The 60,948-nt window shown below is 44.4% G+C and overlaps 1 protein-coding gene across 3 annotated transcripts; it reads left to right on the top strand.

Moving 5' to 3' along the window:
- The first annotated feature begins 9,171 nt into the window (after positions 1-9,171).
- Zmat3 (zinc finger matrin-type 3) lies at positions 9,172-42,669 on the top strand. Of its 3 annotated transcripts, none has more exons than XM_021649921.2 (6): positions 9,172-9,500; positions 13,854-14,162; positions 32,197-32,316; positions 34,139-34,305; positions 34,417-34,517; positions 36,143-42,669. In XM_021649921.2, exons 2-6 carry the CDS (start codon positions 13,911-13,913, stop codon positions 36,355-36,357), a joined length of 855 nt encoding a protein of 284 aa, XP_021505596.1. In that variant the 5' UTR covers positions 9,172-9,500; positions 13,854-13,910; the 3' UTR covers positions 36,358-42,669. The 3 variants fall into 3 exon arrangements, with proteins under 3 accessions (XP_021505596.1, XP_021505599.1, XP_021505597.1); XM_021649924.2 differs by having other exon boundaries at positions 9,179-9,500; positions 36,146-42,669; XM_021649922.2 differs by lacking the exon at positions 9,172-9,500 and adding an exon at positions 9,543-9,666.
- The last annotated feature ends 18,279 nt before the right edge of the window (positions 42,670-60,948 follow it).

The following is a 60,948-nucleotide window of genomic DNA, read 5'->3' as shown; positions in this document are numbered from 1 at the left end:
GGGGGGGGGGGGGGGGGAGAGTGGGGCCCTGACATGTGGATGAAGAAATTTGTGGATAGGATCCAGGACTTATCTCAGGCTCCTGTTCCTATGAGGGAAGACTCTGAAAAGGTCACTTGCTTGTGGACAACAGAAGATCCCTCAGGTCCTGTCTTTTGTTTCTTTCCTAGCTGCTAGGACAGTAATTGAGGTCAAATTACAGCCTAACTCTTCTTGGGGACATTCTTGAAAATGACACAGGAAGAAAGATATGTCACACTTAAAGGACCTTGGTTCTTCATCAAGGTCATTGAAGTTAAGGATGGGGTAAGTAAGAGTTTGTTGTCCTGGCTTTGAGCTCAGGCTGAGTTTTGCCTGGAGTCACTACAGACTGTGATGGAGTGCTCTGCTCTAGCACCCTGGAGGCAGGGCCAGGCAGACCTCTGTGCATCTGAGGACAGCATGGTTTATATTGTCAATTCCAGACCAGCTAAGGCTACGGTGAGGCCCTGTCTCAAAACAGAAACAACAACAACAAAAGCAGCCACTTTGGGGCCGCACCTCATCCTGAGAGATCCCGTTTTTTGTTTGTTTGTTTGTTTGTTTTGTTTTTTTAAGCAATTTTGTCTCTGTTTTGAGAGCAAACACTGAAGCAGGGCAATTCTGCATCTCATCCTGCATGTAAACACCTCCATCTGTCTATCTAGCACCATCCATAAAGTACAGGCTGGATAGATAACTTATGCCTAAAAGTAGTAAGCATGCCATCTTACAAACTCATGCTTGAGCAGGATCATATGTGCACATGGGCATCAAAAGCGTTCCAGGGGAACCTGGCTCGAGGACTTACAGAACACACTAGACTGAGGAAAGGGTGCGACTCCCTCAACTGAACGTCACCAAGAGAAGAGCGCCTAACGCTGTGGCAATAATGGACTGACAGGCAGGCCTGCTGATGGACCAGGGGCTCCGCTTGGTTACCTTGGCTGTCTTGGCTAACTCGGCTGACTCCAGTTGCCACCTGTAAGTTTGCCTGTTCATTGTGTGGCCCTTGTTCTCCCTGCCCTTCATCTCTATGGCCTCTGTGGGCCCACGCCTTACTTCTGCAGCTTGAATGGCCACTGTGGCCTGATTCTGTAGCAGAACTCCAGAGATCAGCTCCACTTCTCATCAGCCCTCTGCCTGGGGGCTAGGCCTCCTGGGACTCCATGAATTCCATCACAGTCACTAACCTCTCACAGTCATTCTGTAATGTACATGTGTCAAGATATTCATCTAGACATGTTTACTGTGTGACGTGTAATAGATGGCCTGCAAGTTAATAGTAGTAGTTAAGGTTGGAGTTATGCCTGCATTGGCCTCAGTGATCGCTTTAGACCACAGTTTGAATTTTCTTTTTGTTTTTGAGACTCTCATGCGGCCCAGGCTGCCTGTGACTCACTGTGTGGATGAGGATGAGCTGAACTCCTGATCCTCCTGTCTCCATCTGCATAGAGATTGGTCCATAAGCAATTTTAGTAGGGTGAATCTTTAGGCTGAAGCTAAAGCATGAGGCTTTCAGGCCGTAGGCAGGTTTCAGAAGATTTATGGTTGGCAGATTCTTTTTCACCTCTGCATGTTTGTGTGTTTTATAAAAATGAAACCTGTGCTTCTTGGCTATTAAATAAACTGCTTTATCTACTTTTGTGTTTTCTTCACCAAAAACGGACTGGGTAGTGTTCTTAGAAGACTTTTTATGTATCATGCATGACACGGTGTCTTAACCTGTTGTCTGTTCCTATCCCAGAGTATCCAATAATTATAAAGAAAAGGAAGTTTATTTAACTCATGGTTCTGGAGGCCACAGGTTCAGGGTCAGGGGGCTCTTCCTGTGTGACGTGAGAAGTACTGCCTCACAATATGCTGAAGTGAAAGGGAGAGTGAACACGACAGAAGGAAAACAGCAGGGTGGGACTTGTCTCCTGACAACCTGCTCCACTGGTGACTGACCCAGCCCTGTGAGAACTGTGTTAGTCCCTCTTCACGGGCTAATCAGCCAAGCCCTGCCTCCCAACACTGTCACAACAGCAACACAGTTTCAACATCAGCTTGGGAGACAATCTATATTCTACCCATATCGCATAGATGCAGGAAAGAAGATAAAAGTGGTGGATGGCTGAATGTAAGTTGGATTTCTTTATCACAACCCTGTGTCGAAAAAGAAAACTGCAGAAGCCTCCCTTGTTCCCTGTCCTGATCACACCCCTTACTGTACACCTGAAACTGACTGCTGTCCTGATTTCCACAGTAATTCATCTTTGCTTTTCATTATAATGTGTCAAGTAGGTATGTATGTTTAAACTTTATAATTTAGTTTTGCCAGTCTTTTAAAAAATTATTTTTAGACTTAAAAAATGTAATTTCTTTCAGTCTTTGTTCCTCCTTTTCTGTGTGCCTTACTAAGAAAACTAGGTCATTGTCCTGCAATCTGGATTTTGCTGAGTACGGCCTGTACATAGCATTATCTTTTTTGAAAAATTAAAAATTATTATTTTGTCTGTCAGGGTGTTTTGTCTACACGTATGTCTGTGTACCACATGTGTGCCTGGTGCCCACAGAGGGCAGAAGAAGGCATTAAATCCCCTGAAAATGGAGTTATAGATGTTCTGAGATGCCGTGTGGATGTTGGGAATTAGACCCAGGCTCTCTGGAAAAGCAGCCATCTCTCTCTGGCCACCATTAACAGCATTTCTGTGCACTCCGCATTTCTTGTGCGTGCCTGCAAATGAATGTGGAGACCAGAAGTCAACCCTGCTTGTCATTCCTCAGTCATTGTTCAACTTGTGTTTTGAGACAGGGGCATGGGGTTCACTGATTCAGTTAGATTGACTAGCTAGCAAACTCCAGAGATCTGCCTGTTTCTACCTCTCTAGTGCAGGGGTAACAAGTATGTTCCACAAGGCTTGATTTTTTTTTTTTTTTGTGCTGGCTACAAAACTCACTACCCTAGGATTGTACAGTAGGCACTTTACTACTGTTGGGAACAAGAAAAAGAAACATATTCTAAGCACTACCATTTTGTTTTCAGACCCCTTTTAACCATAGGGGAAACTACATTCAAGGACCCAGGTGCTAGGGGAGCTGGGGACTTCCCAATAGCTGAACCGCTTCTGCTGTAAGGAAACAACAGAATGAGCCCAGCCATCTCAAGGACAACTTCTCCATCTTACTAGCAGGGTCAAACTAAGTTCATGTTCTGAGGCCCGGAAACCTACTCCTATCCTGATTGATGGAAACTCCCTTTCTCAACCCCTTATGTCAAAATATGATTGGACAATGCTATAGCCCACCCTGCTCCTTCTCGCTTTATGGTTTCACCCTTTAAATATGCTATACAACGTCCCTTCAGAGTTGCAGTTCAGCTCCTGGGTCTGTTCTGTGGCCCTGATCGATCAATAGTGGCTTGACTACAATGAATTTTTGATGTTTGCATTGGCCTGGTGATGGAGTTATGTTGAATATAAGTGGACCCCACAATAACTACCTGAGCCGTCTCCTCAGTCCTGACTTCTACATTTCATTTCCTTCCTTCCTTCCTTCCTTCCTTCCTTCCTTCCTTCCTTCCTTCCTTCCTTCCTTCCTTCCTTCCCTGTAGGATCTCTCTACATAACTCTGGCTGTTTTGGAATTCACTATGTTGACCAGGCCAGCCTCAAACTCTGAGATCCACTTGCCTCTGTTTCACAAATGCTGGGATTAAAGGTGTGTTCCATTATGCCCAGCTCCATTTCTTGTACTCAGAAGTGGAATCTTCATGGTTGACACAGCAGGGTGGGTTGGTAGGAGCCTTTTAACGTTCCCCTCTTCTGTTCTTCTGCGGTGTCCACAGCGGTGTGAGTTCATTGTCAGGTCTCTTGGCCCCTCCCTCTTCTGCTTTGAATCTTTTTCTTCTTCTAACCTATTCATTTGGATTCCAGTGCCAGCATTTTTTCTACAGATTGGAGAACAAATCTGGACTTGTTAGTTTATGAATGGGGCATGCTCATCAACTCCGTGTGCCCTCCCTTGTGTACATCTGCCCTGTGAGCCCTGTCAGCTGCTGCAGTCTCAGCCTGACCATTCCACACAGGGCTTTGGCTCTGGTTGGTTTGTCTCCATCCTCAATTATATTTTGAGCCTGGGAGGGGATCTCAGTGTGGTAGTTGGCTACAGGCTGAGCTTTGCTACCTACATGATTCAGCTTTTAATTAAAGGAATGAAAGGAAGCTGAATTTATATCTCTGCTGTTGACATCTTGCTACTGTTGCCCTAATTTTTTTTAAAGGAAAAATGTTCAAAGATGCTTGAGGGACTGTTTTGCTTGAATTGGGACTCTTGGTATATTGTGTTGCTGTTGTTGTAAAGGAAGAAGTGTGTCTACAAGCAGCAAAAATAATTTTGGAGTCTTTCTCTGATGCTGTCAATGAAAAAGTAAGACTGGAAGTGGTCATGTGTCACACCCTGAGCATGAAAGTGAAGGTACAGAGTGTCTCAAGACTCCATGCACACATCCACACAAGAGGGGACTATTGACTGGATATGTGCACAAGCCCTTGGAAATGACAAATGTCTCTTCTCCTCTGATTATGTATGCACATGAAGATTACTCATGGAGACACCCCAAAAGCTCAAGCCAAGACAATGTACCCAAAGTATGTTAGAATTGTATTCTTGGTAAACAAACTAACACAAGTAGATTTTTGTTGTATATAATTTAATGTAATTAAAATACTTTTCTCTCTTTGTTATATTTTGAAGCAGATTCTCATATAGCTTAGGCTGGCCTTGAGCTGGCCATGTAGACGATAATTACCTTGATCGCCTTGGTTACCTCCCTCACTTCACCATTTAAAAACAAAAAGCAACTTATGTGTATGTATGCTTTACCTGCACATAAGAAGGGATGTCACAGGCATGCTGAGGAGCCAGAATAGGGCACAGGATTCTCTGGAACTGGATATACATATGGTTGGGCATCAACACCGGGTTCTGGGAAGTGGACCCCAGTCCTCTGCACAAGCAGCAGGTGTTCTTAACTGCTGAGCCACCTCTCTAGATCGTTTTTCTTGTTTTAAGATAGGACGTTTCTCCTGATAGATTCAGTGTTTCATATATAATAGTCACATTAACAGAGAAGTTTTTGTCAAGAACAATTGTCAGACACTGCAATCCTATTAAAAGTAGGAGGACAGAAATTCCTTGTTTATTCATGCATTTGTATTATATATAGTATATGCATAATAATATATTATATATATTACAATTATATAATATATTATATAACATGTATATTATAATATGTAATATAATATTATATATTATATAATACATATAATATATAATATAATATTATTATATATAATATATTATATAACATGTATAATATAACATGTAATTATAATATGTAATATAATATTATACATGTTATATTATAATATAATAATATATAACATAATAGTATACATGTTATATTATAATAATATAATAATATATAATATAATATACATGTTATATAATATATTATAATATATACTATATATTATGCATATACTATATATAATATATAAGTATACTATATATTATATTATACTTTATATAATTATATTATATATAATATGATACACAATCTATTATATTAATAATATATTATAATAATATACTATATAATATAATATTATATATTATATTCATTTTTCAGTTAACTGTGGCCATGCAAATTTTCTGCTTGTGCTGTATCAGCCTACAAATTCAAGGATGTGAACTGATTTTTACTCTTTTCCTTCTCCTCCTCCTTGATAATTGAATGGACATGGCAGTGAATGTCTGTAATCTCATCACTAAAAAGGCTGAGGCCAGCCTGGAGCAATAGCACAATCATGCCTCAAAGAAAAAAAAAAGAAAAAGAAAAAGAAGAAATGGGTCTTATGTGGAGAGCCTCTTCTTTCCACAGAGAAAATCTTGTAGTCATTTCCCATGTGCTTTTTTTCCTTAAAAACCGATTAGCGCTTGAGACAGTTGTGGTTAATAATAATCACTTCTAAATGATCTACCTCTGTTTGCTCCTCTGAGTAGGGCTTGTGAATCATTTGAGAGGGGCCAGGGCAAGGTGGGAAGCAGGCAGTAAGGGGAGGTGTTTTATTGGTTTGTTAGGAATAACCCTGTACCCCATTGACTTTAGCCTCAAAAGTTCACATCAGCTTTGGGGTAACTGATCTGTACCTTAGCTTTGTCCTTTCCTCACTCTGACCTGTAGGGTCATCGGCTGTCTATCACCTCTTGCAGCTGCCATTGAGTGGGTTTTAAGGCATCAGGTGCTAAAAGCAAAAAAAAAAAAAAAAAAAAAAAAAAAAAAAAAAAAAAAAAAATTCAAGTTTGGAGACTTTTTTTTTTTTTTTTCTTTCTGGTTCTTCATGACCAAGCAGTAAGCTTGAGCCACACTGCTTTCTCTGTGGGCTTACTGAGGTAAAAACCTCAGGACCTGAGCTGCCTTTTGCATCTCCCTGATGTGTGAGCTCAGGTGCCCGGAGTGCAGACCTCAAGATCTGTCCAGGAGTTCCACTATGGCTATGTCCACATTTTCTTTCCAGGCAACCTCAGAAACTTGTTTGGGGAAGGAGAGCAGACATGAGGTCTTTCTCGGGGTTTGTAACAGCACCTTTAAGTGACAAGATTGCCCATATCTGTGTCAGGTTATAGTCTTTAAAAAATATTATGATGACTATTACTACAAGGGTGTGTGAATGCAGGCCTGCTGTGGAGGTCAGAGGACAGGCTTTGGGGGAATAATTTCTCACCTTCCACCCTGAGGCAGGGACGCTCCTGTTTCTACTACGGTGCTGCATACTCTAACGCAGCTGGCTTGAGAACCTTTGGGCGAGTCTTCTGTCTCTGCTTCTCATCCCGCCCCAGGGACCCTGGGATGACAGAGGCATATCACCTGCACCTGGCTTTTATTATGTGGGTACCAGGGATGGCTGGGGCTAACGTTTCCAGGCCTGGCGGCAAAGCGCTTTAGCCACTGGGCCCTCTCGCTGGCTCCCCAGTGTATTTTTATTTAGAATGACCCATCACCATGCCAGATGCCTAAGAAGGCAGAGACAACTGCTCTGGCTTGAGGTTTAGTGACAGAAGAGGCTTTGGCCATTGGGATCTGTGTGAATGGGCCATAACACATTAGTGACACAATGCACACTGGAGACACAGCTTTAAGCGGCTCCCCTAGCTTCCGCTAGTGCTTCTGATCCTCTCATTTGCTTTAAGAATTCTCCAAGTCCCACATAGGTGTGTCTTTACTTGGCTGACCAGCAGCACAGAATCACACAAGTGGGCTTCAACCACAAGTCATTGTGATTTTTTTTTTCCTACGGAAAAGGTGATGGATATGACCTGTGTCTCTTTTCCTTTCCTTTATTTTATTTATTATTTATTTATTGGTGTTGACACTCATACGATCCAAATGATTCCCAACAGAAGCAACAACTTATGGGGCCATTGTCTCTGTCATGAGATTTACTTATCTTATGAAACATGTATCTTGGAATTGCCTACCTTTTCCTGGGCAAGGGAAGGAAATGCCTTAGGTATCTGAAGTCAGTATAGAGTCAAGAGTGGCAAACACCGAATATCGACTATTTGTGTGTGTATGAGCTAGAGGGCGAGGTCCCTGCACTCAGCTTTTACGCATAAGACCATAAACCATAAACTGAAAATTCCAAGACCTATTTCTTCCTGCACGCAGGAGTTTAAGGCAGATGACGTGTATAAGAAATTAAAACATGAGGAATTGATACTGTGTTATCGTGCAGGGCACTGGCAGGTCTACGGAAGCTTGTCTGAGAAGCTGCAGAGGACAGCAGGGGTGGCCAGGACAGTGCGGGCAGGCATTCAACACGCGGGACAGACAGAATTAAATTCACAGAGGTAAAGTGAGATCGCGGCCCGTCAACTTGACAGGATCTAAAACCATTCCTGCGCCTGTGGGTGGGAGTGTTTCCAGATTAGAAACTGAAGAGGGAACACTCCCCCTGGATGTGGGCGGCATCCCATGGATGGAAAGTAGCCGAGCGATTTCTCCGGGCTTCCTGTGGGCAAGTGTGACCAGCTGCCCTGCGTGCGCCCTCATGAACTGTGAGCCAAAATTAGCCTTTCTTTTCTTCAGTTGCCTTTGTCAGCTATTTCACAGTAAGACACGACAGGTAACTACTACAGGACCTGTGAGGGAAAATGAGGATAAGGAGCTGGACGTGGTGGCTAGCCCTGTAATTCCAGCACTTGAGGAGGCAGGTGGGCCAATGTGAGCTCGTGGTCAACCTGGTCTACAAAGCAAATGAGGATGAGGGCTGAGATGAGATGGCTGGCCAGGGTCCAGCCATGGTCCCAGCTAAACAAGTGTGAATGGCAAAGTTCTGAGACTAGCTAAGGCCTTATAACCAAGGGCTGGGAAACACATTCCTGCCCTGTTATTTTAAAAACAGAGAAGCCACCTGATATTTGCACACACACTGCACACGCACTGAACTCATCTGGATAGAGGATTACTCTCCCCAGCGGCTCTTGCCCACTGGTTTAGTCTGTTTTGAACTGTCCTCGAATTTTCAAAGCCAGCCCCGGGTTGGTACTGGATGGCGCGTGCTCCAGTGACAGCCTTAATTTCCTGCCTAAGTCGGCCGGCTACCGAGGGCACAGTTTACCATACCCGGACCTCCCTGGCTTTTTAGTTTATGATTACACAATAACCGCACACAATATGAAAGTACTTGATGCTGCGGAACCGCACTCTGCTGATACAATGGAAAATTTGTGTCGTGCCGTCCGGGGAGAAAAAAAACCAGCCACCATACAAGTATCTACATGCATTAAGGTATTACAAGCCAGCAGAACCCTAGGGCTGCAAATCCAGCTCGGCGTCTCCCTTGAAGGTGTCCCGGGGGCTTCTGTGGTCCGTCCGGTCCTGCAGGTGAGGCTGCCGAGAGTCGGGAGGGAGCGTCCTCCTTCTCTCATCGCCTAGCGCAGGTGAGGGTAGGACTTCGGTGCGGGTTCTGCAGCCTTGGGAGGGCTCGGCCGCGCTGCTTCCCTACGCAGGGAGGCGCAGGGAGTGCAGTTTCGAGATCTCAGGAGAGAACCTTCGCCCTCCTCCAGGCTGTGCCAGGCTTCTGCCCGCATCGCTCTCAGGGTAGGCTCCGAGGCGTCGCCCGTGCCCGGGTACTACACCCTCTCGCACCGCCGTCCCGCACCTGCTCCGCGCTCCGGGTCTGCGGGAGGCGCCGCTGCCCACGCACATGCGCAGTGGCGCCGCCGGGAGCCCTGCCTCCTCCTCCTCCTCCGCCGCCTCCCGGTTCCGCAGTCACTTCCTGCAGCTGTTTCCCGGTGGCTCCACTCCGAACGACTTTTGACAGTCAACCTCCAGCCCTGGAGCGGCCTGGCGGCGGCGAGTAGCACAGAAAGTGGTCGTGGAGCGGGCGGCGGCGCGCGGGGTGGCGGGGCGGCTGCGGCCTGCCGGTTCCGGTGAGTGCGGTCCGCGGGTCCGTGCGGCTGCGTCCGTGTGCGCGTGTCAGCCTCGCCCGCGGCGTCCGGCGGGCCACCGATCGCGATCCCGATCCCGCAGCCGTTCGCGTAGCTGCCTCGGCGACCCGGTGCTCCCCGCCGGCATCCGCGCGGGACCGGAGTGCATGTGCGTGCCCAGCCCAGGAATGGCACACGCGGGGGCGATGCTGCAGGGGAGCAGCTCTGAGTCCTAGATGCTGAGCCTGGGTCGCCAGGGCCTCCTCCCTCTCTCTCTCTCAGCTTTCTTCTGTGATGTAAAACAGCCTCCCGGGACTGTTTTTCTGCCTATCTTGTTCTGGTGACCTCTGAGTAAGAGTCTCTCTGCTCTTCTCCAGAATATCAGGGGACAGCCTTCCCTACTTTACCCGGACGCAGGGAACCTGTTCTCGGATCCTTTTCTTTTCCCTGGGTCTATTTCTGCCAAGGGGAGGGCTGTTGTTTGCTATACAGCCCGTGAAGAGTAGGCCCCAGCCCAGCCGTGGAAACGTGTGCTGTGGTCATTCATTTTCCTTAAACTGGTCCATGGTGAAGCTGTGGTTTTCTTTAGTGTCTTCTCCGCTCCCTTCCAAATTAGGACATTAAGCCCTGTGCATCCTTCATGTATGCCATCGCAAGCATCCAATCGGATGAATTTTAAGATCTGAGAAGTATTTTTATATCAGTTTCTAAATTGGTCTCTTAAATTAATGCAGCAGTTTGAACGAATCCGAGTGTGTTTTTGGGTCTCTGTATCTCACAGTTCTTGCATTCACTGAAGGTTTGGCTTTATTTATTTTAGATTGATTTATTTATTAACAGAATGAAATACCTGTTGTGAGTGTCGCCTATAGATTTTTTTTTTTTTTTTTGAGGGAGAGGGTTAGTCTTACGCAGTAGTTTTAAGGTATCTACCCTTTCTTTGAACATTAGGAAGATAAAGTGTGGAACTAGGTAAGCCTGCACTGTGAACACCTCCTGCCTCACCCTCGCCAGTGTTTTGCCCTGGAATAAGGCCCTTTGTGCCTCTGCTGTGGAGAGCTTTGCTTCTGCTGGACCGTTGTGTGTGACCATGTGGACAGCGGCATGCTGGGGTTTCCTCAGGTGGGAGTAAGCAGGCAAGAAACAAGCCCAGGCATGTCTTGGTAGTAGGCTGATTTGGTTCTCTGTGTATATTGCTGATTTTCTTTATGTGGATGGTTTGGTCCCCTGCTCTATCTTTTCTCTATGACCCAACAGCATCGATGACCAGAGACTCTGTATGACAAGTCAGTGTCAGAATGACACAGTTATAACTGAGTAGTTAATCTATTTAAAAAGATGGTTTTGTTTAATTTCATTACTCCCTTCCCCCCCCCCCCCCATATCTAGAATCATGTTTGCTTTTTTTTGGATGTCTTTTATTTAGTTGGGAGACATAATATTTTTTTTCAGAGAAACTTATCGTTTAAATGTTTCAAATCTGTATCATTTTTCTTTGTGTCTTCAGAGATATGAGTAGTTGATTGTTATCCTTTTATAGCTGTTGCAATTAATGAAAAGTACTGTTCAATTCTACGACTAACCATCTTTCTCTTAACTGTATGAATTCCCAGCCAGTGTCTCCTTCTCACTGTGTGTTTACCAAGTGTGCTAAATAGTTGTTTACTTTTCAGAGCTTCCCTAAGTCATTTTAGTAAATGTTACTGCCCTAGCCAACTGGTCTTCCTCACCGATGGGAAACCTCATCAGCTGAAACATTGTATTCTCTTGACCAAGAAAAAGGGTTTTAACAGGACCAGACCTTGAGCGGAGGGAAGTGTAGACTTTGAAGTAAGGCTTCTGATTTGGATAACTAGAATTTGTGAAGGGTATTTGCTGTGGTGTTTTCTAAGTGGCCAGAACTGAAAGATGTCATCTGATTGGGGAGCAGGAGGAGTCAGGGATAAAGTTGAAGAGAGAGGGGAACATTATAGGTCTTTTCTGAGGAAAACAGAATAGAGTATCCATGTTTTTTTTTTTTTTTTTTTTTTTTATGATAAAATATCCCGACAAGAGCAACTCAAGGTACCTCTCTCATGGTGGGGCAGTCTAGGTAACAGGAGCCTGAAGCAACTGGTCACATTGGGTCCAGAGTCAGAAGAGAACAATGCTAGAGTGTTTAGTTCTGTCTCCTTTTGATGTAGTCCAGGGCCGGTGCAGCAGGCCTACCTATAGGGTGTGTTGTGGAATATTTATTACTTCTTGAGGGCTTTTCTATGACCTGGCTGGTTCCCCCCAAATTGAGACAGAGACCTATTGATTTGTTTAAACAGCTTTAGGACAATAACTGGGCAGGTATGATTAAACTGATTTTCTAAGTGAGCCTGGCTACTTCCCAGCCTCACTTCCCAAGTTACTTGCCAGTATGTTGTCCTGTCTGGGCTGGATCTGCACCACCAGGCCACAGACTTTCTCTCCATCTTCTCTGTCTGCAGCCTAGTAGTCTCTACCTCAGACACCACCCACCAACCGAAGCCCCACCTTCTTTTCTACTGCCCAGTTACAGGCTGTCCAGCCTCTTTTATTTAACCAATCAGAATATTAGGGAGCAAAGTTTATTCAGCATTCAGCAGTCATCAGCAGTCACCTGAAATGCAACCAGATCTTGGGGTCCAGAATTCAGCATTTGTATACATAGCACCAGACCAACCCTCACTAAGGGTGGGTCTACCCATTTCAACCTAATTAAGAAAACCCCTTATAGGCAAGCCTACATCCAACCCCATCTGTATCACCTCTTATTGAGACTCTTTCTAGGTGATTCCAGATCCTGTCAAGTTGACAATTGAAATTATATAACCATCACTGAGTGTGTATCCTTATTTAGGAAGAAAGGGGGATGATACAAATGGCCTATAAATCACTGTAGGGCTTAGGATAGTTGTGGTCTATTACTTGGTTGGACATTTCTCAATCTGGATGCTTTATCTTGGGTGGTAATTTTCCTCCTGATAGAGAAAAGATACTTTAATTTTGCAAGAGCCTCATGACTGTAGTCGAAGGCTGTATGGAATAGGCTTACCATCCCAAGGTGGTTGGTTGGTCAGTCCTGGGTAGGGTTGAGGGGTCTCAGAGAAGGCTGGCCTGGAGTACGGTGCTCTTCGCAGCAAACAGGTGGTTGTGCGCGGTGGAGGTCGTGGGTGTAGTGTTGCCAGATTATCTTTTCATCACTGGATTCTGTGAAGCTTTTCATTTTCAAATATTGACAACGAATCCAACTCAAAAACAAAAGCAAAACAAAGCTCTTGTCTTCCAAACAGCACATTTGTGTCATCTGAGGCCCACAGGCAGTCCTTCTGCCTCACAGAACCATTGGCTTAGCTACTCAGCTGGTTGCTCAGAAGAAGTGCTTTGTTTACATCTGCTACATTTTATTGCTGCCCTGGTTCTAGATTTCACCCACTTTTCAGCAAGATATAGAAATGCCTTAAAGGTCTGACAAGTAGCTGGGTGTGGCTGTGCACCCAGGAGGTGGAGGCAGAAGATGAAGAGTTAAAGTCATTCTCAGCTACACAGCAAATCTGAGGCCATCCTGGCTAGTGAGGCCTTGTCTTTACAAAGGTGGCTGGTGGATACAGTGCTGCTGTACCTCTTAGGTACACATGTGTGTAGAGGCGAAAGAAGAGCTTTTGCTGCGGTGCACACACATACACAGAGTAAAACCAAACAAAACAAAATACTTAAACCAAACAAAAAAAAAAAAGAAAGAAAGAGGAGAAAAGATTCTTAGAGGTGGTACTCTCTTCTCTTTGCTCTCCTTTGGTTGGAAGAGTTTCTTTCCTGGTGGGTTTTCTCATTTGCTTGTTTTTTTTTTTTTTTTTTGGTTATGAATATTACCATCAAGAGAGGGGGAGCACGCCTTTAATCCCAGAACTTGGGAGGCATACTAGGGAGGATCTTTATGAGTTCAAGGCCAGCCTGTTCTCTAGATCGAGTTCCAGGACAGCAAGAGCTACACAGAGAAATCCTGTCTCAAAAAAACAAAACAAAAAAGTGTTTCAGCACTCCAGAGGAAGGGGTCTAGATGACCTTTGATGTCGAATTCCAGCCACGTGACTTTCGATTTAATTGTCCATGGATGCAATGCTGCTAATGCCAAGGCCAGAGGGATGACATTTGGAACTGAGCCAAGCAAAAATAAAAGCAAATCTCCGAAGCCATTCTCAGGGGAAAGCCTTATGTCAGTAGGGATAACCAGGCGAGGAACGCCTGCTAGGCTGAGGCCCCACAGTGTATCTGCAGAGGAAAAAGACTTTGGTGTCATTTCTGTGTCATATTCCTGAGATCTCATTTTAGTTTTCTTTTCGGTTGCTTCAGGTTTGAAGACTCCGTCCCCCACCACCCACCGGATTATGCTCGAGGCTTTCCTGCCTGATGATTCTTCCTCCACCTAAGCGGCCCTCAACCTCTCCTCCTATGTCAGTTGCTGCCAGGTCCACTAGGACCTTGCAGCTTCCGCCACAGAAGCCTTTTGGGCTGGAAGCATCCGGGTCTCTGGCAGGGGAAGAGGAGTTAGCTAAGGGAGGGGAGCTGGACTCTGCCCTGGAGGAGCTGTGTAAGCCCCTCTTCTGCAAACTCTGCAATGTCACCTTGAACTCTGCTCAGCAAGCCCACGCACATTATCAGGTAAGAGAGGGAAAGGAAAGCAGGTGGCAGTGGGGTGAGCTTTCTGGGTGCTGTTTGGTTCGATGGTATCAGTGGGGTGAGCATTTTGGTGCTGGGTGGAGAAGGTGTCCTGGGGTGAGCATTGTGGGCACTGTGTGGCCACAGGTTTCCTCTCCAGATATGCCCAGTTGAGCCTGGAAAACTCAGAAGAGGTAGAGGAGAGAGTACCACGTTTCACACAGAGGGTTCTGCCCGCGACTGTGTGATCCACTACATTAATTCAGTGTAAAATTGTTCTAAAGTTTGTAGAGCCTGTGTCAGTTTGAGGCCACCTACCACGTGACTCCTACACTTTCTTTTACTTAAGACTTTTCCTATGTACCCAATTATACAGGTGTCTTTTTATAAAGACAACAAGATGGTATTGACTTACTAAGTCCTACCTTCATCATAAACACACTGTAGTTTCTTTTAGTCTTCTCAGTGAACTGAGTATTAAGATTTAAAGCATTTTATCTCTATGTAGAATAGCTTGTAGAAAAGGCCATTTTAAAGGGTATTATAGACCTAAGAATAAACAGGGAACTAAGAGAGGACGTAGGGTTTGGTTTTAAATTTTTATTTTATTTTTAGTTGTGTGTTTTTGTGCATGTGCATGTGTGTCTGCACACGTACTGAGGCCAGAAGAGGATGTTGGATCCGTTGAAGTTGGACTTGTAGGTGGTTACGAGCCACCTGATACGGGTCCTGGGAGGCAAACTGCAGTCTCCTGCAAGAGCTGCAAATACTCTTATCTGCTGAGCCAGCTCTCTGGCCCCTAGCATTTCTTTTTATTTTATACTGTTGTTGGTATACAACGTGATGCTTTTCCTTTTTGGTGAAAAGAGACCTGGAAAATAGAAACCTTCTTTGAATGGAGGGCTATCTCCAAGACCACTGTTGATTTGGTTTTTATCAGCCAAGACCCCATGGTAGAAAGCTGTGAGCTATAAAGGATCCCTTCTTGCCTGCTTCGGTGACAGAGAATGCAGAAAAGACAGACACCGTTTAGAGAAGCTGGGGTTGGTGGGTGTAGATCTCCGACGAAAACACATCGGAATGCAGTGGACAGGAAACTCAGCGCTAGGGCAGGGCCAAGGAGGAGGCAGGTTAGCCGCTCTTGGAGGGGTACTCCATAGGGTAGCAATCTCAGGCTGCAGTGAGCACTGTGTGGATTCTTTCTGCACACTGTGTCAACAGGAGTGCGCAAGTTCAGAGGAATAGGGAGGCCTGGCCGTTCCCATGGAGGCACTGGGTCTTTGACATAGCCATGCTCTTCTTGTCAATAACAAACACTTACTTGGGAGTTCATCAGCTCTCTACGCTCTTCTCCACTTTAAAGTTTTGTTTACTTGATTTTGTTTCCATTTTAAGGATGGGTAATTGAATAGTTTGTGCTGCATTAGAAATATTTCCTTGGAATCATGCACGAACCATACCTAGGCCCTTACAAAGATGTAGCAGATGGGCAGCTTAAGCTTCATGTGGGTCCTCTAGTAAGGGAAGTGGAGACTGCATGGGACATGGACTCACGTGCCAGCTTCTTGATCACTTTCCCCTAGCAGGACTGCCTTCCCAGGCCACAGGGGAAGAGGACACACTCAGTCTTGATGCAACTTGATGAGCTGGAGTGGATGAGAAAGGGAGCCCCCCTTTTCTGAGGAACAGGGGAGGGGGAGAGGGAGGAATGGAGGAGAGGAGAAATGGGCCCACAACAAGGATGTAAAGTGGATAAAAAATTAAAAAAGAAGAAATTTTCCCTTGGGAAAAAAAAGGTCTGTTGCCCTGCCTTCTCCAGGTTTGTTTGCACTCAGTAGCCGAGCAGAATTCATTGCAGCAGATATAAGGACAATCTTGGCTTCATCAAGTATCTGAGTTTTTTTTCCCATTTTCTTCTTCATTCCCATCTCTCATCCCTGAGTGCTACTCCCTATGACGAAGGCTAGACACTGGCTGCTTTTTTTCCAGTTCAGGTGGCATCTGTTAGGATGATCCATCTCAAACAGACTTAAACGAAGCTTGCTTTTGCATTTATTCCTGTGAGATATTTGGTTTTGCATAAGGCTCACTTGTGAAAATCAAGGATGAGTTGGGTGGTTGAGATTTTTAGTTCTCCGAAGTTCTTCTTAGATCTTCATTGGGCGTAAGCCTGCTTTTTGTCTTTTGCATAGTTATTACCTTTTAGGGAAAATTAGGCAATGTGTGACTTTATTTTATTTTTTATTTTTTATTTTTATTTATTTTTATTTTTTTATTTTTTATTTTTTGTAGCCATGGCTGCAGTGTAGCCTTGGCTGTTCTGAAACTCGATCTGTAGGCCAGGCTGGCCTTGAATTAACAGAGCCCCACCTGGCTGTGTTTCCACCCCTGCTTAGCAGCAATGTGTGATTTTAATATGTTTGTGTGGGTTATACTATACGTTTGGGTTTATTTTCCCCAGTACAGATTTGTGACTCTTATGTCGACATATTGATAGAACCTTTTGGTTTAGCACAGAGAATTTATTTTGATGGAAAAAAAAAAAACAAAACCACATTGGATTTAGGCTTAAGCTACTAACAAAATCAACCTTTTCAAAAAATTGTACATTTTTATGTGTTTACTCTAAACTTTTTAGTTGACAAGATTTATAAACTATTCCTGTTCCCTCCATGTTGTAGTGAGTAAATAAAACAGAAATAGAAAAATGAGAAATTTTTCCTAGTAATAAAACTTTTAAGTGGAAAAGGTAGAGGGCAGGGGAGTAGGAGGCCAAGGAAATCCTCAGCTGCTGAGTTAGTTTGAGGTCAGCCTGGGCTACATGAGACCTTGTATTACTACCCCCCCCCCCAAAAAAAAAATAGAGCCTAGTTTAAAAAAAGAGAGGTTTGGGTGTGACAATGCATATTTCTAAGTTAGCTTAGAAGCAAAGATTTGAATGAGGCCAGTGTCACTGGTCATTATTAAGGCGTGCCTCTCCCCTCCCTCCTTCCCTTCTCACCGCCTTTAAAGCAAGGCAAGGGAGTTTGTGTGTCTCTATCAGAGTGGAAGAGGAAAAATCTTAGAAGTGAACTTTGGATGTGTGTGCCTGGCGTATGTGTTTGTACATGTTCCTGTGAATGGGTGCACGTGTGTGGTTATATGTGGAGGACAGAGGTTGATGTTGGTGTCTTCTTCAACCATTCTCTACCATGTTTTCCAAGATAGGGCCTCTTGCCGTTCGCAACGCACACCTGACTTGGCTAGTCGGTGGACCAGTGAGAGGTCTGGGGAGCTGCCTGTCTCTCTGCCTCCTCAGTGCTAGCCTGGTCTACACAGCGAGTTCTAGACCAGCCAGAGCTACTTAGGGAGCTCCCATCTCAATCACAAGCAAACAGGAACTAAATGTCTGTGCTGGGGTCCTCCTGGTCAAGCACCAAATGCTTTACTACTGAGCCATTTCTTTGCTGTCTGAGATTCGGATTTCTATAAAAAGTCGTCAGCATGAGAGTGTATCAAAGAATAATAAGAAATCAGAACATGATCATGTGGAACCAAGAAGAACGGGACCCAACACGGAAGGAAACCACAGCAGTGCTAGCTTGGAGCCAGAAATCGTGGCACCTGTCACTTTAGCACTTGGGAGGGGGAGGCAGAAGGATCTACAGTGGGAGGCATTCTTGCTACATAGTCTCTAGGAACCCCGGAACATCCTGGGGTACTTGAGACCTTGTTCACAAAAATCAGAAAAATGTCAGACTGAAAGATGCATAAGTGAGTAGGCCTAAATGGGTGGTGATAAAGAAATCTATTAGAGGCAAGGGTGACACCGGGAATGGAGGACCAACTAAGCTCTTGGCCAATGGGCAGTGAGTGCAGAGCCAATGGCTTATGATGAAAGGAGACTACAAATGGAAAGCTTCAATTCAAAATGAAACCCTGCTTTGTAATTGTTATTTCAGGGTGATATCACGGGCATACATCTGTTATCTCAGTCACGTGCTTGTAAGTGGCAAGGCCCTGGGTGAATGAATGCACAATTCACTCTCTGAATTGCCTGACCCTCTCCAGTGAGCGGATGCTGTTGAAATCGAAGTTTCATATTGCTTAGTGTCGTAAACAGCCATTGTTACCTGGAGTCTGACCGTATCACATTCCAGTGCTCAGGATACAGTGGCTATTGCTCTGTCAATACTCCCCTCAGCCTCAGCTGCATTGCTTCTGACATCTTGATCTTCCTGATCAGGGGCTGCCTGCTCGAGCCATGGGTGGTCATCACAGATGGTTTTCATTCCCAGGCCTTTTAGCCCAGTCATTTAGCTTTGAAGCGGCCCCAGCTGTGTCATTTATTTTTTAATGAGGCTGCCTAATTTTTCAGTTTTAAAATCATGGCTTTGGTTATAACTTAATTTAAAATCAAAATTTTGGAAGAGAAATGAGTTTTCATTTTATTAAATTTATCTGCATGCTCAGATTACTTAGTGCAAGCCTGGCATGAGGAAGTATAATAGGATTTCATCAGTGCAAACACCCAGAGGAAGAGCTGCTTTGAGAAGGAAAGTAACAAAACCTTTTTACATTTATGTATGTATATATGTGTACGGGGCTGAACTCAGGTTATCAGAACATGCCTTTTTCTGCTGGGCCCTCTATCTTGCAGGCCACATTTTATTTTTTTAAATCAACTTATGTGAAAAAAGTTTTACCTTGAAAGTTAGAAATTTATCTGCTGATTTGCATATGCATGTGAGAAAGAACTAGTTACATGCACTTCTCTTAAAGTTTATCTTTAACGTGGGTGGGTTGTGTTTGGTACCCAGATAGGTGTCACGTTAGCTCTGTTGATAAGTGGTTTTAAGCCTGTGATGCTAAACGCGGTGTTCTCCGGCCATGATAAACAGAGTGCAGGCTGGGGAGACATCGGTAAAGTGCTGTGCAAGCTCATGGTTCAGCTCCCGAGCACCCCATGAAACGTAATCACAGCCAGCCCTTGGGGCCAGAGGTGGGGGGAGGGGGGAGGTGTCAGAGACTGCAGGGTGCCAGGGCTAGCCAAAAGAGTAATCCCCAGGTTCAGCAAGAGGCCCTATCTCAAAAAATAAGCTGGAGAGCAATAGTGGAGACACTTTTCTTGGGGGTGTGTGTGTGTGTTTTTCCCTTTCCCTGAGCCAGGGTTTCTCTGCGTAGACCAGGCTGGCCTCGAATTTACAGAGATCCTCCTGCCTTCTCCCTCTCCCCCCTCCCCCTGCCCTCTCCTCCCCCTCCATCAGCATGCTCAGAATGTATACACAAGCTGTGGTTGACTCTTCCTCTATAAATTAAAAGGTAGTAACTTTCCCTTTACCCTTATTCCCTCCCCCCTCTTAGCCTTTCCTCTCCCCTCTGCTAAATTCAAGAATTTGGCCTGGTAACTGGACCATGAAAGGTCTTTATTTCCCATCCATTCTCAGCCTACTGTACTTTGGTTTCCATTCCTATTCATTCTCAGCTTGCTGTACTTTGGTTACCATTACAGTGTTCCACTGACTTAGACACAGTTTAACATCAACCATCCAGGTTTGTATGGATGTTAGTATTTCTAATCTCAACTTATTTTTTAAATTAAAAGTTAATTTTACTATTGTATGTGTTTGCATTACTACGTGTGTGCCTGGTGCCTATTGAGGTCAGAGGAGGATGTGGGAGCCCCTGGGACTGGGGTTACAGATGAATGTGAGCCACTGTGTGGGTTCTGGGGACCATACCTCATCTTTTGCAAGAACAAGCACTCTTTTTTTTTTTTTTATGTTTTATTTTTTATTTTATTTTATTTTTTTTATCAGTTACATTTTATTAACTCTGTATCCCAGCCGTGTCCTGATCCCTCATTCCCTCCCAGTCCCTCCCTCCCTCCCGAACAAGCACTCTTAATTGCTGAGCCAACTTCTCTAGTTCTCAGCTTATTTTCAAGTTTTCAAATTTTTCTTAACCCAAAAAACTAGGAATGGTCAAAATACTCTTTAGGTTTGTGCATTTTCATAGGTGGTTAAGGCACTCTGGAATCTAGGCAGATGTGGGCTAGAATCCTGACCCCATTGCTTTAGGTTAGAAAACCTTCCCCTATTCAATATTTGTGAAGCACAGGCTTTATTTTCCCTTGCAGGATTGTGAGACTTGAGTATATTACGTTAGTAAATGCTGATGGGTTGAGATAGGTCTCTGCTGTTTAGAATGTTTTGGTTTTAGTGTTTCTATTGCTGTGATAAAACACTGACCCAAAGTAACTTGGGATACTGCTCTCGGGTTACACTCCAAACCAGGGCAGGAACTGAAGAGACCGTGGAGGAATGCTGTTTATTGGCTTGATCCTCATAGCTTGCTTGGTTTGCTTTCTTATACCTTATACGCCCCAGGACCATCTGTCAGAAACCATCTCAGTGGTCTGGGTTCTTCTGTCAATCACTAATCAAGAAGATTCACACACACTTCTCCTCAGGCTAATCTTATGAAGGCATTTTCCTCCTCCTCCTCAGTTAGTCAAGGTTCTGTGAAGTTGACAAAATCTACTAGCACAACTGACCACTTGTCAGTTGATACACAAATATATCCCTAATTAAATCATAACCTGACCTTTCTTATTCATCCTCATGTGTCTTAGTTTCTTATTCATCCTCATGTGAAGAGACACCATGGCCATGAAAACTCTTAGAAAACATTTCATTGGGGCTGGCCTACAGTTTCAGAGGTTTAGTCCATTATCGTCATGGTGGGGAGTGTGGTGTGCAGGCAGGCAGGCATGATGCTGGGAGCCAAAAGTTCTATATCTTGATCCAAAGGCAGCAGGAGACTGGATATGTCTTACACAGGGTGTAGCTTGAGCATTTAAGGCCTCAAAGCTATGCCTCTAAGCTCCACGGTGACATTCTCAACAAGGCCACACCTCCTCAATAAGGCCACACCTACTCCAATAAGGCCACACCTCTTAATAGTGCAACTCCCAATGGCCAAGCATTCAAACACATGAATCTACGGGGCCATACCTATTCAAACTGCCACACTATGATCTCATGCTAATATCATAACACAACCATAGTTTAATGTTAAAAGTTCTGCATCTTTTAAGATTTTTCAGTATTTTAAAAGTCCAAGTTGTTTTTTTTTTTGTTTTTTTTTCTTTTTTAAATTTAACATCTCTTTAAAAGCTCATAGTCTCTCTAAAATATCTAAATGCTCTCTGAAATGGGTCTCATGGCTGTGGGTTTTTGCAAAATAGAGGAAAAAAAGGTAAATACTTTCTTATTTCAAGAGGAAAGAACCAAGGGCAGAGTTAACATTGAAGTCAGAGCAAAACCAAAGTCCAACAGTGTAATGCTCAGTGTCTGACATCTGGGGCTCATGGTCCTCTGGGTTCCAGTGGGCTTGAGCAGCTCCAGCTCTCTGACCTGAGACAAGCGGCGTCAGCTGCTTCCCATGACCCCTGCATGCCTTCAGAATCACTCCCAGAGAAACTCCTACACATTACCAAGTTAGGCTGCCGGGAGAAGGTAAAGTTTTGGCCCCCTCTAGACCACATCTTACGTGTGCTGACCCTGAGAAACGCTGCTCAGAAGACTTCTCACACCTGGTCTCTTCTCAATCACAGCTGATTCTTCAGCCCCAGCTGAGCAGTACTGATTATCCTAGTAAAAAGGTTTTACTTTAGTTGTTCTGGTCTCTTGTTAATCAGAGCCAAATTCTTCTCCTTCAGCTGACTAGAACTACAGATTCTTAAATCAAAATAATGAATGTTCCTGATAGAGAGAGACTGTACATGACCCTCAAACTTCCCTGTGAACTTCACAGGCTTCTATCCTCTGCACCCATCGGAGCATTATCTTCTAAGTTTCCACAGTAGATCATTAGGCTCTGAGTACTAACAATTCTTCTTGTACAACCATCCCCCCCGCAAAAAAAAAAAAAAAAAAAAAAAACAAACAAAACAAAAACCACAAAACATAGTCAGGTTTGTCACAGCAAAACCCCACTCCAGACACCAGTTTATGTCTTAGGTTTCTACTGGTGTGACACCATGACCCTAAAACTAAGTTGTAGGGTAGTATTTCAGCTAACAACTGTCAGGTCATACTCTATCACTGACGGCGTCAAGGCAGGAACTTAAGGCAGGAACTGACACAGAGGCTGTGGAAAAATGTTCCTTATTGGCTTCTTCCTCATGGATTGCTCAGCTTGCTTTCTTATACACCACGGATCAACTGCCCTGTGTTGGAACCGCCTCCAGTGTGCCGGGTCCTTCCATGTTAATCGTTCATCAAGAACAATGCCCCATAGGTTTGCCTAAAGGTAAATCTTTTTTTTAAATTAATTACACTTTATTCGCTTTGTATCCCCCCATAAGCCCCTCCCTCCTCCCTTCCCGATCCCACCCCCCCTCCCTTCTAAAGGTAAATCTTAAGAAGGCTTTGTTTCATTAAGATTTTCTCTTAGATATGTCTAGGTTGTGTCAAGTTGACAAAACCCAACCTGCACTAATATGCAAAACTATATTTCATTTTGTTGGTTTAGAAGGCTATACTAAGTGAAGGAATGTAGCTGTTAAACTGTCGTGGTTCCTGTGATAGGGCCTAGGACCTTGTATGAGTAAATAAAACTTCATGTCTTAAGTCTTTCTCTAAAGATGCTATCCCACATCTAGACACCAGCTTATCTGTTTTCCTGGGAAGCGCTAGGGATTAAACCTAGTGCCCTGTGTATGGTAGGCAAGTACTTTACTACTGAGCCATACCCCCAGCTTTTTTAACTATTGATTCTGAGACAAGGTCATACCAAGTTGCCCATCTGAACTTGAACTCACAATTATTCTGCCTCAGCCTCCCTAGCAGCAGAAATCAAGAATACCACATGCCCTACTTCCTGGGTATCCCATCTATTTATTTATTTATTTATTTATTTATTTAAATAGTTGGGGGGGTTGAGACAGGGTTGCTCTGTGTAACCTTGGCTCTTCTGGAACTCACTTTATAGACCAGGCTGGCCTCCAACTCACAGAGATCTGCCTGCTTCTTGCCTCCCTTAGTGATGGGATTAAAGGCATGTGCCACCCACTGCCCAGCCTTCCTGAGTATTTTAAACGATCCTTAGAAGAACACTTCAACCAACAGACAAGGTCACAGAAAATGACCCTCAGGTATAAATGTAATTTTTATTACACCATAAGTCTGTCAGCTTAGTCTGTTTACCAGAGGAGGAACCTTTGTTGGTTTTCTTGTTCTTTGTCTGGATCAGCAGACTGAAAGCACATCCAGTCCTCTGCTTTGACCTGTTAGGAGATGGCAGCTCTCCTTATCCAGTCATTAGCTGGGTCCTGGCAGCCTCTGCTTCTCCAGCGGAGTCCATCCGCTTCTCAGTTCCCCTTCAGACAGATATCCTTGCTCTGGCCCAGTTGGACTCTCCATTCTGTACTCTGGATTTTACCATATCTTTACTTTCAGATAATATATGTATAAAAACAAAACAACAAAACAGGCCTAGGCCTCTTCTGAATATATCAAAATACCAACAGCAACCTTCCTTTTACATTTTCCTTTTTAAGAAAAATTATTTATTCTTCAAAATTTTCCTACATTTACCATATATCTTGATCACATCTACCCCAAATTTCTCCTTCAACTCTTCTGTGGTCCCTTCTCAACATGTTCCTCTCCCACCTTCATGTCTCCTTTTTCCTTTCTATGTCTTACCATTATTTTTATTTATTGATTTTGGTGTTTTGAAACAGTGTCTCACTTTGTAGTTCTGGCTATGTAGACCAGGCTGGCTTTGAACTCACAGAGATTCACCTGCCTCTGCCTCCCAAATGATGGGGTTAAATGTGTACATCCCCATGACCAGCTCATTATTTTTAAATACATAATATCTTATTTATTCATTGAGAATTTCATATCTGTATACAATGTTATTTTGATCATGTTTGCTTCCCATTATCTCCTCCTTCCCTGTTTCCCTCTCAACTTTATGTCCTCCTCTGCTTTTTGTTTTTATTTTTTAATGGGCCACTGAGTCTAATTATGTGCAGTGGGGCCATCCAGTGTATCCCCTGGGACGTGGGCAACTTAAAAGAGTCCACACCTCTGAGGAAAAATGACTCCCCTCCACCGGAACCTACCACCGGCCGGTAGCTCCACGGCTAGAGGTGGAACACTGCACCTCGGCGCATCCTTGCTGGGGCGTTAGTTGGCTTGATCATGTACAAGTCTTCTGGAGATAGCCGCATCTGCTGTAAGCTCACGAGCGCATGTTCAGAAGACAACGTTTCACAGCCCTCCTTTCCATTCTCTGATGTTCAATCCCTTCCGTCTCCTTTCCCACCATGTTCCCTGGGGTCCTCAGTGATCTGTCAGGCCAGAGCTAGCTGTGCCTCTCTTGCCAGTCTTGGTGACATTTGATCCTGGTGAACACTTTGCCTCTTAAACAGTTTAAGAAAGTATCTTTTCACTCAACGTAATGTCTGAGGAACAAAGAACTTAGATGATAAAGTGGGATGCTCCCTGACATTTTCCACAAGGTCTGTGCCTTTTCTTTCTTCTCCATTCTTCTCGCTAGCTCTCAGCTTGGATTGGCTGTAGTTCTGTGGTTCCACACTCGTTTGCAGGTTGATTCCAGTTGTTTGAGGCTGTCGTTGGACTTCTGTCTAATGCAGGTTTTTCTTCCGTTTGCACTTACAGTTGTGATCGCAGGCACTCGGGTGTTCAAATGGGTAACAGTAAAATTACTCAAAATCATGTCTTTATTTTGATTCACAAGTGGATTATAACTTTGAAATTGTGTTGCTTCTCCTTGATTTTCTATTAGGTTTCTTGAAAACAGGAAGAAGAATCATGTAAAAGTAACTTTTATTCCCCTGATGTTTTTGGTCAGATAAAGGGAGGAGACGAGAGCTGTACCCAAGCTGGAGGATACACAGCTTGGGCTGAGCCCAGAGCATTTTTTTTTTCCCTCTGTTCTAGCTATCACTTGGCCTTGGCCCGGAAGCTTCTAGCCTCTGTACAGTCTAATCTAGGCCTAGAATGCTTTTAGTCTGTGAGACTTACTGCTGAATAAACTCACCCTTTCTAGTTCTTTCTGAACTAGGGCTGGCTGGTTCAACTCAGTTGTTCTGACTCAAACTCCTCTCCTAGCTGATTGATTCAAACTGATTTCTCTCATTTCTGACTGAATTGCTCTGCTTGACCTTAAACTAACTCTAGCAAACTGTTGTAATCTTCTGGCTCCTTTTCAATTTCTGGCTCGTTCTCTCTTCAACCTGTCTCTGTAAAACTCTCCGAGTGAAACTGCCTCTGAATTCTAGGAACTGAACTGTCACAAACTCAACTCCATTGCACTGCCTTTCAACTCATTGATTCAACTGAATTTCTGAACAGCACTGACTAGAACTCAGAGAGCTGCATGCCATGTCTCCTGTGTGCTGGGATTAAATGCCTGCACCTAAATTTTTCTTTACCTGAAACTTACTCTATACCAGGCTGGCCTTGAACTTAGGGATCTGCTTGCCTCTGACTCCTGGATTTAAGGAATGCTTATTCCAGCCAGATCGTCGTTGGGTGTGATCTCTTGCCAGAGCAGCCATGTTCTGAATTAAGATTCCTCTACAGAATCATATGCCTTAAAGAATCCCATCACCATCTTTCCTCCCCATATTATCTCTTCAATCTTTCTTATTGTTGTTTTTAATCGATTTTATTGCATGAAGCCCACAAATTCCCTCTTTTGATCTGTTTTATTTGTTTCACATTTTAATCATGACTGCTTGTGTAGCCTTTCCAGTTTCCTGGAATTTTTACTTTTTTTCCCTTTCTCTTTTATCACGTTTATTATAGCCTCACCCCTCTCTCATAAATTTCTACCCACAATATCACATAGAATGTTCCTTTTTATCTCAGAGCTCTCTTTCTTACCATGTTTTCACCTGTTTGCCCTCTGGATCGCTGCAGTTTTGTTCGTCTGTTCACTGCTCCTGGGCGGCTGTTTTCTAAACATTATCTTCTTCCTTGTGCCCCACCCCCACAGTACTCCAGGGGAGAGAAAATGAATGCATCTGTGTGTCCTGTGTTGGTTAGTTTTATGTTACCTCAACACAAGCTATAGTCACTTGGAACAAGACTCAATTGAGACAGTGGCTCTGTAATTGCCTGTAGGCAAGTCTGTGGGGGCGTTTTCTTAATTCCTGATTGATGTTCAAGGGCTCTCAACTCCCTGGCTGCAGTGCTGTACCTGAGCAGCTGGTCTTGGGTGGTGTAAGAATGCAGGCTGAGCAAGTCATGGGGAGCAAGCCAGTGAGCAGCGTCCCTCCCTGGCTTCCGGCTCAGTTCTGCTAACTTTTACACTGCTGCACTGTGAGCTGTGAGTTGAAGCAAATGCTTCCTTCTTTAAGCTGCTTTTGCTCTTGGTGTTTATTCACAGTAGTAGAAACCCAGAAACCCTAACTAAGACACCAGCAAACCCCATTTAAAAATAATGTGAGGAAGTAACAGAAAGCAAACATTTCAAAAACGTGTCTGCGTTGTACATAGCTTAGCTCTACTTTGAGAACTAAAGACTGTTCTGTTGTTTAGACTCATCCATCTAATGTTGAAGAGAAACCTTCCTCTGGTTTAAACCTTCCTCTGGTCTTTTCTTTGTAGGTGACCTGCTTTAGTTCTCTCTCTTCTTATTTCTTTCTTTGTAAAGTTTTAGGCTCGACTTTTATTCTTTGAGCCTGAAATTTTACATTGATGGATGAGTCTGGGTCTTTAGAATTTGTTCTGCTTAGGACTAGCAGATCCTTTCTATCTGTTTTCTTCTATTATCTACCCTTTGTTTTTGTTTTTTAATAATATCTGCTATGCCTCCCTCCCCCATTTCTGGAAACCTTACAGTCCCCATCTGACTTTCTTCTTGCCACTGCCCAACTTATTGAAATTTAGTGATGTTCTGATATACATAATGCATATCTTGGATTTTTGACTGGTATTTTTATGCAATAATCTTCTCTTGTCCCTGGGGCTGCCATTCTGTAGCCCTCCTCCAGAGGTTGCCTGACACCACCCCTATATGTGTCATGCTTTCCTATACACACATGCATTCACAACTTTAACCAAACACGTGTGCATGTATGGTGGCTCTAGCATGGACTTTGCTTCCTTCACAATTCAAGGATAAGTCTGTTCTCAGCACAGGCACGAGTCACCTCGGCATATTGTTTTCCCTGTCCGTTTTAAGTTGAGAACTTTTACTTTTCAATTCAAGGGAGTGCTTGCCAGTTTCTCTTTGTCATATATGAATGCCAGCACTGTAGCCCTTACACCATGGCATCATCATTATGTGAAATGAGGGTTCCTGATACACATGTGTTGTGATACAGTGACATCCATCACCTGGCTGGTGACTAAGGACTGAGATGGTAGCAGATTGAGCATAGGTGTACCAGAGGAAGGGATGAGTCCTATCCAGACAGCTGTACATTTTGCCATGTTGGTCAGAATGGCAAGCATTTTCAAGCGTGTGAATCTTTATTTTTGGAGTTTTCTATGTGTTATGGTGTGACACCAGAAGTGAAACTGAGGGCTGAGAATGGGCTTCTGCATTACCTGTCTCCTGCTTTCTAATTACTACTTCACTTACTTTTAGTTTGAGAAGCGACCTTGCTCTGAAATAGTATATTGATTTTATTTATCTATTTGTTTATTTTTGTTTTTGTTTGAAACAGGGTCTCACTCATTATGTAGCCTTGTTTGTCCTGGAACTCACTCTGTAGACCAGGCTGGCCATGTATCGTCACAGAGATCTGCCTGCCTCTGCCTCCCGAATGCTGAGATTAAAAGTGTGTGCCACCACACCTGGCTGGTTTTATATTTTTAATTTGATAGCTGTTCTTTAAACTGCAAGGTTCTCTTGATTTCTTACTTTTTTTCAGAGCATCCTTTTTTTTTTTTTAACTTGAGGGTGACACTAGTATTTATTTTGTAGTTTTATAACCTGTCTGATGTGTGATATTAGAAACACATCGTTTTTGCTTTTGAGGATGGTGATTTTTGACACAGCAACTTCAAGTCAGTATATATCGGTAGTCCAAACAGTTCCCTGTGCTTGATGTTTTGACTGCCACAGACTGGGTCCTGGGCGCAGTGAGGCACGGTGTCATGGATTCTGCAAGTAGATGATGGTTTCCTGTTATGGTGCTCTTTTAAGGATTTGGAAAATGTTATTACTGCTTTTAGTTTGAGTTGTCTTACACTCAGAGTAACTTGTGCTTCCAGTTTCCCCGGGTATGAACAGTTTACATAAAAGTACGATTATCCACACTAAGAAACAAATACTGAGCTGCGTGTGTGACATGCAGAAAAGCCTAGCACTTGGGAGGTGGAGGTAGGGCGGTCAGCTTGGCTTCGTCGTGAGTTGCAAGCCAGCCTCAGCTGCCTAGACTGTGTTTCAAACAACAGAAGCAACAGCAAACTCAACCAAAGCAAACCAAAGAGCTAACACTGGTGGAAACCTTACTCTGTCTGCACTTCACAAGCTGTTCTCATTTCCCCTGATGTCTACTCACAGCCCCTCCTGCCTTTGGAGTCTAATCCAAAATTAAATTTTACATGTAATTTTAATGTTTTCTCTGACTTGGATGGGCCATTCCTCCACCTCGTCCTCCTCTTTTTCATCTTCTTCTTTAATGATCTTTCAGGTTTTAAATAACAGTTTTGTAGTGTGTTGCAGATTTTGCCTTGTTTAATTGAGCTCAGATTATGTGTTTTTTGGCAAGAGGACTGCAGAAATGCTGTTGTGTCCTTCCTGCTGCATGCGTCAGGGGTGGTTCTCTAGCTTTCTTTTTTGTTTTTTTGTTTTTTTTTAATATTTAACACATCAAATATTCTCCACATTTCTTTTTCTTTAAGATTTATTAATTATGTATACAGTGTTCTGCCTGCGTGTGATCATATTATAGATGGTCATGAGGTACCATGTCACTGCTGGGAATTGAACTCAGGACCTCTGGGAGAGCAACCAGTGCTTTTAACTTCTGAGCCATCTCTCCCGCTTTTTTTTTTTTTTAATTTCTTTAATTTTATTTTATGTGCATTAGTGTGAAGGTATCAGATCCCTTGGATTGGGAACTGGTGTTACAGACAGTTGTGAGCCGCCATGTGGTTGCTGGGAGTTGAACCCCAGTCCTTTGGAAAAGCAGACAGTGCTCTTAACCACTGAGCCATCTCTCCAGCCACTAGGGGTGGTTCTCATGGTATTAATTATCTCTCAATTAAGGTGGTGCTTGCAGGGATCTCCTTGGAAAAGATACTGTTTTTCTGTTGAGTAAGGATCATATGGAGAGATATTTGTGAGACCACATGCGTGTTTTTATTTCTCATCCCACTTTTGCTTAGTTAGTGATGTTTCTTGTCTGCAGTGACTATTAATTACAGTGGGGCTTGCCAAAAAAGTGATGGGGAGGGTGGGAAGGGAAGTGGTGGGAGGGGAGGTGCTGGGGATGGAACCAGGGCTTTGATCAAGCTGGGCTTGTGCTCTGTCGCTGAGCTGTGTCCCTAAGCCCTTCTCAGTTCTTAATTTTGAGACACTCCTGTGTTTATTGCCCTTGCTGGTGGCATGAACCTGGGAGAGCATGGCCTAAAACTGAGGCGGACCACAGTCTTATGCACTAGCCAACTTTATTCAGAGCAGCGGACAACTTATACTCTGAGGGTTTAGAAGAGTCACCTGAGGAAAGTGTACAATGACAAGGACAAGCCAAATGTGGTAAACAAATGGTTTTCCGTAGAGCCACGTGAATAGCAGCAGCTGAAGTAAATTCCCACCTATCTGGTGCACCTGGGAGGAGCATGCAAACACATTCCAAGAGCAAGTCCATGTTTTTTTTAAAGAAACCGAGGTCACAAGACTCTTCTTGGTTTTTTGTTTGTTGTTTTGTTTTGTTTTGGAGTTTTCTCACAGGCACTTAGAATTCCTCTCATAGGACTCTTTCTTGTGCTGAGTGTCATGCTCCTGTTACCTAGGCAGGTTTGAACGTATGTGACCCTTTTTCCTCAGCCTCCCAACTAGCTGGAACTACAGGAACTGCCATGTCTTTTGTTTGTTTGCTTGCTTGTTTGTTTGTTTTAAGATAGGCCTTCACTCTGTAGCCTTGGCTAGCTAGGAACTCACTCTGTAGACCAGCCTGACTTTGAACTCACAGAGATCTGTCTACCTCTACCTCCTCAGTGTTGAGATGAAAGGCGTGTGCCAGCATGACTATCTGCCACGCATTTATTCATTTTCTTATAAAGTTGTGAGGCCAGGCAAAGTGAACCACATAGAGAAGAGGGCCAAGGGTGGGCCTTGGACACCCCAGAGCTTAAGGTCTGGTAGGGAGGAGAGATGGGAAGATGTAAGAGAAAGCCACAGAAGACAACATTCTGGAAGGACCGTTTCTGAAAGGAGGGAGGAACATTGGTGTTGTGCTGCTTAGGGTTCATGTGAGATAGCTATAGAGGGGACCATAAACTTGACTCTGTGGTAGTCCCACTGGACTGGTACAGCTCCACTCCAGCATTCGGATGACAGGGGATGGGACTTAGCTGCCTTTAGACCGCGTGCCGATCCTTAGCTCACTCCTGGAAGTTAGCAGGTAGTAGATGGCAAATGTTAGTATGTAGGTTTACATTTTACAAGGTTTAAAGTACTGAACTGTTTTACTCTTATGTAGGGTACTTTTTTAAAAAAGATTTTAAAAAAATTTATTGTGTATGTGCGCCAGCATGAATGTGTGTGTGTTGTGTATAGGGGCCTACAGAGGCCAGAAGAGGCCATTGATCCCCCAGAACTGCGATGACGGGTGCCTGACAGCTGCCTGATGTGAGTGCTGGCAGCTTAACTCAGGTCCTCTACAGCAGTGCCTTTGAATTTCTGGGTCAGCTCTCCAGCCCCAGCAGAGTGCTTTCAGTCTTTGCCAACAGTGTGTATTTATTTATTAGCTTAAGGAATATACCCCTGTGAATTATAACCTAAAACTTGGTGAGAAAGGCCATTCTGAGTTGGCAGAATTTCACGGTGTTGCCGCCAGCCACCATGATGTGTGGTAAAGGCCGCACTGGGAAGGTTGAAAGTCACTGCTCTGCTAGTGTTTCCTTCTGAAGGTGCGTGCCTGTCCCTGCCGCAGCTCCTCCACCGTCAGGCTCAGTGGGTGCCAGCAGATTCCTACAGGATTCCTGCGAGTGGTGGCTGAACTGAGGCGCATCCCTTCACGTCTGTACACAGGGACCCTGTGCAAGTGCTGCTTTTGTGAAAGTGATTGATTGGCTTAGCCGTCTCATTGCTTGATTCTAAAGTCAGCCTGATCAGAGCACCACAAGATTTCTATTGACTCAGTGGTGTCTGAGCAGAGATAAGTTCCAGGGAGGGTGCAGCACTGGGGACTGTGAGACTTTTCTGGAAACTTAGAGGAAATTATTCCTTTTGGCTTCATTTTTTTTTTTTTTTTTTTTAAATCTCCTCTGGATAAATATAACTGTTCTCTTAGAACCAAATGATGGACTCCACCCTGGTTAGTCCACCCTGGTTAGTTCTTACTGTCAACTTGACACAATCCCTGGGAAGAGGGAACCTCAGTTGAATGACTGCTTCAGTCAGGTTGGTCTGTCAGAGGTTGTCTTGATTAATGGTTGATGTTAAAGGGTCCAGGCCACAGTGGGACCATCTTTACCTAGGCGGGTGGGTGTGGAATGTGTAAGAAAGCCAGCTGAGCATGTGCCAGTGAGTAAGCCAGGAAGCAGCATCCATCCACGGTTTCTGCTTGAGTTCCTGCTCTGACTTCATGATGGACTATGGCCTAGAAGTGTGAGCCAAAAGAAACCTTTTCTTCTGCCAAGTTGTTCTTGGTCATGAGGTTTACCACGGCAGCAGAGCACAGCCGAGAACACACTCCGGCTCTTCAGGATGGAGTCAGAGCGGCCCCGTGGTCTGTTGTCCTGGGTGTACAGCAGAGACGGTGCTGCCCGGGTGAGGGGGTGGCGGTCTGACAAACCGCTCTCTTTGTGACTGTCCGCTTTGTGTTTCCCTGCAGGGTAAAAACCACGGCAAAAAACTCCGAAATTATTATGCAGCTAACAGCTGCCCTCCTCCAGCCAGGATGAGCAGCGTGGCAGAGCCTGTGGCTGCACCCCTCATTCCTGTCCCTCCGCAGGTGAGGCACATGTGTGAAGAGGTTGTCACATACATGTGGTCATGAGTACAGTTTCCTGCACCTGTGTCTGTCAGGGTCAGGCACCCCGAAAGGTTCTTGGTACCCCCCCGTTTTTTTTTTTTGAGACAGCGTTTCTTTTTATAGCCTTGCCTATCCTGGACTCCCTTTGTTGGTCTACAGCCTGGTGTAGCTGGCCTCTGCCTCCCTGAGTGCTGGGATTACAGGTGTGCTAAGTTTTTGGTACTCTTCAGTCCTTCACCTGTGTCTGCATACATTTTTGAACCTTGAGGTCTCTCATTGGACTTGGTGTTGATATGTGAGGTGATGGAAAGCATCATTATGTCCATTTTTATGTCCATTTTTATGTCTTTCAGATTAGGTTAAATGACCATGCAATGTCTAAGCTTTGCTCTGTGGAAAGAAAAAAAAAAAGATTTAAGGGCTGGAGAGATGGGTCAGTGGTTAATAGCACTTAGTGCTTTTGCTGAGGACCCTGGGTTCTGTTCCAAGCAGCCACAAGGTGGCTCATCATCTGTAACTCCATTTCTAGGGGAAGTTAGTTTCTTTTCTGACATCTGAGGGCACCAGGTCCACGTGATGTGTATACATACATGTAGACAAAAACTCAACATGTATAAAGTAAAATCTAAAAAATTCCATTAAAATATTATTTATCTTGATTGCTTTCATGATGTCTTAAATCTTACACACTAGATAAGTTTATAATTGGCTTCATTCTAGTCCTGGGCACTGGCCTCATTTAGGATTTGCCATTACTTGGAAGTGTTGGCCTTATTATTCAAAGCTTGGTCCATGGGCCAGAAGCAGGAGCCTCCCGGGGGCTTTATTAGAAGCCTGGGAAAGCTGAGTAACTTTCCATGATGCTGCATACTTTGAATGTTGCAGAACAAAATTTTGTATCATCTTAGCCTGTATCATCTGTTCCCAACCACCAAGATATATTGTTACTTTCCTGAGTGTTTTCCTGCTTCAAATAGGTATCCCGGCTGAGCCTTGTCCTTAGATTTATAGGAAAATGAGATACATTAAACAAGGCAGAGGTGCTTCCTGCTGTTTTTACATTATAGTTCCTTTGGGATGCTGTAGAGGTAGATAGCCGCCCCCTTCCTCCTGGGAAAACAGCACAGGCCACCTTGTTTGTTTCACACAAACCGCTGTGAAATATGAAGATGCCCTGCTGTCCCTGGAGAATCTTTTCTTTCAGGTCAGGCAGTGCTGGTTTTTATAATTTTCAACTGTTCTAGATAAGGTCTGGTCTCCACAACCAGAACCATGTATTTTCTTCTAACCAAAGTTTACTTTGTAACTTTTCCTTAGCTCATGGCAGTCTAATACTGAGTGTTCGGGTTCCTGGCTTCCCTGGGTGTTTTCCCAGGATTGTATAGGTGGTTTGGAGAGTTTGTAGCACTGAAGCCTTCGAAACTTGGCCGCTTCTGTCTAGGTGGGCTGCTCAGTACACAGATGGTGCTCAGTAAGTGCTTGTTAGTGGAATTTGAGCAGACTTCCCTCTCTCTGGGAAGAAGGTTGTAGCTTTCCTTACTTATTTGCCTGCCTCCTACTATAAATATCTACGTTTTAAAAACATTTCTTCAATGGACACCAGCTGGTGCTTTGGTTTGTAGGTAATTATAATCCAGAATGGGCAAAGGGTCTTCCAGTCTCTCTTTACCTGGAATCAGTTTCTTCTTATAAAACTCAGTGCCTGCGGCCATGCCTCAGGCTTTGGTTGTTTCTCAGGGCCCAGAAGAATCTTCGAGGATAAAGAAGGTGTAACCCTCTGCTTCTGTGTCTTTTCTGGCAGGTGGGCTCCTGCAAGCCAGGGGGCAGAGTGATCCTGGCCACAGAGAATGACTACTGCAAGCTGTGTGACGCCTCCTTTAGCTCCCCTGCAGTGGCACAGGCCCACTACCAGGGGAAGAACCATGCCAAGAGACTTCGTCTGGCTGAAGCCCAGAGTAACTCGTTCTTGTAGGTATTGCCATGGCCTCCCAGGCCAGACTGGTATGTGAGAGCAACTGTGTTTAAAGGAGGGCCTGAAAGGGAGCCTTGTTCTCACTCATTTCAAATTCCTTTCACCAGGGACTCTGCAGAGGCAGGGCAGCGGCGGACCCGGAAAGAAGGGAGTGAATTTAAGATGGTGACCACCAGGAGGAATACGTATACAGTCCAGAGCAATTCAGGTATCCCGTGCGTCCCTTTGTACAAGCGCACACATGTCCGCACATGATAGCGGAGATGAATAAGCAAGAAATTAGGTCAGTGGTTGTTTTGTTGGACTGCTCCTCTGGCTGTTCCGGCTGATGTTTATTTCTGGTGTTCTTTATTGCTTATTCAGTATATTATTTATTTTGGTTTTTAAATCATAGTGTTGTAGGGTCTCTTATAATTCCTTATTTTAAAAAAATAGAGCATGTTAGAAAATGGGCCTCTTGGGGGCTGGGAAAATGGTGCAGTCATGCAAGCATAAGGAGTGTGATCCTGAGTGTGATCCCAATCTCAGGTGGAAAAAAGCCAGGCACAGCAATTCATACCTGTTATCTCAGGTGGAGATGGCAGGCCCTTGGAGCTCACTGGCCAAACAACCTAGATGAATCAGCAAGCTCCAGGTTCACTGAGACTGGTTTAAATTATAAGGTAGAGAGTTATGAGGGAGAAACTTGACAGGCGCACACGCACTCACGTACCCTTGCCCTCCTTGATTTTTAAGTCACACCATGTTCAGTGTGATTTTTATACAGGCAGTAAGTGAGAATTATCTAGGGAATTCTTGTGATGTGTGCGTTCACTGGAGAGCCGTGTGTTTACGGAAGTGTTCTCTGTTCGTTCTAGTCCTGGCCACCACGGCCCCTAACACTGTGCATGCCAGCAGGGGCTGTTTGTACAAAGAGTGAAACAAAAACAGAGTTCACTGAATAGCAAAAGACAGCTAGTGAAAGTACAGAAGGACAGAAAAATCTTTGGTCTGAGAATGCAGTCTCAGTGCATTACTAGTTATGACCAAAGTCAACTAAAAGAGATGGCCAGGCTGTATTTAAAAAGCTAGCTGAGATGAAAAAGCATCCCATAGCTGTGTAAATGTCAAGGAAAATACATTTTAGGATGAAGATGGTATTGATTATGTTCTCTGAGTAGAGTAATACAAATACAGAGACTGGGCTGGAGCAATAGATGTTACTGTGTTGCCTACACTGGCGTCAAGTTTGTCATAGTCTTTTGCCTCAGGTTCCCAAGTGCTTAATTATAGGCACAAGCCACCATGCTTGGTTACAGTTTTTAAATATTTACTTTTTAGAGCCATAAGCATTTAGAACCTAGGCTTGGCTATAGTCATACCCTGGCACTAGTTGGAGAATCATTTTATGTTTGTAGATTGAACTTCTATGCACATGTAATTAAAGAGAAAAATCCATTTGCCTCTCCTTCATTTAAAGTTAAGAGCCTGGATTTAGATTATAGATTACAGTGAGAACTGGTGGAGTGGTTTTACTAAATGGACATCGAGTATCTGCATGTATGTGTGTGGGTGCTCGCATGTAAAGCTGACAGGTCATTTTTGGGGTATCTTTCTCTGTTGCTATCCACCTTACATTTTGAGACAGTTTCTCTCACTGAACCTACAGCTTCTTGATTGGCTAGGCTAGCTGGCCAGTAAGTCTCCGGGATCCTTCTGTCTCCGCCTTCGCGGCCTGGAAAGGGGTAAAAGCCCTGGGGTGATGCCTGACTTTTCTGTGGATGCTGGAGATGGGAACTCGGGTTCCCCAGGCGTCTCACCTCCCTTGATCATCCCGCCGTGTCTATGCTCCAGCAGGTCCTTACTTCAATGCCCGCTCCCGGCAGAGGATCCCGCGAGACCTTGCCATGTGCGTTACTCCCAGTGGCCAGTTTTACTGCTCAATGTGTAACGTCGGAGCCGGTGAAGAGGTGGAGTTCCGGCAGCACCTGGAGAGCAAGCAGCACAAGAGCAAGGTGTCTGAGCAGCGGTACCGGAGCGAGATGGAGAACCTGGGCTACGTACAGTGACGGCCGTGCTCGCGGAAAAGCTGGTCCTGCCTGTTGTTTGCCTTCTGTCAGCCTGCCTTGCTTTGTGGTCCCCTCAATGAGTACATTCCTCATTCCTCTGCTTAACTCGAGTAACCTGCAGTGGTGCCATGAGTCATCAAGTCGGGGTGGGGAGGGAGACATGTTTCTTGGGTCATGATGCTCTTTTGGGCAAGCTGCGTCAAACTGCTACAATGTGTGAGCCGCCTGCCCCTTTATCTTTTCTCGGCCACGTTCTGGTTAAGCAGTAGTAGCCTGACCATTTAGAGCTATGATTATTTAAAAATGGCACCAACTTTTGCAGTTTTCGTTTTATGCACATAAGATGGGTGGATTTGAATTCTTCAGATTATACTGAAAACAGGTAAACAGAGATTCCTATTTCCTGACATTCCTGGGGAACCATCCGCACAGTTCGGTGTCAGAAAGATGTTCTGTTATGGTGTGTGCTTGAGTCTCTCAGCAGCAGTTGGTTCCCTGTGGCCGTCCTTCTGTAACCGACACACAGGTTTTTCTTGAATTCAGATGCTTCCAGAATACTCTCTTCTTCTGCACCTGTAACTTCATCTCCCAGTTGTGAACTGCACACATTTAATTCCCGCCTCCCCTGCTACTTGGATCAGCTTGTCTGCTAAGCTCTTCCTCATACCCTAGCTGTGCTCTCGCCTTCTGAGACCCTGATTTGACTGTCTTCAACCCTGAGTTGGAGGTGAATATTCTTTTAAAAAATATATTTTCAGATGACTCAAGGAAATGCAAGAATGTGTTTGAGATTTCAATTTGGAGTTACGTTTTCACTGCTAATTATGTGAACTCAGGAGATGGTCATTATGTTGTGGCTTTTTGATGATCGTATCCTGACGCTGCCCTGACAGGTAATGGGCACTCCTGGAAAATAACCGCTCTGGGCTACTTCTGAGGTGGAACAATTTTCCTTTTCTTTTTTAAAGCTGATCAGGTTGCAGTGTCATTTCCAGTAGAAAAGCACGCACACATTGCATTTTCTTTTTTGCCTCCTTGAAGAGACTGAAAACAGAGACATCTGACTTCGGTGTCTAATGATTATAATGGGATGATTATTTTAAAATAAAAAGCCATAGCGTATGTCTAGGTGGACTACTGGAATATTTTGTGAACTTGTGTTCACTGTGGATAAGACCAGCATGTCCATGCTTCCTAGGGAACCATACTTCTGCAGAAGGTTAGAGCAAGCAGTGTTTTGCACTATAATAAATGCGCATTTTATCACTCACATCACCAGTGAAAAGCCCCATGTAACCTTGAGAATTCTCCAGGCAGATAGATAGAGAGGAAGGGAGCACTCACCACGCCTCCCTTCCATCCTTGCTTCAGAACAGCCGAGACCCATAATTAAAGGCTAATTTTGTGATTAGCTTCTAGAACAGCACATGGTTCCTTCCTCCCACCGAAATGCTGGTTTCTTGAAAAGTAGAACTATTTGGTTAAGTATTGTCCCCTTAGAAACAGAACGAAGAACAGTGTTCTCTCGAGATTTGATCTCTGTTTGCAACTCCTCATACCAAGAACCCTCCTGCGGCCATCTGCAGAGTTGGTCCGTTTAGAGCAATTTAGGGTGTGTCTTGTTGGATGCTCATTTGCTGCTAAATATAATTCTTCGGTAGACTTACATACAGTGCTGGCCACTTGGTTCTGTGGTTCTTTCATAGTCTCATTTGCTCCCTCTGCAGGGGTGTGTCTGTGTGTCTCTGTGTTTGTGTCTGAAGATACATGTGTCACCTCCCCCAAGTTTATGTGCTACCCCAGAGAGAATTTCACCTCATCTTTATCTCAGATAACATTGAAAGATTCTGCGTATGGATTTACATTTCACCAATGTGACATTCATCTGCTGTGAGGTTCTCCCCTGGGAATCAAATCAAAGGATATGCCCCACCCCAACTACTCTCCTCCTGTATGTACAAAAACAGCGGACTTAAGGGCTTGATGTGTTTTCAAGCCTCGTGAATTCAGGTTTCTAGGCCCCCAGTGCCCTTAATGGATGTTAGGGATGCGTAAGTGCGGTTTCCTTTAGAGAGAAATGTTAGATTTATAGTGTTATTTCTATATTCCTTTGCACTAAAAAGAGTGATGCATTTGTTTGATGACACTCCAGTGCCGGGTTGCCTACAATAACTCAGTTTGTTTCCAAAGGCTGGAAGTTGACAAGTGACTGCCAGGGGCCATTGTTAGAGGTTCTGTGGATGTTTGACCCCACTTGGGAGACCCATGGCTGAGGTCATGGTGTACCCACTGTATTCAGTGGGTGGGGCAGAGGGTGGCAAAGGCTATTGGAGCTACATGGTACAGTGTCTCACCACGTGAACTCTGTATGGACAGTGTCTCTTCCTTGTCTTATCAGGCGAGGGTGGCATTTGAGTCAGTTAAGTGGGCTCTGTGATGGTTTCATTTTCGCTGTAGGATTGGCCTCCTGTTCTCCAGGTATTGTGTATGTTATGATATGTCACAGACACGGATGGGTGGAAGTCTAAACAAAGGGAGACCTTAGTCCAAAATTTGGTAGATTTTATCAATTATCTGTAGCATTGGTGTCTGTTCTCGTGGCCCTCTTTCTCATTATGAGGCCAGGAAGAACACCCAGGTCCAAGGCTTCAGGAAGAGTCCAGTTCCAAATGGTCTGGATGGCATATACTTTCAGAGGGTATTGTCTTTGGAAATCTAGCTGTAGCCCTGTGCCCTTTGCCCTTTTAGATTTCACCTTGAACAGAAGACTTCGCTAATCTGGGTTGGTCCTTGTCCTACAGCTTGTAAATATGTGCCTGCTTTATGCTTGTCTGCTTGCCTCTTACAAACTGAATTCTGTATCTTTTCACAATTTTTTTTTCACACCATTTATCTTGATAAACCTCTCCTCCTCAGCTCTTTCCCTTTAAGTTCAGCAGGAGCTTAGAAAACCAGTCAGGAGTTTTGAAGCCCTGGCAATGAATGAGGCACTGTGGCAGAGAGCTAGTGCTCTCCTGAGGCATCTTCCACGTGGCCCCACAGGGCTGCCCTGCAGAGCTTTGTGTGGCTTAGTTTACAGTCGTATGAGGAGAGAAATTATACATATATGTATACCTGATTAAGTATTCCTGTGTAGATAGGATCTAAAACTTGACAGTGGAACTTGGGACTAATCCAATCTGTGCTGCCTGGGCATATGAGGAATGTCAGTCTGAGGAAGTGACTGTCCTTAGATGGTCAAATGAGTCCAGACCGAGGGGTAACTTCCACACAGTGCTTTCTCCGAGGAGAGGTTCAAGAAGAGCGGGTTTGGAAGGTCCTGTAAATGTCAGAACTTAGGTTGTACTGGATTTACTGGAGAAATTGGTGAGCTGTGTACCCAAGCAGCGGAGTGTCTTTAGAAATGGGTAAATATTCTGTTCGTGTGTGCAGAAGTTTAACGTAGGTATTTGAACAGGTGTTTAAGAATATTCTACCTTGCCCCCACTCTGAGTCTCTGTTAGGAGTTTTATGTGTGATTTTTAAAATTGCTTCCTTGCTTTCGTGTCCTGTTTGGGTGAGTTCCCTGTGAGCCCCCATGTCAACATGGCTGAGTGGAGACTAGCTGTGTAAATAGCTTCTTATGAGACATTTATATGGATAGCTATGTGGCATTTCCTTCCCATTATCAGTAGGGACCCTTTGTGAATGCCTTTTTTCTGTAGCTACCAAAAAAAAAAAAAAAAAAAAAAGTCCTGGCTTATGGTCCCAGGTGACCTTGTGTCCGTTAAGCCCAGAATATGAGTGCCTTTAGCAAGAGTGTAGAGATGACAGGATTTACTGCCATTAACCACAGTTCATAAAATAGCTTGAAGTAGCAGAGGTCCTTGTGAAATCTGTCCTGTGTCCGTCCCCTCCTTTCTTAGTGCAGTCTCGACTTGCTACTGGATAAACTGTGCACTCTCAGGTTGCCGAGGCTGGCACTCGTCACCTTGGTGGCCATGTTTGATACGGAGGAGTCAGAGCTTGAGATGTCGGAGAAAGCTTCCTACACTGACCGTGCTCCAGCTTGGTTCTTCTGTAGAGAGGAGAAAATTATGTATCTGCAAACGAAGTGCATGGAGAGACTGGCCAGGACAGTAGCTGTGGGTCTTCCTGTGCTCCATCTCTGCACAGATGGAGGGGACTTCCCAAGCAAGCTTGAGGCCTTTGAAAAAGAACATTTTCCTTACTTCGATTAACTGAAAACTTTGAATTTCCTGAGTCTTTACAACTTTCGTACATTTGATTAAACTAACCTTCATGTAGAAATAGTAACATTTGCCTCAGCATTTTATGATGAAGAATTTCGGACATTTGTCAGAGTGGAAACATTTTGGAGCATACCTAATTTTCCCTTCTGCTGTTGACATTTCCCACCTTGTATTTCCCCATGAGCCTGTCGCTGTATTCATGTGTCTGTCCATCAGGACAGCTATCTTGGCATACATTTCAGACAGAGCCCATACCATTGGGTGCCATGCATTAGGATTTATCACTTAAATGTTAACGTCTTAGGAAAGCCACACATGTGGGTCATAACCCAAGCCAGTAAACAGGCTCAGTTCTCTCCTGTGGATATCAGTCTTCCTTGTGTCTGCTTAGACTCTCCAACAAGTCTGTACTGGGTTACCTGGCCCACAAAGGTCACATTCCCATCAGGACTTGCTGTGAACTCCCGGGCGCTGTAACCATTCACCTCCTATACCCGCAGAATCCGACACTGAGACAGCAGTACGGCCCACTAGGGGTGGGCAAGCCTTAGAGCAGTCTGCAGCTCTCCCCCCACCCCAGAGGAGATCTGCCCTCTGCCTCCATCCTGTGCTCCCCTTCTGCCGACAGCTCCGAGGAGCTGAAGGGGTTTGCTCAGGTGGGAGACTGGACGAGTAGAGCCATGCCAGAGCCCAGACGTGAGTGCTTCTGGATTTCAGTCGTGGGCATCCAGTGTAACTGAACACTTCCTCTGGGCCCTTGCAAGGACTGTATGTAGTTTTGCAAAGTAGAATTTTATTCTTAGACATTTCACAGTTCTTTTAACATAAAGATATTCCTATGGTCGTTTGTTGTTTCGTGAAGTTCCCTTGTAGCCCAGGCAAGTCTTAATTCTACTGTGTAGCCGAGGATGACCTTGAACTCCTGATCCTCCTGCCTCCACCTGGTGCTGGGATTACAGGCATGTACCACATGCCAGGCTATAAATTGTAGTTTTTAATTAAGTCCAAAGCAATTTGCTAAAATCTCAATGCACTGTTGAACACCAACTAATGCAGGGTTTGCCCTTCGTTTTGTCTTTAAATGGCTTTTTATGATCGCTCGCTCTGTAAGGGTGGGTGCTCAAATGACCCCCTCACTAGTGAAAATGGTGTTTTCTATTACTGACCACTCATTCACTCTCTACCTGATGCTTTTTTTTTTTTTAAGAAATGACTCCACATGTCAGGATGAGTGATACCGTCTTAGGGTAAGAGCCCTATTGGGAACAGACCTCTTGGAAGGGGCTGGTTGTTGTTTTGCTCCCCTCTGGTACCCGAACGCCTGCCAAAGTTTCCATAAGCCAGTGTGTCATTTTGTGGGTCTCACGTTGACTCTGCGCACCTGTGGTTCCCCCGCCCCCCTCCCCCAGCCGACTACCGGGACCTGACGCGGGTTTAGTGTGCCGTCTTTGAAATGCCTTCCTGGGCATGCCAGGCTCCATCGTCAAGCCGCCTAGGTGTCTGCCGAGACAGGGTGTCCTCTCCGGGGTGTGTGCTCTTAGCGTTGCTTCCAGTGCGAAGGGTGCGTTTTAAGCAGGTGCCGTCTTACGTCAGAGATGGAAGTAGAAAGCGAGGGTGCGGAGCCCGCCCTGTGGTCCCTGTGGCGAACTTGTAAGTGTGCTTTTGCGGTTTCTCTAGAAAGAATGCAACCAAGAAGTGCCAGTCCAAGCCACAAAGTGGGGCTGTGCCATATCACGCTCTCTGCTTGTCACTCCGGGTTGAGAATCCGAACAGGACACTGGGCAGTGTTGTGGGGATCTCCTGTTCTAGGGCTGTGGAGCTGACTGACACGTCACGGGATTCAAACCAATCAACTGTGAATTGCGAAACTGAAATTGCTCTTTTGGTTTTTATCTTCTTCGGCCTATTAAATATAGAAGTCTGAATGTTATTTAAGCTTACACCACTCATGTGGATGGCTCATCTTGGCTGTGTATTCTCATGTATGTACTGATTTCTGATAAAGGCTTGATGATATTGTAACAGGCTTTTTTTGTGTGTGTTCAGTTTAATAAAACAGTTTCTGAGTCTTGTCTCAAAAGCGTTTGGTTACGAGTTGGAAATCAGGGGTGCTAAAATTGGCACGGAGGCCTTATTCCCATACTGCGGATGAGGTCTGTGAGTTTCCCATTCATGGTGGTGTGTGGTCTACTGCATGCTTCCCTAGGCTCACGACACTGAATTCTCGGCCTTGCTGTGACGCTCAGCTGTCCGTGTCCCCATCCCAGTCTCTCATCCCCCCCCAAACCCCAAACTGGGGTTAGTATGTATTCTGTTTTGCTTATTCCTTTTGATATTTATGTTCTCTTCAAATTCTTAGAAAATGAGCCCCGAAGAACGCTGACCAGGGCTTCTGGAAAGGAACACAGCACAGAGCAAACCCTCATTAACCTCTTGGGTGTTTCACCTATAAAATGTGGTTACAGATACAATCAATGAGGAATGCAGTCTTCCTAGAGCTAAAGTCCTCAGAGTGCTGTGGTTTGTATGGATCTGCTTTTTAAATTTAAAGGCCCCTTTGAAAAGTAGATTGTAAGTTTTAGGATGGCCATTAGGGTTTTAAAAATGAGGACGAAGGGCATACACTTAGAGTCAGAACAGTTCTTGTGTCAAAAGTGTTTCTGAATGAAGGAGCTGGAGCACACGGAACTTGAGAGATGTGTCGTGAACTCCAGGCACTGGCACACGTTGAATCATTTCCTAGAGATTCTGAGCTGAAAAGACAGCCGTGACGAGGGACATGAGAAACGCTTCAGTCACGGGGGCCTTGCCGGTTCTTTTCCTGTAGCTGTTCTGAGGTGCGCGCAATGGCTCGCTCTCCAGGAACACCCATCCAGGGGTCCACCCGCACAGTGCCGTAAGGCAGCCGCAGACACTGACGCTGTTGCTGACCGATTAGGGAGGTGTCGAAGACCACACGCAGTGTGTGTGTGAAGAGCTTTGAAGACTGTCTTTTGAGCGCAGCTCACGAAGGTTTATGGGATACTCATAAACTATTGAGAGCTTAGAAACGAAGACTTGCAGTTTACTGAAGTGCAATGAAAATATTAATAGGGATGAGACAGAATCTTCTCAACACAAACGTGCCTAACACGCGCGCACGCACGCACACACACACACACACACACACACTCACTCACTCACCATACTTGGTGGCAGCCTCTGGAAAGCATTTAAGATGGAGTGCCCGTGATGCAGCAAAGCAGATGGAGACCTGCCTTTGGAGGAGAGGAGTTGATAAGTTAAGCTTGGAGTTTAGGTTTTTAAGTATGTGATTAGAACTTCGAACGTATATGGGAAGCCAGCCTTTCCTCCAGACAAGAGCAAGATGGCCTTCATGATAGCTTCATTTTCTAATTTTTGTTTAGCCAGCGGCTCTAGCTCTTTTGCTCTTCAACAGTTTACGAGGTTAGATTTGGCCCATAGGGATCTAGCGCCACCTTGCGGAGTCTTCAAAACTTGCGGCTAGCTGTTGAGATGAATTTAAAGTCAGGATTTTGGTTAAAAATTTGCGGAGGATATGAGGGGTGTGTGTGTGTGTGTGTGTTTAAGGATATGAGTTTTACTGGTAAGTGAAGCAAAACGTAGATTAATTTGAAGATAAATCGAATCCAGGTATAGTGTCTTTAAGAATTATCAGTGAATTATTTTCCTTGATAAAGCTGCTGAAGTGACTGTGGGAGAAATGGTGAATGTATTTTATTTAAAAAAAATACAATTCTTTCAGAATGCTTATTTTTATTTAAAACAAAACAAACAAAACCCAACCTCTTATCCTCACATTTGCCTGTATGTGGGCAAGAAGCACTTAACTGAGAATAAAGTGATGGTAAGTGCAAGTCTTTCACGGAGTAAGGATTTAGGGCTGAAAAAAAAAAGACTCTTGGAAGTTAGAAAGAAAATGACACAGAGGGCAAAGTGTTGCTGAAAGAGTAGACATCACAGTGACAGCATAAAAACTAAGTTCAAAACACTAAGCTTTCCCCGAAGGTAATGTTTTTGGGACAAGGAGAGAATCGTTTCTGCTCAGTGAGCTGCGGCTCAGATGGTTTTTGTTCAGTATCCCGGCACTGGGAAAAGCTTACGCTGATGCCTGGTCCAGGCATTCCTTCTCATTCCTTCCTTTGTACTGTAGGTAATGTAGAGGAGTGTTTTCAAAATTATTATTTCTGGACAAGTTCGATCCTGACCTCACTGTAAACTCTGCTTCCCCATCCTCACCCAGAGCAGTTAGTGTCCCGTTTCTCGGGTTTTCTGGAGATGGTCTGTGCAATGCTGATGATGTAACCCGTCTCTACATTCACTTCTTTTTGGTGACTACCAGCGTGTCTTGGCAAACAGCCAGCAATGTGGCTCCACCTGTTTTTCTTTTTTTTTTGGGGGGGGATTTTGGGGAATTGCCTTCCTTTTGGGCACATACAATTATTGTGACTTTCAAAGTTAAAAACTTAAAAGTATAAAGTGTGTGTAAAAGAATGGACTGCTTTTATCATTTTTAGGGTGCAGTTGGGTAGCATTAAATTATTTTGCTTCCTTGTATAGCCGTGACTACACACTCCAGAACATTTTTCATCTTCCCAATCGGAAACTGATCTCATCAGACACAAGCTTCCATTGCTTGTCCCTCCAGGTCCTGGCCGCCAGCATTCTGTTTTCTGTCCTTACGAATTTGATGGAGGAGCTTTACATCAGTGGGATGCTGTAGCTCACCCCCCCCCCATCTGTCTCACTTCGCTACACAGTATGTCCATAAAGTTCTTTAGCCCCGAATTATGTGTCAAAATTGCCTTCATTTTAGAAGACTGAATAGTATTCCATTTGTGGCTTCCTTATTCATCCATCAGTGGACATTTAGCTTCTTTGTACCCTTGCCTACTCTAAATGACACCTCTAAGCATGTAAGTGTGTGAAGACGTATATAAATTAAGAATTAAAACATATTCAGTGCATGCAGATTGTATGGGATGATCGAGTAGATCTGTATGCACACGATCTCCTAGGACTTTGCTTTGTCCTGTTTTTACAGCTCAAGAAGAGGCTCACATTTCCAGGTGGGTCAACGAGAGAGGTCAAGGCATACGCCTTGCTGGGGATGCTGCGTTGTCGCCACTTGGCAGCACCCTCCTAGGGTGGACTCACCTGATGTTGCTTTTTAAACTGAGCTGGGGCCACACTGTGGCAAACTCTTTGCCTTCAGCTTTGCTGCCACAGGACTGCGGGTGGAGGCTCCACTTTAAGTCTCAGACTAGAGTCAATCTCTTTTGTAAACTCTATTTTACTTGTGGTTTCTTAAAGCCTCTTCCTCCCAACTCCCAACCCTAGGCAGAAGAGGGAAGGTTAGGGGGAGAGGGGTCCAGACCCTTCAGTTCTCCCAGCTCTTTAGGGTCCATGGGTTCCTTTAGGGCTATACTAACTCCCCGTCAACAGCAAAAACAGCAAACAGTCTCCTCCGTCTCTCTCTTCCAAGCCGCTGTGACACAAAGCATCTCTGGTCTCTCCAAATTGCCACCTGCCACATGCCACACCTTCTCAGTCAGGGCTTTCCTGTTTATATCCCTCAGAGTCCTAGACCTCCCTCTCTGTGCTGCGTGCGGCAGGCCGTTACCAGCTGGTCGAGACTTTGCCCTGCAGGAGGCAGTTATCAGATGTGGGCAAACAAAAGCCCACACCGGAGATTAAAACAAAACATAACTGAGTGTTTTAAACAAAGATTTATTTATTTATTTATTTTAAATTTTTCATCAATTACACTTTATTCATTCTGCATCTCCCCATAAGCCCCAACAAAGATTTATATATGTATTATTTTTACAGTATTCTGCCTGCGTGTGTGCCTACATATCAGAAGAGGGCATCAGAGCTCATTGTAGATGGTTGTGAGCCACCATGTGGTTGCTGGGAATTGAACTCAGGACCATTTGGAAGAGCAGTCAGTGCTCTTAACCTCTGAGCCAACTCTCCAGCCCTATAACTGAGTTTCTGAAGAAACCAAAACTCCCATTACAGACTAGCCATTCATTTCCCCAGGTGTCGGAAGGTCCACAGCTCCCCACTGCAGAAACCACACCCACGTGCTACTTTGAAGTATCACAGGATCATTTCCTGTTTAAACTCATCTTTGCAAATGCCTCCTGAAATAAGCCACCTGCCCCTCATCCCTGTCTCAGGCTATGTTTTTGGTGGCAATCACTTATTTACTAGTGTGTGTGTGTGTGTGTGTGTGTGTGTGCGTGCGCACAACGTCCCTTGTGTATTGAGGTCCTTAGTCAGTTTGCATCTCTGTCTGGCTTTCTGTGCATGTGTGTGCTTCTTTTGCTTGTACTCCCAGGGGCTGAGATTTTTACTCAGCAGGAAGAATAGGAGAACGGCCATGTTCACCTTTGCAGAAAGCAGAGACCAAACTACATTTGCCACTAAGCAAATGTGTACTCCAAGTTACACTCATATTATTGTGAAGTTTCACTCTGCATGATCATTTCCCCAAACACTTAGGTTGGTTTGCGGCTTGGTCTTGTTCTATGCCCAGGATGGCCTAGAACTCACTATGTGAGTGGTTTGAATAGTAATGGCCCCCACAGACTCATATATTTGAATGCTTGGTTACTAGGAGGTGTAGTCGTGTTGGAGGAAGTGTGTCACTGGGGAGCAGGCTTTGAGGTCTCAGAAGCTCAAGCCAGGCCTGGTGGGTCACTGTCTCTTCCTGCTGCCTGCTCATCCAGACGTAGAACTCCCATCTGCCCCTTCAGAACTGGGTCTGCCTGCATGTTGCCATGCTTCCCGCCATGATGATCGTGGACTAAACCTCTGGACTATAAGCCAGCCCCACTTAACTGTTTTCCTCTGTAAGAGTTGCCTTGATCATGTTGTCTCTTCATAGCAACAGAACACTGCCTAAGACAGTATCCCCAGCTGACTTCAGAGTCATGGTAACCACCCTATGTCAGCCTCCTGAGTGTTGGGGTTACACTTGTGTGCTACCTCTCCTGGCTCTAAAATAGAGCATTGCTTTAATGGGTGTTGATTTATTCAACCAATCTCTTATTTTTTATAGTTCAGGCAACACTTCAGACTTTCTGTCCCATTTTCCTGTTTTTTTTTTTTTTTGGGGTGGTGGTGGTGGTGGTGGTGGTGGTGGTGGTGGTGGTGGCATCTAACATAGTTCTCTTTTGAACTAGTCTCTAGAAAATTTTCTGCCTGTCCTCCTTTTTTTTTCTGCCACAGCGTTGTTCTAATTCTTTGGTTGTTTTTGCAGGGTTTTGAGGGAGGAGCTACTAGGTGAAAAAGTAGAAGAGTACTGACCAGCCCACAATAGACACACCTTTATAGAATATCTGTACTGATCTCAGCTCCCAAGGCGGCCTGGAAGAATGCTAGACTCACCACTCTCCACAGCTGGATATGTTTAGGAATCTTTGATGACTTAAAGTCAAAGTCATCAAAATAGCAGTTTGATTTAAAAATATAATTTCTTTGATTAATAGTGATCTTGAACTTCATACACTGCTAGCAGAACAAACTCACCAGCATTATGAAGGTTTAAAAATAAAATTACCACATTAATAGAATTTAAAAATATAATCTAAAATACATATATGTCTATGTTAGATATACACATATATAATATATTTATTTTAAAATTACACAGAGCACAGAAATATGCACATACAAACAGAAGAAACACTGGAAGACGTGTATGCCAAAGCTGGTTAAGCTGAGTGAGGTTTAGGTTGATTGAGTGAGGAGATTCTGATCTTGTGGCTGTCATATCATTTCATCAGCTGTTACCAACATAAGACACATGTGGACAGGCCCTTGAGGACTTCAATGAAATTGTTTTGTAAAAACAATAATAATCAGCTGGGCACAGTGGCTCACACCTGTAATCCCAACACTCAGGAGGCAGAGGCAGGAAGATCTCTGTGAGTTGAAGGCCGGCCTAGTCTACAAAGCAAGTCCAGGACAACCAAGGCTGTGCAGAGAAGCCCTGACTCAAAAAACCAACCAACCAACCAACCAACCAACCAACCAACCAACCAAACAAACAAACAAACAAAAAACCCCAACAATAATCAGTATTTTCAGTTTTATTTTATTTTTGTAAGTGTTGTTGGGGTATTTGAATTAATCTCTTGAACTAGTTCTTTAAAAAAAAATATTCTGCCTTTCCTTACTTTTTAATTTTTAAGAGTCTTACAATGCAGCCCTGGCTGTCTGGAACTTGCCATGTTGACCAGGCTAACAGACACCTGTCTGCCCTTGCCTCCTGAGTGCCGGGATTAAAGGCGTTACTACTGTGCCCAGCTAAAGGCTGGCCTCAGACTTCTCAGGTGCTCCTGCTTCCACTCCCTGAGCATACCCTGCCTGCCTGTGCCACCATGACTGACTCTATTCCTGGAGCAGGTTCGTGGGCAGCCTCTGGCATAGGTCATAGGTCAGCCAATGGCCAGGACTCTGCTGATGAGCAGTGCCGTGCTGCAGCCACCAACAACTCAGTCCTCCGGCCTTGCTCCTGACTCATCCCCAGAAACCTAGACATTCCATTTCTCACTTTGTGATTTTGCAGAGACCCTGTCTCTTCTCAGCTAACCCTAGCTGAAATCTCAATCTTTTCTTCTTTCTTTTTTTTTTCCCTCCCCAGTAGGGATCTTGCAGTTGTACTGAGGACCTGTAACGTTGAAGAATATTGACAGGGTGTTCTGGGGCCTAGAAGAAGAATTCAAAGAGCTATGTATGTAGCTCAGTGGTAGATTGTTCACCTAGGGTACATGAGGCCCTGGGTTCAATCCCCAGGACTACAAACAAAACCCAAATAAGAACATACATACAGAATGATTAAAGTTTATTTATTTTAATATATGTATGATAGGTGTTTTGCCTCCATGTATGTCTATGCACCATGTTCATGCAGTGCCTATGAAGGCTAGAAGAGGTCATCAGATCCCTGAAACTGAATTTACAAGAGGCTGTGAGCTGCCCAGTGGATTCTGGGAATTGAACCTTGGTCCTCTGAAAGAGCAACCAATGCTCTTGATCATGGAGCCATTTCCCAAGCTCTTAAAATCATTAAGTTTTAAAATAGTGTTTTTCAAAAGACTACAGTAGTGAAGGTATATTTCAACTAAAAAAAGAAACCGAATGGAAGAATGTCCCTAGGCTGGATGTGACCCTTCTAGACATCCATCAATAAATGAATCGATAAAGAAAAATTGGTCCACGTACACAGGGGAATTTCATGCAGCCTTAAAGAGATTATGACATTTGCAAGAAAACGCTGGAAATTGCCGTGTTAAGAAAAATAACCCAGAGGCCAGGCCCTGGTGGCACATGCCTTTAATCCTAACTCTTGGGATGCAGAAGCAGGAGGATCTCTGTGAGTTTGAGACCAGCCTGGTCTACAAAGCAAGTTCTACAGCAGCCAGAGCTACAGAGAGAAACCCTGTCTCAAATCTACATGCCTCCCTCCCCCAAAGAAAAGAAGAAAAAGAAGCCAAGGGCTTATACAGTACCATTGTTCAACTCCCAGCACTCACAGGGCAGCTCACTAACTCCAGTTCCAGGGAATCTCATGCCTTCTTCTGGTGTCATCAAATCATAAATCTACCATGGGTTAACTCTGAGGAAGGTGGAGCCTTCAGCATCTAGCCTTTCCTAGTTAGCTTTAACTGTCAACTTGACACAGTCAGGGTCATCTGAGAAGAGAATCTTATTGAGAAATTAGATCAGATTTGCGCTATGGGCTGTCTGTCAGAGACGGGTCTTGACAGTTAATGCAACCAGGGCCCAGTTAATGCAGTGATGTAGGAGGGCCCAGACAGGTGGGCCTGGGCTGTCTGTATAAGAAAGCTAGCTAATGGGCGTGGTGATGCATACCTATATTCCCAGCACTCAGGGAGTCAGAGGCAGGAGGATCTCTGTGAGTTCAAGGCCAGCCTGGTCTACAAAGTGAGTCCAAGACAGCCAAGACTACACAGAAAAATCTTGTCTCAAACAAACAAACAAACAAACAAAGAAAGCTGGCTAAGTAAGCATGAAACATGAGGTAGCAAGAACACTCTTCCACGGTTTCTGCTTCAAGTTCTTGCTTGAATTCTTGTCCTGGCTTCTTCATCAGGAAGTGCAAACCAAATAAACCTTTCCTCCCCTAAGTTGCTTTTGGTCAAGGTGTTTTTTTTGTTTGTTTTGTTGTTTTTTTTTTTCATTTTTTTTGTTTTTGTTTTGACAGGGTTTTTCTGTGTACAGCCCTGACTGTCCTAGAACCTGCTTTGTAGAACAGGCTGGCCTTGAACTCACAGAGATCCGCTTGCCTCTGCCTCTGCTGGGACTAAAGGCGTAGGCCACCACTGCATGGCTCTGTGAAGGTGTTTTTTAGACAGGGGCAGAAAAGAAAGGAATGCTTGGCTTCTGCACTCATTGCATTGGAAGCTATTCCTATGGGAGCCATTGGGAACATGGCTTTTCCAACATGGGTCTTTTGATTCCTTGTATAGAAAGAGAGACCTAAACATTCTGGTTCACAGTTCAGCCTAGATATTCTAGCTAAACCAGGACACAGGTTGAGGGAGTGTGGCTGGAAGATGTCGTCTTTTATGAACTTTCTGGAAGATTAGACATAAACTCTTGGATTTTATTGTCAACTGTAAATACTCAGGAAAACAGTCCTGGAAAGGGCGACAATTGTTCACTCTTTCAAGTCTTCTGAAGGGCATACCACTCTTCTGGAAAGTGCTGCTGTCAGTGAGTGATCAGGGTTGCAGAGTTTAGACACATATGAAAGGAGAAGAGTGTTGCTTTTAACTCAGGAGTAGAGTGCAGCACGTCCTTGACCGTGGCTTTCAGATTCTATTAACTTTCAAAGAGCCCATGACCTGCCTGGACAGGGGCAGGGCCCAGGTCTCTAAAACACAGGCGGATTTGCACACCCTAGCAGAGCTGCCATTCGGATGTTCCAGGCATCAGCACAGTTTATATCTTCTCTTGCTAATCTCTGATAACTAATATGTTACTGTTCTGTCTTGAGGGGTTTTGTCTGATGAGACTGAAAACCTTTTTTTCATAAGGGTAATCTCCTAGATTCTCCAAAGCTGGGTTTTGAATGATTTTCAGGTGAAAGGTACCGCAGGGCTAGGAGACTTCTGTTGCCTTCTGCTTACCGAGTGACAGCTTTATCAGGCAGAAAAGCAGCCTTGACCACGAAACCCATCTTTCTTTTTTATTTTGCAACTGCGCACACCTTTTACCCTCTCACATTACTTTTGAATTTTCAAAAGTGACTGTTCATTTCTGCCTACTGTTTTGATTTTTTCTGAGACAGCTGTGATTTTGTAAATTTGAAAATATGGCTGGACTTAGAATCAGCCTTCCGCTTCGCAGATGTCCATGAACTACGTAATCCTCTCGTATCCATTCTATGTCCACAAAGGCCACGCTGTGAAAATATACCTCACAAAACAATTTGAATGTGGAGAGATTTCTTTTTATGTATGTATGTATGTATGTATGTATGTATCTATCTATCTATCTATCTATCTATCTATCTATCTACTTATCTGCTTTATTTATTTATTTTACAACCTGATTGAGCCTCCCCCCACAAAGATTCACCACCCTGGTACATCAAGTCACAGGAGGACTAGGCTCATCCTCTCCCACTGAGGCCAGACAAGGTAGCCCAGTAATGTGAGAGGGATCCAAAGGCAGGCAACAGAATTAGAGACAGCCCCAACTCTAATTGTTAGGGGACCCACGTGAAGAACAAACTGCTCATCTGTTACATATGTACAGAGGGACTCGGTCCAGCCCATGCATGCTCTTTGGTTGGTGGATCAGTCTCTGTGAGGGCCTATTAGGGCTCAGGTTAGTTTACTATTTGGTCTTCTTGTGGTGGTCTTGATCCCTCCAGCTCCCCCATCCTTCCTCCATAAAACTCCCCAAACTCAGCCTAATGTTTGGCTATGGGTCTCTGTATCTATTTTTACGAGCTGCTAAATAAAGCCTTTCAGAAGACAGTTATGCTAGGCTCCTGTCTGCAAGCATAACAGAGTGTCATTAATAGTCCTGAAGATACCTGATAAAACAGGGTCAGATGAAAGGGGAGGAGGTCCTCCCCAATCAGCAGACTTGGAAAGGGGCAGGGAGGAGATGAGGGAGGGAGGGTGGGATTGGGAGGAAATGAGGGAGTGGGATACAGCTGGGATACAGAGTTAATAAAATGTAACTAATAATAAAAATTAAAAAAACAAAAAAATAGTGTCAGGAGTTCGCTCTCTCACTCTCTCAAGTTGGGCCACTCATTGGTTGGCCATTCCCTTGACCTCTGTTCCATCTTCTCCCTGCACATCTTGTAGGCAGGACATATTTTGGGTCAAAGGTTTTATGGGTGGGCTGGTGTCCCCCTCCTTCCACTGGAAGTCCTGCCTGGCTACAGGGGACGTGTCCTCTTCAGGCTCCATATTCCCTGTCACTGGTAGTCTCAGGGAGGGTCACTCCCATAGACTCTTGGAAGCCTCCTCCATCTCGGAGTTGCTCCCCCAGATTTCTGTTCTCTCCCCTAGCCTTTCCCCTCCCCACTTCTGACCCCACCCTTGTTTCCCTCCTTATCTCCCACCCAGTTTTCTCCCTCCTTCTACTTCAGATGTCTATCTATTATTATTTCTCCTTATGAGTGAGGTCCAAGCATCTTCCCTTAGGTCCTCCTTGTTCCTTCTCTTCTTTGGGTCTGTGAATTGTAGCCTGTTTTCCCTGTACTATATGGCTAAAATCTGCTTATAAGTGAGCACATACTGTGCATGTCTTCCTGGGTCTAGGTTACCCCACTCAGGATGATCTTTTCTAGTTCCATCCATTTGCCTGCAAGTTATATGAGGTCTTTGTTTTTAAGAGCTGAGTTGTATTTCATTGTGCAAATTATACCACAGTTTCTTTATCCATTCTTTGGTTGAGGGACATCTAGGTTGTTTCCAGTTTCTAGCTATTACGAATAAAGCTGCTATGAACATAATTGAGCAAGTGTGCTTATTGTACGGTGGAACATCTTTTGCGTGTATGCCCAGGAGTGGTATAGCTAGGTCTTGAGGTAGAACTATTCCCACCAGCAATGGAAGAGGCTTCCCCTTGCTCTGCAACCTTGCCAGCATGTGCTGTTGCTTGAGTTTTTGATCAAAGCCATTCTAATGGGTATAAGATGGAATCTCAGAATTGTTTTGATTTGCATTTTCCTGACAACTAAGGACATTGAACATTACTTTAAGTGCTTCTCTGCCATTAGAAATTTTTCTGTTGAGAATTCTCTGTTTTCTGTTGAGAATTCTCTGTTTAGCTCTGTACCCCATTTTTAAATTGGGTTATTTAGTTTGTTGGTGTTTAATTTCTTGATTTCTTTGTATATTCTGGATATTAGCCCTCTGTCAAATGTAGAGTTGGTGAAGATCTTTTCTCATTCTGTAGGCTGCCATTTTGTCCTATTGATGATATCCTCTGCCTTACAGAAGCTTTTCAGTTTCATGAGGTACCATTTACTAATTGTTGATCTTAGTTGCCTGAGCTGTTGTTGTTCTGCTCAGCAAGTTGTCTCCTGTACCTATGAGTTCAAAGCTATTCCTCACATTCGATTCTGTTAGATTCAGTGTATTTGGTTTTATGTTGAGGTCTTTGATCCACATGGATTTCAGTTTTGTGCTGGGTGATAGATATGGATCTATTTGAATTCTTTGCATGTGACATCCAGTTAGACCAGCACCATTTGTTGAAGATGCTATCATTTTCCCAATGATAGTTTGGCTTCTTTGTAAAAAATTAAGTATCCATAAGTGTGGAGGTTTATTTCTGGGTCTTCAGTTTGATTCCATTAATCTACCTGTCTGCTTCATGCCAGTACCATAGAGATTCACCTGCCTCTGTGGGGTTAAAGGAGTGTGCCATCATGTGCAGCCTGGTTGGCTTTTTTTGTTTTGTTTTTTAATGGAGTCTGGGGATTGAACTCAGGTCCTCATGTTTAATAGGTGACTGAGCCTTGTAATGTTCTTAATGTTGGCTTTCCATTATTCTGTTTGTCTTCTTCTGCCCTCTTTTTATTTCCCAAAGGGTGAGAAGGGTTAAGATGGGAATGAACAGTTGTAAAAGTCCCATTGGTTGGGTCTTTTTTTTTTTTTTTTTTTTTTTTTTTCAGTCCAGTTGACTGTGGCATGTGATAGTCAAGAAATAACGGTGAACTAAGAGGTAAATAACAATGGTCCATATCCAACCAGCAGGTACTCTGACTAGACAGGATATGACCTCTGAGTCCGGACCATCTGCACATCTTCCTCCTTTGCTCTCTGCTTTATTGCCTTATAATAGGACCTCACTCTCTGAATTTGAACTCCCCCCCCCCTTTAATCTAGGCTGGCTGACCAGATCTCTGGGTCTGCCTGCCCCTGAACCAGTGCTGGGGTTATAGGCCTGTGCTGCAATGCATGGAGGCTGGGGATGTGAACATAGATCCTTATGCTTAGTGAGTAGTGATAGCACCCACCGAGCCATCTCCCCAGCTCCTTTTAAACTTGCTGCAAAATTAAATACTTTACTAAGGGCTGGAGAGATGGCTCAGAGTTTGAGAGCACTCTTTACTTGTTCAGAGGTCCTGAGTTCTATTCCCAGCAACCACATGGTGGCTTACGACTGTCTGCAATGAGATCTGGTGCCCTCTTCCGACTTGCAGGCATACATACAGGCAGAACGGTGTATACATAATAAATACATAAATAAATAAAAAAATGCTTTACTAATTAACTAATAAGCCGAAACACTTAGTAGATACAACACACTGTGCTGATCTGTTCTATGGCCTCACTTTATCCCAGTAGCCACGTGTTGTTGTAACTCAGATGAGTATTTCTAGACTTATCTCCCGAGGAATCTCTAGAAGGTTGGGTTTTCAGTGTTAAAAATATTTGTTTTGGAGATGACTAAAACACGTTTTTAAAAGAAATGCAATTAGCTTTGATTTCTATCAAGGTTAAAGGTTTTTAAGATGTTAGGTCAAATCTCTTTATACAGTGGCAAAAGATGAAAAGAGGTAGAAGGAGGTGACAGTCACAGGAATAAGTCACAGGAATAAGGAGCCCTTATGAAAACACTTCAGTGGGCTCCCCATAAAAGAGAAAGAAGCGCTTGACAGTAGCCAAGGAAAGGAGTCAATCAACCCAGCTTAAAATGGAAGAATACTGTCTTTATTCTCCAGCGTTAGCCGTAGGCTTCTGCTGAGGATTCTCTTTGCTCCAAAGTGGCCTCAATTTCCCTTTTACTTTGCATTTCCTTCCCGCCCAGATGCAACTGGCAGCAGCCCAATGGTGTCCCTGGGAGAAACTGCTTGCTCCTGTACCTTATCCTGAGCTGGCCCTCTCTTGTTTGTTTCTTGATTGGACTGTCAGCTGCACACCAGCATTCTGCCAAGGCACAGAGGAAGTTAAGGTGGCCCTTCTGAGGTCTGGCACGGTGTTCGCGGAAGTGTGAATACAGGAGCAGTTTGGAATCATTTTCAAAGCTTCTAGGCAAGGAGTATGAGAACAAGACAAACAGAAAGGAAGTGACAAGGGGAAGGTACATTGTTTACATGTTCGGTGAGTTCATTCACTAGCCCAGGGAAATCAGGCAAATGGCAGCTGGCCCAAGGTCAATTCGGTTTCCTCCTCTGACAGAAAGAGTGTGCTGTTGCAGATCCAGAGAGCTCACTGGTCAGCTACCTGAGGGAAGAAGGGGCACTTCTTAACTGGCAAAGAGGAGCTTCTTTGCTTAAGGGGCAATTCCAGTTGCCGGAAGTCAGAAGGACTGTTCTTGGATGTTAAAATCCTGCTATGTTCACAGTACAGCGTGGAAGCCTTCACAGGGCTAATTCACGGACTGCCCTGCACTGACCGCTTCGAACAGTAGAGGGCAGCTCACCATTCCTTATACAGGACTCCATCAGAATTCTAGGAAACAAAACTGGCCTTTGATCGAAAAATGGTAGTATATTTGCTTTTCTAAATGAATGAATGTATGGCATGTTTCTGTTCATAGTTTCAAAAATTTAAATGTGAATAAAAACACTGTATCACTCGCTGGCTTTAAAGGACTTCTGAGTTTTGGTGGAGATCAGCTAGAACTGGTCAGTGTACTTCTGGGCTAGCTATATGCATCTGAAGCTAAATCTGTCTGTGTTTTCTTCTTTAAAAGACTGTGACTTATATTTGCACGTATTTAACAAGCTTGGTCTTAACCCTGGGTACTTGGGGGTCTGCCACTGGTCAAGATGCTTGCTCTTCAGGTCACCACTGAGAGAAGGAGGAAAGCAGAAAGGGGGAAGAAAAGAAAAAGACAAAGTCAGAGAAACAGGGGGAAAGGGGAGGGAGGGTGGAGAGAGATGGGAGAAGCATTAAGTTAAAAGGCAGAAGGGAGTTTTCTAGCTAATCTACTCTGGTCTGGTGGCATTATTTGGTGACCAGGCTTACCCAGGCAGTGAATGTTAAAGTCACGATTGAAGTTCAGGCTTCTGCCTTCTCTTCCACATTGTTTGCTCTCCAATCCTTGCTTGGTCTAAGAATTACCTTGGCTGATTTTCGGAACTCTTCATCTTTCTGCTAAGACATACATGTGGTGATTTTACATTTGTTGGTAGTTTGATTTTTCTAAGATTATTTTTTGAATTTTAACTTTAGAGATTTATTATCATTATGTACATGTGTGCCTACATATGTTTATGTGTACCATGGAAGAGGTAAGAACAGGGCATTGGATCAGTGGGAACTGGGGTTACATGGAGTTATTAGCTGCCACGTGGGTGCTGGGAGCCAAACCTGGTTCCTCTGTAAGAGCAGTAAGCACTCTTAACCATTATTAAGCAAACGCTTTATTGATTTTTATTTTATCATATGGGTGTCTTGTCTGTGTGTATGTCTGTGCTCCAAGTGTAGAGGCCAGAAGAGGGCATCAGATCCACTGGAATGGGCCAGATAGTTGTGAGCTGCCATGTCTGTGCTGGAAATTGAACCCTGGGGCCTTTGGAAGAGCAGTCAGTGCTCTTAACCTCTGAGCCATCTCCCCAGCCTCCTAAGTAAACTTTAAAATCAGAAGAATATACTTAGTTTCTTTTCCAAGCTGTCCTAATCTTTTCATCAAATGGTGTTTAATTAAGGTATTAGAAGATGGATCTAAAACAGGGAAGGTGAGTGGAAAGCAGGGCAGGTGTTGACAAGGTGACAAAGTTTTCTTCTAGTTAACCTCTGAACTTTGCGTAATTTTCATGATATACAAGAACACGGCACTTTCTGCTGAGGGCATGATCTCTTAAGTGGCCATATTTGAAACTTGAAATTGGTTGTTGTAATACCTCTGTTTCCATTAAAGCATTTAGAACATCTAAGAATTATTAAACTTTCAGGGGAAAAAGAGCTCAAATAATATTTGCTTTATGGGATGTCTCATTTCTGAGCTTTACTGTTCTTCCTGAACAGCACTGGGCAAAGAAGAAGCATGCATTACTTGATAATTAAAAATAAAACTTGCACATTAAAAAAAAAAATCACACATTTGAGGTAACCAGTTTCATGTAGTCTTATCAATCTAAGGACGTTTCTGTTCTGCTGGGTAGTGTTTAAGGTGTTTCCAGAGCAGACACCATATCTCACTGTATTCTGGTCCATTCTTGTGTACTTCTTCCTGCTCAGTGTACTTCTGGGCTGGCTATATACATTTAAGCTAACATCTGTCTGTGTTTTCTTCTTCATAAGACTATGACTGATGTTTGCACAGTCCTTTGTATTAGGCTCATGTTTTCTTCCCCTGCCTCCTGTGAGCTCTCACTGCCATAAATCCTTAAGCATTTAAACAGAGATTTTTTTTTTTTTTGGTTGGGGAGGAGCATAGAAGGGAAATTAATCCTAAATGTGTCCTTTTGGAGAGGAACAAAACAGAGGGAGAGAAAGCTGCTTAAGGGCCTTCTAATTAGCCAGGCACAGTGGTGCAAACCTTTAATTCCAGCACTCAGGAAGGCAGAGGCAGAGGCAGAGGAGGCAGAGGCAGAGGGGGCAGAGGCAGAGGAGGCAGAGGCAGAGGCAGAGGCAGAGGCAGAGGCAGAGGCAGAGGCAGAGGCAGAGGCAGAGGCAGAGGCAGAGGCAGAGGCAGAGGCAGAGGCAGAGGCAGAGGGGGCAGAGGCAGAGGAGGCAGAGGCAGAGGAGGCAGAGGCAGAGACAGAGGCAGGGGCAGGGGCAGGGGCAGGGGCAGGGGCAGGGGCAGGGGCAGGGGCAGGGGCAGAGGCAGGGGCAGGGGCAGGGGCAGGGGCAGGGGCAGGGGCAGGGACAGAGGCAGAGGGATCTCTGTGAATTCAAGGCCAGCCTGCTCTACAAAGTGAATCTGGGACAGCCAAGGCTCCTGTCTCGAAAAAACAAAGCAAAAAAAAAAAAAAAAAAAAAAAGGGGGGGGGGATGGGGGCTAAATTTAGCATCAATATTTGTAAAACTACAATGGAAACTTGAATTGATGAAAATGGCTACATATGTCAGGACCAAGCCCTATCATTCAGTTTATATGCTTAAAAAATAAAAGTGAAGTTCAGTTGCAAGACAGAGAGAGAAAGCATTCTGAAAAGGAGGGGAAATTCCCTCCCTGCTAGTTAGTTTTCACAGCACTGGAAGGTGCTATGCAGGCTGCTGGTGAGAAAAGACTTCAGTGATCTTACAGTGCTGGGCCCTGCATGCTACTCCAGCCTGTCAGGCAAGGTATGCCCACTGGTCCAACAGTGGCATGACTTTTATAGGTGTTACAGGGCTACCGCTATAACCATCCCATGGATGGTCGGGAGTTCACAGACCACAGGGAAGAACCTACTAGTGTTTTGCTAAATGCAGTCAAATTGCCTTCTGAACACTTTTTTTTTTTTAAACCCATAAATCTGGGCGGCTTTCAGTCTTGGTCAGAAAAGCTTCATATTCTTTGTGAAGCAGGGTGTGCTCAGCCCCAGTGAAACTCCCTCCCTTAATGCCTCAAAGTTCAAAGATATTGCTGATGAGGACCCAGAAAAAACGAAAGAGCTACAGGACAAGGAGGAGTGCTGTAAAATGTTGTCTTCTGGATATAACATGGCCATCGCACTCCTAAACTTACAGCAGCTGCATAAGCCCCGGACAATATCAAGCCAAGGAATATTCCAGTAGGAATATGGGTAGTGGTGGTGTGGCTCACGAAATTCCACCTCTATTGGTAGTTGATAACCCCTGGAAAAAGTAGAGTTAGCTTTCTTCAGTGATGATGCCTGGTTGGCTTTCCATATGCCAGTGGATAACAACACACCCATGAGCAGCACTGACTGGAATCAGTGAGTTATGAAAAGTAATAGAAGGCGAGAAAGTAGGAGGAGGAAGTGTAGGGAGGGTCTGCAGGGAGAGGGAGGAGAGAATAAGAGGGGTGCATTATCAAGATTCTTGGAACACACTTTTAAAGTTATCAAGGAATGGTAAATATTTAAAAATATAAAACATTAGGATATGCATTGTGCAGCTAAATTACAGGTCCGTATTAACTCGTTAGCCGATGATAGCTTCCTAGATGATCGCTTCATTCACTGTTACATTTCAGTTGCCTGGTTGTAGGCCATTTCTACTCCCGACAGCCATTCCCACCCGTACTGCTGGCAGCCATTGCTTCCCTCTCATGGTAACCGCAACTGTATACAAAGCACTCACTGCTCCCCAGGCTGGGAAACACAAGCCGGCAGGCTCCTACCACAGCTTCAGGACAGAGCAGTCCTAACCAGATAGGCGAATGCCAAGCACTTCTATGGCAGGCGTTAGCTGGGTGTCCCCCGATTCACTTCTTTTCTGACACTCTGTCAAATAGCTCATTGGTTAAGGCTCAGTACAACGAGACACCTATTCCAATGCCAACCTCAAGTCCGTGCACCTCATTTTTCCTATCAACCGCCTATCAGTCAGGGACTTCTGTACTCTTTTCTCAGGCTCAAAATTTTGTTAGGATGTCTCACAAAGCTCAGGGAAATGTTTCACTCACGCTTGTCACTAGTGTGTATTGCATGTGCACATGTCTGTGCAGGTATACGTACCTGTGTGTGCATGACTGTGCGAAGGCCAGCAGAGGGCATCAGACTCTGCTCTGCTATTTTTAAATTTAACTTTATTTATTGATTCTTTGTGAATTTCACATCATGCGTCCCAATCCCACTCATCTCCCCATCCCTCTCCATATCTGCCCTCCGTTCTTGCATACTATTCTCCTAAAAGAGAAAAAAAAAAAAAGATCTCGTGGTGGAAGCTGCAGTGCGTCATAGTGTGTCCCACACTATAGCCTTATG

Source organism: Meriones unguiculatus, chromosome 2, assembly GCF_030254825.1.
Source record: "Meriones unguiculatus strain TT.TT164.6M chromosome 2, Bangor_MerUng_6.1, whole genome shotgun sequence".
In the NCBI taxonomy this organism is placed as follows: Eukaryota; Metazoa; Chordata; class Mammalia; order Rodentia; family Muridae; genus Meriones; species Meriones unguiculatus.
The sequence above is the reverse complement of the archived record's forward strand: the minus strand, read 5'-3'. Positions and strand labels throughout refer to the sequence as shown.

Coding starts and splice junctions, on each gene's coding strand:
- Zmat3 (XM_021649921.2), top strand. CDS start 13,911: ATGATTCTTCCTCCACCTAAGCGGCCCTCAACCTCTCCTCCTATGTCA. Junction 34,306..34,416: donor GCCCAGAGTAACTCGTTCTT/GTAGGTATTGCC, acceptor TCCTTTCACCAG/GGACTCTGCAGAGGCAGGGC. Junction 34,518..36,142: donor TACAGTCCAGAGCAATTCAG/GTATCCCGTGCG, acceptor TCTATGCTCCAG/CAGGTCCTTACTTCAATGCC.